This window comes from Juglans regia, chromosome 2, assembly GCF_001411555.2.
Source record: "Juglans regia cultivar Chandler chromosome 2, Walnut 2.0, whole genome shotgun sequence".
NCBI classification, from domain to species: domain Eukaryota; kingdom Viridiplantae; phylum Streptophyta; class Magnoliopsida; order Fagales; family Juglandaceae; genus Juglans; species Juglans regia.
In genome coordinates, this window is record NC_049902.1 from 27,915,754 (window position 1) to 27,987,842 (window position 72,089).

Sequence of the window (72,089 nt, forward strand, 5' to 3'; positions counted from 1 at the left end):
AATCAACTTCGATGATAGAAAGTCAACCGACCAAATCAGTTGATTGTTAAAAGCATCCTAGTATTTGGGAGGATGAATTAATTTGAAACTCAAAATCTGGGTCTTGATAGTCAGTTTTTATGTCACATGAAACTGTACTACAACTTTAGGTACCGCCACCGGCAGCACTAGGGGTGTAACCGGTCCGGTCCGGTCCGGTTTTAGATAAAATCTAGGACCAAACCGGTATGTACCGATTTTGTATTTTTCAAAACCGATTACGCACCGGTTACCCTCATAAACCGGTACTTCCGGTTTTACCGGTTTCCGGTCCGGTCCGACTTTTTAATTTTTTTAAAATGTAAGTTTCACAATTTGTCATTAAAAATTGTTTATAAATTTTTTTTTTTATTTAAAAAAAACTGTTTTATACTTTTATTAATATATTAGACTATATAATAGTATTAATATTAGACTATTGGTATAGTTATAAGTTATATATTAGTATTAGTTATAAACTTTTAGTGATTTAGTATTAACATTTTATGTAATAATTTATAAATTATAATAAGAAATTATTTCATATATGAATATATATATTATATATAAAATTTCACATAAAAATTTATAATAATACATTATATATAAAACTTATATATATTAATATTTGATATATAAAAAATATTTTGTATAAAACTTATATATAAAAATATTATTTTTTATTTTTTTTTAATCAACCGGTCCGGTCCGGTTCGATCCGGGCCAAAAAATTCTAGAACCGGAACCGGCCGGTTTTTACACTTTAGAAACCGGTAAAACCAGTTCAGTTCGGTCAGATCCGGACCGGTCTTCCAGTTTTTCGGTTTGAGTTTACATGCCTAGGCAGCACTATAGTTCTTGTCACGATTTTTTGGAATTGTGACGAGGGGAGGTTGAGATGCAGTTCAAAATGGCTCTTTCATCTCCAATCAATATTGATGGAGGCACGACTCTAACTCATGGAGCAGAGGAACTGGACATGATCATCTGTATCATTTCGCTGATATCCAAGCAGCCACGATATTATCCGGTACAAGAATGCCGAGCACTACATACAAACCTAGCAACAATGCAGATTAGTGTAAACAATGCAGAAAGGCAAACAAGGGAGGGCATCCAATACCATCGCCGGCAGTCACTTGTCCCTGCCGTTGACAGGCGCAATCACTCAGCCAAAACTACCCCAAAGTTATACCGACCAACTTCTGGCCTTGAAACTGTTAGGAACCAGAAACTGAAGAAGAAATAAATGAAATTGGCGGAAATCGACTTAACTTCATTGAAGAACAAACTTGGCTATTATGTAGCCTTACAAAGCAAACTGAAATTGAAACAAACAAAAACAACCCACGTATAACAACTCCTACAACGTGGTGAGAAGACTAAATCAACATATAACAAAATACCAAAAATAAAAGGAATTTACTGACGTAGTGGTAACTAACCACTTAACCAGTAAGCTAAAACAAACCTAAAATTTCCTCCCTTAAACTGAATACTTGTACCATTCAGTTATATCAGTCTCAAAACAAACTCCCAATCGTTCTCACAGCTTGACAAAAGTATTCAACTTGAGTCGTTTAGTCATTACATCAGCCAACTGCTCTTGTGTATCACAGTGTACTAACTCCACAATACCATCCTTTGTAAGGTCACGAAGAAAATGAAAACGCACATCTATGTGCTTACTCCGACCATGCATTACTGGATTCTTTGAAAGTTTGATTGCAAAGCTACTACCACAATGAATAACACATGACTTGCTTTGATTTTGATCCAGCTTTCCCAACACCCTTTTTAACCATACTGCCTGACATGCACATGAAGTTGCGGCAATAAACTCTGCCTCTATGGTAGATAGACTCACTACTGGTTGCTTTTTTGATGACCAAGATACTGCCCCTACACTTAATAGAAAAACATAACCTGAAGTGCTCTTTCGGTCTTCCAAATCTTCAGCATAATCACTTTCGGTGTAAGCAACAAGTTCATCATCTTCTCCCTTCCTATAGAAAATCCCAAAGTCAATTGTTCCCTGTAGATATCGCAACACCCTTTTTGCTACCTGTAAATGTAGCTCAGTAGAATTCTCCATATATCTATCTACTAATAATACTCACTACAAACATCAAATCTGGTCGAATAGCTGTGAGGTACATGAGATTGCCAACAACCTATTTATAGTAAGTCTTATCCACCTTAACTCCCCCTTCATCCTCCACAAGCTTACAACCATGAACAATAGAATTACAAACAGAGTTACTTTTATACATTCCAAACCTGTGCAACACCTCCAAAGCATACTTCTTCTAACTAATAAAGATACCATCATATTTTTGTAAAACTTCAAGATCAAGGAAATACCTCATCTTACTAAGATCCGTCATATCAAACTCATGTTTCATGGAATGTTTAAACTCTGCAAACATTAATTCATCGTTTCCAGTAAAAATTAGATCATCAACATACACACTGAGGATCAATACTCTACCTTCCTTGTTAGTCTTGATGAACAAAGTATGTTCGTAGTCACACTTTTCAAAACCTTCCTCCATGAAATAGGCTTCTATACGACTATACCAAGCACGGGGTGCTTGGTTAAGTTCATAAAGTGCCTTCTTTAACTTATAGACCTTCTGCTCATTTCCCTTTTTCACATAACCACAAGGCTGCTCCATAAAAACCTCTTCATTCAACTCACAATGTAAGAATGTTGATTTCACATCTAACTGATAAATAGACCACCCTTTTTGAGCTGCAAGTGCAACTACAAACCGAATTGTCTCCATGTGTGCTACAGGTGCAAAAACTTCTGTATAGTCTAACCCATACTGTTGTGTGTAACCCTTCGCTACAAGCCGAGCTTTGTGTTTGTCTACTTCTCCATTTTCTTTAAACTTAGTCTTACAAACCCATTTCACTCCAATTTTCTTTCCTCCATTAGGTAATTCTGTCAATTCTCACGTGCCATTCTTTCTTATTGCTTCCATTTCCACATCCATGGTTGTCCTCCATTTCTCACTTTTCACAGCTTCTTAAAAAAAATAGGAGGAGTAGCTGCAAACATGGCAAGCTGGGCTTCATTTTCTTCCTCCGAAAGTCCTTCTCCTATTTCATAATTTCTCATATAAACAGGTGGTCTCCTATTTCTTGCTGCATTTGGATTAGGAAAGCTATCTTGAGTTGAAGAATCAGTTTCTATAGCTTTTGCAATAGTTTCGACTTCATTTTCTTCTGCTTCTTCTTCTATATCAACATCAAGATTAGATTCACTTCCTTCTTCACTCACAATTGATTCTTCCTCACAATCACCCCATTCCAAATCACACACAATGACTTCTTCATACTTCTTATCCCAATCCCAATTCTTGTCTTCTTCAAATACAACATTCCTACTTATTATGCTCCTTTGGGAAATTGGATCATAAAGTCTGTAAGCCTTAGACTCTTCACTAACTCCCAACAGAACACAACTTAAGCTCTTATCATCAAGCTTGGTTCTTTTAATGTCAAGCACATGAACATGAGAAATGCATCCAAAAACTCTAAAATATTCAACTGAAGGTTTGACTTTACCCCAAGTTTCTTCTAGAGTCTCATTTTGTACTGTCAATGTTGGACTTCGATTCAAAACATGCACCGTCCAGTTTACTGCTTCAGGCCAGAAAGTTTTGGGAATTTTCTTTGCTAAAAGCATACTACGAAATGATGGTTCTATTCTTGCGTTCCACAACTCTGTTCTGTTGTGGCGTATCTACAACTGTCAATTGTCATCGTATGCCATTTACATCACAAAAATTAGCAAATTCTTGTGATGTAAATTCTCCTCCTCAATCAATGCGTAAACCTCTAATAAATGAACTTGTTTCCTTCTCAACATGAATCTTAAAACTTTTGAAAACAGCAAATGCTTCTAATTTCTCTACCAAAAAATAAACTCATGTTTTTTTTCTAAAATCATCAGTGAAAGTAAGCAAATACTTTTCTTGCTGTTAGAGATGGGCTTAATTGGTCCACAAATGTCAGCATGCACTAATTGAAGAATTTTTTCAGCTCTCTGGGTGCTCTTCTTTGGATATGAGTCTCTTTGTTATTTTCCTACCAAACAATTCTTGCATAGCTTCGAGGGAGGCTTAAATTGTGGTAAGCCATTAACCATCCATCTTTGTTGAAGACTTTTTAAACCCTTAAAGCTCAAATGTCCATATCTACAATGCCAAAGCTACACAATACCTTCTGTAGTTGTGTTGAAACAAGTATATGCTATAGGCTAAGCTATAACATGTAGTACAAACATTCGATTTGAAAACATTTTTGTATCCATGATCAAACCTTTATGTGAATGAAATACCTTACACTTTCCATGTTGAAATAGAACAGTAAGCCCTTTTTCTTGCAATTGTACAATACTCAGCAAATTATTCCTCAGCTCAGGCACATAAAATACTCCTTTGATGATTTGTGCTATTCCATTCACTTGTAGCTTTACATTACCATTTCCTACTATGACCATCCTTGTGTTGTTGCCCTGCCTCAGAGAATCTCTAAAAATTCCATCAAAATCTAAGAAGTACTCCTTCTTTCCACACATGTGGTTGTTGCATCCCAAGTCAAGAAACCATGTATCTTTTCTACTGACCTTGTTCATATCCACATAAGTCATCAACAACATCTCTTCTTGATTCTCTGCATAGTTTGCCTCCGTCTCCTTGCTTGGACATTCCCATGCAAAATGTTCGAAGTTGTGAAAATTATAACACTCCACTGTAGCCTTACCGAAGGATTTCCTGCTGCGCCCTTCTTCCTCTTCCCCTATAGTTTCCACGGCCACTACTCCTTCCTCTAGAGTAGTCTCCATTGAGTAATCTTCAATGCCTGTTCTTCTTCAACATGTGAACCCATACGTTGTTCATGCACAAGCAGACTACTTTGCAGCTCATCAATGGTTAAAGTGTCTGTATCTTTAGACTCCTCAATGGAACACACAACATAATCAAACTTGGGAGTCATGGGTCTCAAAATCTTTTCAACAACAACAGTACTTCCCTTGTCTTCACCATTGGCTTTCATCTTGTTGGCTATGGTAAGAGTTCAAGCAAAAATTCATTCACAAATTCTCTTGTCTTCATGTGAAGAATTTCGAACTCCTTCCGAAAAGCTTGCAAGATTCCATGCTTCACTTGTGTTGTACCTTGATATTTCTGCTTCGTAGATATTTCTGTTTCGTAGAATCCCAAATATCCTTCACAATGTTCTTGTAGAGGTTTGTCTCCAAAATTGAACGATCTAATGCCTGAAATAGATAGTTATTTGCTTTCAAATCTTTCAATTGTTGATCTTCAATGTGCTTCCTTTGTGCATCTATGAGAAAAGCACCTACTACTACTGCAAGAACTCCATTCTCCACCAAGTCCCAATACTCCCTTGAACTCAAGAAGTTTTCCATGAGCATAGCCCAATGATCATAGTACCATCAAATTTTTGAACTACTAGCTGTACAAACAAACTCTCTGTCATCATAGTTCAAGTATAACACATGTAGAAGACTACTGCTTCTAATTAATCAGGCCCCTGTGATGGAGCTCTGATACTAGATGTTAGGAACCAGAAACTGAAGAAGAAATAAAGGAAATTGGAGGAAATCGACTTAACTTCATTGAATAACAAACTTGGCTATTATATAGCCTTACAGAGCAAGCTGAAATTGAAACAAATGAAAACAACCCATGTATAACAACTCCTACAACGTGGCGAGAAGACTAAATCAACATATAACAAAATACACAAAATACACAAAATAAAAGGAATTTACTGACGTAGTGGTAACGAACCACTTAACCAGTAAGCTAAAACAAACCTAACATAAACTGCCTCCGAGTCTGACCCGGAAAGTTTGTGCCTTTTTTCAATCGACACATGGGTATGTATCTTGGCGTAAGTTTGAGGCGATTTCAACTTTAATATAGAGATTTGGCTTGGCAAAAGGATATAAGAATTCTGTTACTCATCATCTCCATGCATCACATTTTTATTTATTTTTTTATTTTTCCTAAGTTAATTAAATTTTTCTACTTATCATCTATACACCACATATTTGATAACAGAAGAAAAAAATAAAAAATTGTGTATAATAAATAGTGTGAGAATAATGAATATAATTTCTTGACACAATAGGTGTGGAACGTAGGATGCGTAATTAATGGACCTCAGAGAAATTTCCAGATGCAGGTGGCTGGATGTACTATTTAAATTATTATTATTTTTCACAGTTCTCCATGCTCTTGTCCTTTCAGTTTCTAGAATCGATTGAACAAGAGTAGAGTGGATTTCATGATTTCAACTTTTTTTTTTCTTATTTAGGTAATGTTTGGATAATGAGATGAAATGAGATTAGTTGAGATGGTTTATAAATAATAGTGAGATTGTTGAGTTGAGATGAGATGAGATGTTTTTTTAAAACTTTGTGTTTGGATTTGGAAGTGAGATGATATGGTTTAACTTTTTGGAGATTTGATAGATGAGGATTCCACCAATAATTGCATAGTGTTTGTAATGATTATGTTTTATTTATAAATATATTTATAAATAAGTAATAGTAATTTATAAATTACCTACCCAAATTTTATTTTTTATAATATATTTCATAATAATATTATAAGATGACAATATTTTTATAGAATTAAATTATTTTACAAAATAAAAATCTTTTTTATTTACAAAATAATTAAATAATTGAAAAAAGTTGCTTTGTCGAATCCTTGTGAGGCATGGGGTGGATTTGGGCACGTGAGTCCATGATTTCGTAAAAGGTTGGATTGGGGCGAAAAGCAAAAGCAACAATCACGTTGCTTTATCGTTATTTAAAAACTTTCTAAAACACTCTTTATTTTAACTACAAGCTGTTTTATGGGTGGGCAACGAGGCCCCGCACCACGCAGGGCACCCCTGCATGTGGCCCCCTAGCAGGGGCGGGAGGCGGGGAGGGCCCAACCCCGCCCCACATTTCTCTCGCCCCGCACTTATATATTTTATTATATAAATATATATTTATACTATACATATTTATAAATATTTATTATTTATACTGTATATAAATATAGTAATATGTATTAAGTAGAACTTTTACTTAATATTTTGTGTAAGTTGTAGTGTAGTAAGGTAACCCTTTTATAGATTGTCAAGGCAATACAAAAGTCTCACATTGCTTAAGTGTGAGACTTGCATTATGAAGGCAATTTATAAAAGGGTCATCCTACTACACTACAACTTACACAAAATAAGCACTGACAAATTTAAAAATTATATAATTTTTAAATTATAGTCATATTATAATTTGAATCCAAAAATGTATTTTTGATCACTTTTAGACTCAGAAATAACTTTTGGGCTTAGTGGACTGTAGTCCATTATTGAAGGGGGCGGGGGGCAGGGCGGATTGGGAGTTCGTCCCGCCTCCCTGGATGCAGGGCAGGGGGCGTGGGGTGGGCTACCACACACTGTATGGTGCGGGTAGCACCCCTAGGTTGTTTAAATACATAACCAATTCTTCGTGCACACATTTTGTATCCAAACCCAGCCTTAACTTTTCATTCATGGTAAAAGTATCATGGTTCCTAATAGCTAATAAATTATATTATCGATTAAACAAGTCGCGTCTCTTAAATTGGATTGAAATTATTCCTGTAAATCGTATAGGTCTACAAGTACTTTATATTAATCTACAAAGCATGAGACAAGAAGTTTGAAACATGAGTGTTAATGTCTAAAAACGGCAAAATAGGTCGGAATGGGAGAAATATCCATTTTCAGCCTTGTTGAGGTTGTTCGGGTCTCGATCGGTGTGGTGTGAAGCTCCCGATGGTGGTCCGATGCGGTTGTACGGTATCCGTACATACATCCATGACAGTGAATGGTAAATAAATACGAAGAAAATAAAGAGAATGAGACACAGATTTAAGTGGTTCGGCACTGGGTCTACGTTTATGGGGTTTGGGAATGGGAGAATCCACTATAATAAGCTTGTTTTACAGTCTCTCAGAGTTTCTCATCCTCACAGTACAATAGATCTCGAAGGTCTGTATTTGCATGGAGATATCGTTGCTCGAACTCCTTTCGTGAGGTTGAAGAAGCCTTTTTGGAGAAGTCTGGCCAAAAGTCCCCCCAAGTCGTCTGGTTCTCTCCTCTTTTATCTTCTACCCTTACTTTACGTCTCGTCACCTCTTCTTTTTGTTGCTTCCCCTTTACTTTATGTCACTTTCCCCCTCTTCCTCCTGACACTCTGCACTCTCTCAGCCTTTTGTTCACTCCCCCTCTCTTCTCATTCTTCCCTCCTGATGAATCTCCCCATTGGATTGGGTTTAGAAAATACCATAGGCTTGCTATATTTTTTGCTTTACAATGAGAATAAAACTTTGAACTTTTTCTAGAGGGCTGCTAGAGATACAAAAAGGTCTCACTCACTAATATGACACACTAGCAGTGTGCCACATCTCCTTCTCTCTCTCTCTCTGTCTTTCTCTCTGTCTCTCTCTCTCTCTCTCTCTCTCTGTGTGTGTCTCTCTCTCCCCCCTCTCCCCGTGCCTCCCCTCCTCCCCATTTCCCTCATTGCTGGCATTGTCTGCCCTCCCAGGGTGGTTCTCAACCACCATAGATGGCTGAAGGACAAGTCATTAGCTCAAATCCCACCACCCCAGCCACCTAGTGGCACAAGGTCGACCACACACAAGGTGTGCGAAATGTGGTCCCCGGCCACCAACTTGCACAGCGAACTGTCGTGAGCTCCATGCCAATGGTGCCGCTTGGACCGTCGGTGTCTTCTACCCACCCGGAGGTGGTCCCTGACCACCATGGCCAGCACGGAGAGAGGGCACGGGGATCTGGGGTGGCGGCATGAGGGGAAGGGAGAAAAAAAACATGTGGAGACGTGGCACACTTCACATCAGTGTGTGGGATCTCTTTGTGGGATTCCTTTATGTCTAGTATTTTCCCTTTTTTTGTATTGTACATTTTGCAGATGCGTTTATTTTTATTTCTATTTTTTAGAGGTTTTCGTGAGATTTGATAACAGTTCCTCTTCAGAATAGCCTATCTGTTATGAGTAGACTAACAGCCCTCCAATGATAATTAGACACGTAGGAATGTGGTAAAAATACACACAACAGAAGCACACACTAGATCAAAATCCAATTTGAGCTTCCTGCGAATGCACCCCTCCCCCTCTAAAACCCTTTCCCCAGGTCACAGCTCCATGAACAACGACAACCGTGAGAAACCGGGATAATAATGATAGAAGCTTTCAACCTCAGATTCATGATATTTGCTAGCCATTACAGCACATGCCTTTATTTTTTGTATGAAGATGTTCAACATTATTTTTCTAACATTAAAGAACTGATTCAACAACCTTTTCATTTGATTCTTTACCATCCAGAAGTAATTATTAAAAAAATTTATCGAAAATATTTCTTTGAAATTCACGTAGAAACTCTTTCATAGATCAAAACCCAAATGAGAGTTTGACGTATCTGGGTGGAGTGGACGTGAACCAGTTGCCATCCATGGCAGACTGTGAGGATGAAAATGGGGTTTCTTCACCGAACGGCACGATATCGAGTATCAGTGGAAAGAGGAACTAGAGATTAGAGCCAAACGGGGAAGAAAACGAGGCTGAGAGTACTTCGTGCTCTCGCGAGAGCGATGAAGAAGATGGAGGTAGCGGCTACCCATCAAGAAAGAAACTTAGGCTGTCAAAGGAGCAGTCTTTGGTGTTGGAGGAGACCTTCAAAGAGCACAATACTCTAAATCCGGTGAATAGCCAATACGCTTTGAGTGGTGCCACCAAAAATTCTACAACTTTTTTTTTACGGATAGTGTAGACTTTTTTTTTTCAAATATTTTTCTATAGGGTCGAGCTCCGTCCTACATCTGGCTTGGGGGGCTGAGTTTCCGTCGAGGATGAGAATGGGATCGAGATCTCAGTTTGGGTTGGGATGGAGTGGAGGACGAAGTCTATGATGGAGGGCACAAGAGGACTCTGATGAGTTGTTGATCAGGTGTAGGTAAATGCACAATAGTATTGCTACAGAGCAGCCACTGTAGTTGTGCACACATTGCACACACTATGTGGCTGCTTCTGGTCCTTTTTTTTTTTGGTGCAAAACGCACCAGACGGCTTCTACCCCTTTCACATCCTCTCTCTCTCATCAGCTCTCTCTCTCGCCAGCTCTCTCTCATCCCTCATTGACTCTCTCTCTCATATCGGTCTCTCTCTCTCATCATCTCTCTCGCCTGCTCTCTCTCTCATCGTCTCTCTCTCTCATCTCCGCTCTTTCTCTCATCGTCTCTCTCTCTCATCTCCGCTCTCTCTCTCATCGTCTCTTTCTCATCTCGGTCTCTCTCTCCCATCGTCTCTCTCTCTCTCTCATCAGTTCTTTCTCAGTCCAGTAATAATTTCAAATTTGGGAGATGTGTGGTTTGGATGATACCACGTAGGGTGTGCAAAAGTGGCTGCTCTCAATATTTTTCCAATGCACAATATGTAAAATAAAAGACTTACATGAAGGGCTGTTAATTGACTAAGAACAACCAGACCGGCTTGAAGGTTTTCTCATTTTATAATTGACCGGGGTTACAAGTATGACCAATCTCTTCGGTTGAAACACTCTAATAATGATGAGAAAGTTCTAATATTAATGGTTTTTCTTTTTTGAAAATTGTATACATCCTTGGGATTTGCATTTTTCATAAAAGTTTCAATTGTTACCCTAGACTATTAATAGGTTTTACTTTGATTCATTGAAATCTAACCATGAGGATTGCGTAATGTGATCAATATTTGTTCATCTTAATGGCTAGGTCTTAAATGAGTAGGATTTGATGCATGCATAAATGTGTTGTAGCCCTGTTCTGTTCTTACTAGCATATAGTAAAACTTTAGCCACTCACTTATGCGGATGTAAGCACATTATCGAGCCACGTGAAATGCTTGGGTTTGAATATTCTCTCTCTATTATTCGTTCTCTCTGCATAATCGTTGTTGTTAACAGCACATAACACAACAGTAATGGATAATGTTGAACAATTATTCTTATCTACTGCTTGGGGGGATGTATATAAAATTGTCTATACACTCAATGCATACTTTATTATTATCATTATTATACATGAAGAAAATTTAATAATACAAAGCTGACTGTCTAATTCAGAATAAAAAACTATTCTTGCATTGACCTTAACATGGAATCAAGGATTCTGTTAAATCTGCAATTTTTTAGTAATCAGCAGCATTAGATTGTAAAACTTCAGTTCTCACGGACAAGGGACTCCTTACAGCATGTACTCCATTAATCCACGTCAGGCTCCCAAAATAGTATCCTGTGTTCACCTTGTGGGTTGTGGAGATTGTAACCCTGAAGGAGATCTTCTTAACAGTAGAGTTGAATTCCAAGACATCAGGTTTTACTGATATCATTATGCCAAATGGAGGTTCGATTACAGCTCTATAAATAGATGTTGAGGTTGCCACATTTGTAACAGTTCTGGTGATGGTGATAGAATTTCTTAGACTTGGTATGGTTATAGAAGGTAGATTTACATCCAAAATGGAGGGTTTTTTACTAGGGCACACCATGGATTGCCCCGTGAGCCGAGAGATAGCAGAGTTGTTGTAAGCCATGGCACAGAGATAATGTATGTAGTCGGTAGTGCCCATGTCATATACCAGTCCGGGGTCTGCTGCCTTGTTTGGATTTGCAATGCCACCTCCAAAGTCGAATGGATTAGCAAGCTTCTGAGGAGATCCTTCAGCAAAGATTGGCAAACCAGATGGACCAGTCTGCCATGCTGCATCAAGATTTGTGAAGATTGACGTGTGATTAGTCAGTTTTATATGCATGGTCTTTTGAATGGTAGTGAACTGATGACAATTTTCTTAATGAAAGGTATCAGAATAGAAGTACCAGTTGTGAAAAGGGCTGATTTTATGGCTGCTGGGGACCAGTTAGGGTGCAAGGCTTTGAGAAGTGCCACGATGCCTGAGATATGAGGGGTTGCCATTGAAGTTCCCGAGCGCATGGCATATCCACCATCCATCGATCGATCAAGGGCAGTAGTGGCGGCCAATATGTTGGCACCAGGTGCAGTTATATCTGGCTGTCCCACACATAAACAAGATAGAATCATAAGAATCAAAGAAGAAACCCTGCTTTTTATGATAGTGCTGCTCAGGCTAGGTTGGACTTGTGTTAGTTTCTTTGGATACCATGCAGAAATAGAGCCAAATAGTTGAACACATTCAAAGGTCGATATATAGAGGGAAAATGAGAGGAAAAAAAAAATAAAAGGTTACTTAAAACGGTTTCACATGCATTGAAGAAAGTAGCCTTGTTCCATTCTTCTTTCCCAAACAAGAAGCAGGCATAAATCCATTATTGAATCCAAAAGGGCTTGGTAAGAGAAATTCCAAAATTGTCTGATCTTTTGTTCAGGCTGGTACAGACCCAGTATATGTTAGTAAGGCACGTTCTGACTGAGCACTCTAGTCTCTAGTCCCCTGCCTAATGCCAGATTAATTAAGCAATGTGTATTAAAACGAACCTTTAGAATTGCTGGTGCAATAGAGCTAGGCCCCCTAGATGAGAAATACGCAAGCTTTGGTGATACCGGCATGCCCACAATTGTTTTCGTAGGGCTCAACTTCACTAGAGGATTCCTGCGTGCTCCATTCCAACAATCGATTAAAGGATTAGAAAAGAACCTGGATCATGAAATCAAGAATGGTCGTAAAGGTGTTTTACCCAGTGGACCTGATGTAAAACAGTATCTGGGTGCCGATTTCATAGTCAACTTCAATACATGGGAAGTCAGCATCACATGAAGTCAAGATATCACTGGGATGCTTGGCAGCAATCAGCCCAACACCTCCTGCTTCCTGCACTGCTGTTGCGGCATTCCTTAAAGAAATCTGCCGAGCCATATACATTGAAGTGAAGCAGAGAACCACATTCCCGGCTACCCTAGTTTCATCAAGTGAGAGGGCTTGACATCTGCTTCAAATTTAATTAAGAAAAAAGAATCATGCTTCAAGTTAACTTGCAAGTTATAAGAATGTTAATCCAAAGAAATAGATCAAGCTACCTTCCTGCGGTAGAATCAAGTCCTGTGGACTCCTGGTATACCAAGCCTGTAAAATCAATCTCCTTTCCTGTGAAAAGGGCTTGACCCTACAATAACCATCACACAAGACATTGTTTCATATTCGTTCTAAAAAGAAATGATGAAGACTATTGTCGACCGGATGGTTGATATTTTAAGCTGCTATCTGCCTAATCAAAAACACCATACCAGTAAAGTTTTATTGTTTCCTAGAGTAATAGGTGTAGGAAATGCTCGGTCAGTGGTGCTTGCTGCAACAGTTAAGATCCATGGTGCTGTGTTATGAACTGTGTATGCTGAAGGTCCGTCATTTGCGGCTCCACAAACTACAGTGATTCCCCTGGCCACAGCATGGAATGAACCAGTGGCAATGCCATCACGTTCATCAACCTCTGAGAACAGAGGAATGGAAGACCCAATTGACAAAGATAAAACATCAACCCCATCATGTATGGCATCGTCAAAAGCTTTCAGCATATCAGCTGCTGCACATTGGCCTCCAAGTATATTCCAGCAAACCTTGTATATGGCCAAGCGAGCACGGGGTGCACCACCTCTAACAGTTCCAGTAGCAAGGCCCCTGAAGCTAACATTGCCCACGAAGGAACCACCAGCGGTGCTGGCAGTGTGCGTGCCATGTCCATTTGCGTCTCTGGGAGATAAGTATTCTCGGTTTCCAGATGTGTTCAATGGCTGTCCGTACTCTGCAAGAAATCCATCGATGTACGAACGGGCTCCAATTATTTTCTTATTGCAGTTTGTTGTGGCATTGAATTTGTCCCCAGAGATGCAGACACCCTTCCATCGAGATGGAACTGGCCCGAGACCATCTTCCCCGAAAGATTTGGACTCTGGCCATATTCCTATTTCATTAGGCAACTTGTCAAGTGTCCATTATAGACGAGAGAGAGAGACAGAGAGACAGAGATATGATTGTAATGATGAAGATGCTGAACCTGTATCGAAGACACCTATGATAACTCCATCGCCCATTTTACTGTTGTGAAGAATATTGTTGGGAGACTGAGGAGACAGACCGAGAAAATCCCAGCTCCGAGTTGTCTGCAGCTTGTGAAGACTATTTGGTATGACGCGAACAACCCCAGGCAACTCTAAAATACCCGTCACACGATCAACAAAAAGAACAATGCTAAGACAACTATTATGATTGTAACTCTCATATCCGAAAACTAGAGTTCATTATTTTATATGTTGGTGATCGCATGCATGGTATTGTAGACTCTAGATATGATCATCTACTTTTTCATAGCTATTGATTGGGCTGGTACCAGCAAGTTGTTGGGCTTGAGACTCTGTAAGCTTAGCTGCAAATCCAGAGAACCCATGCTTGTAACTGTAGACCATCAAACCTGAGGCCATTTCCTTGCTTCAGAGAGAAAAAAGTACCAATAATCAGAAGAAAACAAACATTTTACTAAGATTTATTAGGGATCTCAGCCAATCCAGGTTGAAGTACATAAAATTTTGTTTATTTCGTCATATATTTAAGCCTTACCTCCCTACTACTGTGGCAAGCATATCATGATGTGAGTCTGTAATCAACTTGGGATCGTCTCGCGGCTTCTCTCCCAGATAAACTATGTGAACCTGTAGATTGTAAGAGGAATTTAAGCACACCCGACCGATTAAGGGCTTCTAAATATTAATTCAGCCACATCCAAATTGGGATGATGGAGTATTAAATATTACGTACGTTGCTTCTTGCCTTCACGATTGTTGTAATACTCTGGCCATTCAGAACCAAGATTAGATACACTAAAACAAACATTGAAGGACTCGTCTTGTTCCCCATATCATCCGACCGTTCCACGGAGAGAGAGAGATGGCCTCTTGAACACCTAAAAATGTGCAGAATTCATTTGGGCTCTGCAAATATGTTTTTTATTTATGTTTTATACCAGTAACAACGTAACCGCCAGTTACGGACTCACGGTGAGGTTGCTCCTTAAAGTTGTGGGAACTCGATGAATTGAAGTCAAAGACTTTATGCACACAAACCTGGATCATTTGAACGTCATTTCTTAATTAATAACGGACAGTGATGGCAGTTAATGTGGCTCAGAATCAGTCATCCAATGGGATAAGAAGAAGGATATGCTAGCCGGCCGTCTAGCTAGCTATAACATTTTTTTTAATATTTTTATTAATTAAAAAAATATACAATAATCACTTTTTAAATTATTAAATAATAAATAAATAAATAAAATTAAAATACATTAATAATAAAATTAAGCGATAAATATAAAAGATTCCACTAACATTTTCCGAAAAAAAAAAATCTTAATTCATGTAAACTACAGGGAAGTTGTATAGCCACGCACGTAATCTCACTTTCCGTACACGCCCAGGTCCAGGCCGTGAAAAGGTATCTTCAAGTCGATGGACTCCAAAACTTGGCGAGTGCACTCCACGGAGATTGAGTTTAGGAGCATCTCATTTCAGGTGAAATAGTAGAACATAGTAATTTCTTAAGAATTAAGTCATCTTGTGTCACCGAAAGAACTGTACGTACGTAAACCGGCATTTAAAAGTACACGCATAGAAGCCCAAAAGCAGAAGTCAACTGAAAAATGGGGGACAGACATTGTGTGGTATTGGACAATATCTATAGTAAGAAACTCGATTACCATTTGAAGCTAAACTACACCACTTTTCATGGCACATGTTTGATCTAAACGATAAGCAGTGAAAGTAACAGTATCATGTACGAAAGGTAGATCCCAAGCTGACTGACTGCATTGGGAGGAAGTTGATCTGAAAGGTTTGTTTGTATGGCTTGATTCTCGTTTTTTAACAAGTTAGGCTATACATATATATGTTGATGTCCGTTCACTTTGTAACGACACCCACCATAATTGTCTGTCTCAAGAACTTAATGTAATTTGGAGATAAATAAACGCATGTATGCTCTAAAATATTAAATGTTATTTATAAATAATAAATATTAAATATAATCATAAATTCTATAAATATTACTGCAGATATCACAAATATCATTTCTCTGACAGAAGATACAGAAAATGGGTCCATTTGTACAGGGATAAGGCCTCCATGTAATGCGCGTCCCAAAAGTCTACAAGCAAGAGGGAAATTCCGCATCGACATCATCGAGAAATGATCAAGGGTTCACCACCTTCTAGAGCCGTAGAATTTTCCACGCCAAATGAATGCTTTCTTTCCTGTCCACGAAAAGAGCTTTTAAACCACAGTTTTTCCAAGCAATCTGAAAGGTACATGTCTAGAGACTTGGACTTTATACCACTTCCATTTAGTTTTAAAAGGGTCGCCTGTATCTGAATGGAAACATTCGTTTGTTACAGAAGCTTTCAAAATGTTGCTGCTACATTAACTATATGCATTAATGCAAGGCGTCAGGATATGTAATGCTCTAAGACTAATCAAATTGCTGGAAAGAAAACCTTCTCTCTCCTTCTCCCTAAAAAGCTCAAATCATTCCGTATGTCTCTGTCAGAAAAGAAGGTGAGAATTGTGAATATGTTTTCTACCTTCTCTCCATCTCTATTTCCTTTCCACTATCAGTGTGTAAATATATTTTTATGATAGTATTTTTTTTCTCTCATCCCCTTCACCGGTTCAATTTTCGTCAAATTTACTACACTCTGGCCACCATCAGTCGATACGCGCCCCACCACCCAACCCTACTGCCGTCAATCTACTCGGACGATGTGGAACCGAGCCAGAAATCTCAATGTGTGACGCTCACGCGCGGCTTGCTTTCGCACATGGTCTCCACGTGCGGCCACACCTCGATGACTCCGCCAGCTACACGTGCCTCGATGACTCTGCCAACTACACGTACCTCGATGACTATGCCAGCTACACGTGCCTCGATGACTCCATTAGCTACACGCATTGTACCAGCAGATTCTCCACCTCACGATCTTTTAGATCTGTCCCACCTCACCTCCCAACTATCGATGCGTGGTCTCCATGCACCACCACAAAAGCGCGGGAAGACAGATGATCCGCCACAGATCAGTTTATCCGATGTCAATATTTCTAATATGTTATCATTTTTCCTAACCGATGATCTTGAAAAAAGGATTACGAATCTCCAAAAAATATCTCAAGACAATACACTACATTGCACCCACAGCTTACATCGCCTCTAATGGTGGTCTACTTAAAAATCATATTTAAGATGGTGCCCTCTTTGTAGGGCATGGGTGGGGACCAAGAAATTGGTTTCAAAACCTATTTTATTTTTCTTTTTTTCATCCCTTTTGCATTGTAGTTATTGTATTGGAGCGTTTGTTAGGGAACTCCAGTCTCTCTCATGTATCATCTTTTCTTTTTCTAATGAAATTTGCTTGCTTAGAAAAAAATCAAATTGTTGAGAAAAGTCATCATTCATCCATTTACCTGTTCATTTCCTAAGGATTGGATAATTTCATTATTGAAGCTGAAATTATTTTTTATTATTTTTATAATTTTCACTAAGATAATGAAATTATTTTTTATTGTTTGGAAGTTTGAGAAAATTGTAATACTTAGATGAAAAAGTTAAAAATTTGAAAATGAAAAGTGTTTGTATTTGAGTGGTGTTTGGATATTGAAATAAAATGAAATGAGTGGGTTGAGACCATCTCAACATCCAAATACTGCGTAAGTGAGTTATATTTTTTGTGATTTGTATGATTTTTATTTTTGTGTATTTTTGTATCATGTTAGGTGTTTGATTGTTTGTAGAATCCATAGATAGTGCTCAAGTTTGAATACTAGCACTAGTACTAGCTCCCCTCCACCTACCCTTACTCCTACAACCAGGGGTCCACCAAACTCGCTTGCATTGTGTGGGAACATTTTACCAAGTTAGAGAGTGGTGATCCTAATGACCTACAGGTAAAGTGTAATCATTGTGGTGTCGTTTATAGTATAAACGACATGATATGTTTCAATTGAAAAATCATTTAGAAGAATAGTGCAAGAAGAGTCCGATGAGATGTTCTTTATTTGAAAAGAACCAATCTAGATTGGAGATTGGACTTAAGAAAGTGGTGGATGAGAGTAGTGGAGGCAGTACGTTGGAGGGGTTTGTGAAGTGTGACACGGAGGGGTGTAGGACTCATTTAGTTCGTATGATCATAATAGACAAGCTACACTTTTGGTTTGTGAAGAGTGAAGGGTTCCAAGTCTTTGTTAAGCAATTGGAACCTAAATTTAACATTCTTTCTCGCCACACGGTGGTGAATGATATTCTTAAATTATCTGGCCTAGAGAAAGATTTGTTAAGAGATTTATTGAAGGGTCAAAGAGTTTGTCCCATCACTGATATATGAACATCTCTCTAAAACTGGAATTGTATATGTTTGACTGCTCATTTTGTAGATAGTGATTGAAAATTATACAAAAAAATTCTCAAATTTTGTTTAACACCAATCACAAAAGTGATACCATTGGGAAGACGGTGGAGTCCGCAATAAAGGAGTAAGGTTTGGAACTTTGGAGCCAATGGTGACAATAACTGTTGGCAATACCTTGTTTAACGATATTGCACTTGAGTATTTGAAGAATAAAATTAGAGAGAAAAATATATCAATATTGGGTGGTGGATTTTTGCATGTTTGATGTTGTGCACATATCCTCAATTTTATTGTGACTGATGGTTTGAAAGATGTTCGAGTCAGTTGCAAGAGTAAGAAATGCGGTGAAGTTTGTGAGATCTTCACCGACTAGGTTTGAGAGGTTCAAAATCTTTATTCGTGCTACGGGCATTAAATGCAAGAAAATGTTATGTCTTAATGTTCCTACAAAATGGAACTCAATTTTCTTGACATTGGAAATAGTTGAGCAATATAGAAAAGCCTTTGATGCCATAGGTGAGGAGGATATGCAATACGTCATCCACTTTAAGGAGGACAAAGGGAGATCGGAACAGTCCAACGATTATGATTGGGAAAGTATCCGGGAATAGAAGGGCGTATCAACTTGTGCTAAGGATTAAGATACCATCAATAGGTTGTATGATGAGTTCACCGCATTCATGATTCATGGGTGTTAATATAGATGTTCCACCATCCACCGCATCGCTTCCTCTTGAAGTCAATAGGCCAAAAAAGTATAAGTGGAATATGAGTTTTGGCGATACCCACGAGTTTTGGAAGAATTTAGACGAATCAAACTTAGAAAGATACTTGTCGGCGGATCTACAACCATATGCGAAACAGTTTGATATCTTAACTTAGTGGAAAGTAAATGCCGTCAGGCGTCAAGTATTTCATCCTTGGAGAGATAACCCATAGAATTTTGGATGTCCCTATTTCTACTGAAGCCTCAGAGTATGCATTTAGTATCAGGGGACGCATACTAGATCCATATTGAAGTTCATTGCCTCCTAGCATTGTAGATGTTTTGATTTGCACTCATAATTAGACAAAAGGGAAGCCAATTCAAGTTCTGGAGGTGGTAGATTTTGCGGAGAGCAACAAGGAGAATGATGTTGATCAGCCTAGAAGTAATAATCACTTTTAATTCATTATTTTACTTTTACTTATAATAGATTGTGTTATATTTATTTGAAAAACTTATTTTCAATTCAATTGTTGTTGTAGGGATAACTTTGGAAATAATACTTCATCACAATCTACATTGGCCTCAATTTGACTTTGATACACCATCATTGATTTGTTAACTTTGTTAGTTAATTATTTGCAGTCTATACATATGTTAACAATGTTATTATTTTTTTCAAATTGACATTCTTTTATTTTTTTAGACATCATATTATTCATATTCTCATTTTTTTTTCAGGTTATATGTTGTTGCTTAAAAACCCCAAATGCTTGCTATGTTACCTTTATTTCCTTGTTCTTGAATGTATTTCTATTTTAATGGTTGTAACATTCCTTATTCATTCAAGCTATTTGACAATTTATAATATTTTTAGATTAATTTTTAATAATTTTAGATTAATATTAATAGTTTATACTTAGAAGTATTAGTTAGCAAGTTTCTCAGGTTTCTTTATATTTAGAGAACGTTTAATTTTATTTTTATACATTTAATTTCTATTGAAGTGAAAAGGTCAAAACAGGTTTTTGGGTCAAAATGGAAGTAAAAACAAGTTTTGGGCAAAAATTGACACAAAAATAGGATTTTTGACCTAAAATGGGCCAAGAAACGAGTTATGGGCGATGTGCCCATTGAGACCCATGAAGGGCGCTCAGCCTATTGGGCCAATCTACCTCCTGAAATTCGAACAGGGGCACCCATCCACGGAGGGCAAGGTTAGGGTCTGGAGGCCCAACATGTCCCCTACTCATGCGGGGGCAGGGGCGGGGGGGAGGTGTAGGTAGCACCCCTAGTTTTTACTTCGACCCAAACATCATTTTAAGTTTAAATATGACTATAAATGAATTAGTTTGTTCGATAGCCTGCTCAATACTCACTCACATCAAACTCGACTCAAGAAAAAAAAAAACTTCCCTTGACAGCAAATACCCGCTCAATTAGTAAATTATACATATCGAACTAAACTCGATTCGACTCGACTAAGATTTGTTTATGCTCGGGTCGATTAGTTAGCTTAGCTAAATTAAAACTCATTTATATATTGATAAATGTATATGCATACATATATACATATATATATATATTGGTTAATAATATAAGCATAACTCTTTTTGTAATTAAATTTATAGTATGTAACCTAATTACTTATGCCTATATATTGAATGTACTTCATAACTATTTTATAATTTGTACAATAATTAATTGATAAGATTTAATAATTTTATATACTATTACGTAAGAACCATATATGAAATGTTGATATATACTATCATATTATCTATATGTATTGGTAATTTATGTCGACATATTATATAGGGTTATTATGGATAAATTTAGATTAGTTACATATTAATTATTTATGATTATTTATAGTTTTTTAACTCAATAGAGAGTGTACTTGTTATTTGTAAAAAATTCATTAAATTTAGATCTTTTATTTTTGATTTATCTAATTTCTTAATTATTAAATTTTGTTCAAAAACTAAAAAATAAATAATTTCGGCTTGGCTCAAGCTTGGTTTTGAATCGAGCTCGAGCTCGAGTTGAAAACTTAACTTATCGAGTCAAGCTTGAACAAAGATTGGAGAAAAATTTTGAACTCGAGTTTTTTTAGTCAAGCCGAGCTCGGTAATTCAAAGATCAGTTTGACTTAAATTGATTACAGTCCTAAGTATAAATAATGAGTACTGCTATTGGACCATCTGAACCTCATCACTCAAATGGTCTCTTTTATGTAACATCATCTTGTAACGCCACGTGTTTTATTAAAATAAATAAATATATATATATATATTAAAAGGGCGTCTGAAAATTTAAAACTATGGATTCCTTTTATTCATTTTCTGATTGTTGTTTTTAATTTTTTTAATAAATTACACAGCATCAAAAGGGCTATAAGTTTAAGCCAAATAGCATTATTCATAAATAATTCCTATTCCAAAAAAATCATCTAATAATGGGCAGACGTGCATCTTGTACCTATAAGCTCTTTAACACCCTGGCACCGTATGACTGTACTACCCTTGCCTTTAATCCACGATTTTACGATTAGGTCCCTACCCCACTACCCGCTTTTCATTTTTGAATCTTGTACTATAAGCTCTTTAAATTTACTTGGACCAAACTGCCCCTATTATTTTTTCTTCTTGATATGCCAAAATAGATCGAGGTTACATTATTGGAGGTCTCGAACCTTTTCGGTTGCCTAAGAAAAATCCTATGATGCCAAAGTGGCCGTACACATGTTCTTGCACTTAGGACAACCGCAACATTACAATTTTCAACAGTCAACAATACTATTTTTTATGGTCCAAAAAAACAGCCAACACTTTTTTTTTTATGTATTTATTTTTCCGCTAAAAAACTATATAAAAAAAAAACAGATAAAAAGCCAAGTAAAAGACGTGACAGATATTTTTATAGATATTGTATTAAATTTAAGGAAAGATAATTAATATTATAATATTTATTGTTATTCGTATAACTAATTAACCAAGCTATGGACATTTTTTTTAAGAAAATTTCTATTTACAGTTTTCAAATGAAGACGGTATATACAAACCATTCATTAAATGAAAAAAATATATCATTTGAGAAGAATATTATTGTAATTTTAAAAAATTTTAATGAAAAAATTGATTAGACTTGCATATACAGGATGTATAAAATGTTATGTAACTATAAGTTAAGATAACAATCAAAATAAAATAAAAATACATCAATAAAGTAATAAATATTGATTTGATTTATTTTTTTATTTTTATTTTGATTGGTGGCGGATTATTGAAGTCTACGTGGTGTAATAATCCTTGTACTCGACGCAATACTAAAATATGAATCAAAAGAGCTAAGAAAATGAATGCAAGCCATTGTATTATTATATTGTATAATATTGCGTGTCAAAATGAAACATGGAGCACCCAAGTTTTAATATATTAATTATTAATTAGATAACCATATCAACTACTCAATTTACATGATCGGATCAATGGGGGTTGAATCTGATGATTGATTATATTTACTGAATCGGTTTTCTTTCTCCCACTCTGGGTAGAGAAGTTATCCAAATAAGAAAAATATACCAATTATTAAAATTATGTAGCTCTTGATCCAACAACAGCAGAAGGCCAGTGAGAATCTGCTAGAAATTGATGTATCCCAAGTTATTTTGTTCAGATCCGACAGTTGTTGAGGACAAAGTTGTTCTTCAAGCTTCCATTTTTGTGTCGTGATTTAGGAACAGATATAAGACCTGTTTAGATACAGAGATGAATCTCATCTCATTTTATTTTAACTAATAATCTTACTATTATTCATAAATTATCTCAATTCATTTTATTTTATGTTCTTATTAAAGATGCATGAATCATGTTGAACGAGAGGCAGATAGGACTCTGCATATAATCTTACTGAAAGTGAAAACATGATTTTCAAAACCAAAAAAAGAAAAATAAAATGCAAAAATAAAAGAATATAAGGTCTTGATCTATAGGAGTGAAAACATCACTGTACAAAAAAGTTTGAGGGTTGCTTTCAAGTTTCAACATACAATCAAAATGTCAAAATTATGGTATATTCCATAAAGTGGCCAATCTATAGCAAAATGTCATATTGTGGGATTAGTTGCATCTTATAATCATTATAAGAAATAACTCAATATTTCGGACTTGTTGGATCAAATATTAATATTGTTGGTACTCAATAATAATGTTTTTCTTATATTTTTGGTGTGGTTAACTGGTTAAGGATAAATTTCCGGGAAAATACACAAAAACGCTTGAGATTTACGCTTTCCAGAAAGGAAAAACAAAAGAAATAAAAAAGAAAATATATAAAGAAAACAAAAGTTTTACAATAATGTCCAAAGAACACAGAAAAAAGCTGTCAGCTCCGAACAGAAAGAGAAGAAAAGGAACAGTGCACAGAACTGCGCACAGGTGTAGATGTGAGAGCCCGCCCCAGCTTTGGTTGGGAATAAAAGGGCATTATTGGTACCTGAGGTTGTCCCGACTTTTGTTAAATTTCGTGTTTTTTAACGTTGTCCCGTGACAAAACAATGAAACCGAACGTTATTTGCTAGTGATGATGTCCATTCTCCGAGTGATTTTTTAACATCGTCGCCTTTTCTACTTGTTCTCTCCATAGTCCGTGTAGGTGCTTCTTATTCTCTAATGGGATCTCCCCTGCTTTCTCTGATTCGTAACACAGACGCTTCCTTATAAAGCTGAAGCTTTTTTGGAGATTGAAAAATGGGTCTGAGCAGACCTCACAAGGCTGGCAATGGCGTCTCCACCAGATGGGTTCTTGGCCTCTGTATCGCCAGCTTCATCTTGGGTGTTCTTGTTGTCAACAGGTACTCTCTCTCTCTCTCTCTCTCTCGTGCACGACTAAGATCTCGTGTTGAAGTGTCAACTTTTCGATTTGCCGCTGTTTCTAATAGGGTTGAAGCTTTCATTGTAATGATCTTTGAGCTAATGGGTTGCGTCTTTGGCTACTTTTTTTTTTTTTAGGTTTTGAGGTTCTGATGCAGGAAAAAAATGAAATTATATCTTTATGAATAGATTCGATCCTTAAGTTTATAGACTTTTGGGTACCTGTGCTGGGATTCCAGGTTCAAGATTAAGACTTCTACTGTCATTTGTGTAATTAGTTGTTGTATAAGACCTCCAGTACTGCTGACTTATGTGTTGTAGGATCTCTCTTGGCACTTCGGTAAAGCAAGGCGTAAACTTGATGATGCTTAGTTCTGGACAATGGTGAACTTAGTTTAATTGGCCTTATCTTTCCCTAATGCGGGGAACTTGTTGCTGCAGTAGCTTAGAAGTCTGTTTTTAAAGTTGAGTTTGATTACGGGAGATTGCTGGTTGTCCCCAAGTCTTAGAGCGGCAGTTAGTGGGATTACTGATATTGATATTGAGTTGCACATTGCATGTCTGTCGCACAAAAAATGTTTGCTTTGGATTATATGGCTATGATCATTACATGCATTTGGAACTTCACCAGGGGTAATACTTCCAATATATACCAGTGATTGGTCCATGTATTTTAGGTATCGGCTTTTGAACTAATTCTCAAATGCCTAATTAGGTATTTCTTCTCTCTTGTAAACTACCTGTGTACTTGGGCTTTGCCTAATTATGAAGATCAATAAATTTTCTTATAACAAAAAAAAAAAAAAAAAACTAATTCTCAAATGCATTGGAAAGAACACTGCTGTTTTTTCATCCCATCCATTGTAGACAATTTTCTGCCCATTAAAGATTGATGCCTTATTGTGCAGTCACAGTTTGCTAACGGTAATTTATCAACACCCACAACTTGTATGTGGGAACTGTATCATTTAACCCCACGTATGTAGCTGGCAGCAAGACACAAAAATGTGATATGTGGTATCTTATGGTTTAAATCTTGCATCATCTGGCTTCTTTATTGTCTTACAGATTTTTCAACATTTTTAGTGTTTCACAGTCCCATAAGTGTGTATGCCAGTTTAATTCATTGTTTCATATGGATGTCACAAGGGTCCTAGGAGTTTGCTGAGTAAACTTCTGGGGACAGGCAAAAGTAGGGGCTTGCCACCTTGCAACAAACTCCTAGACAGGTTCAATATCCCTTTGCTTGGTCTTGAGTTGTTCAGGCACCCCAACCCTAGTTTGTATGTTGCTGAACTGCTTCCTGAACTTCAAGATGCTTGCGTCCTGGATTGGAATTGTTTGGCAGTCCTACTGTATCACATTTTAAATTAATTGTCAGATAGAGATCATGAGGATCCCTTATCCGACTAGACAAGTTATTAGGATTTCTGCATTTCACTTTATGTGCCGGTCAACACAATCAAACTTGATAGATTTTAGAGTCATAGATTGAATCATTTCTGAATTTCTGTTATCCTTTTACATATTTGTCACTGAGTTGATTATTATCTATTTCATAGGTTCTGGGCTATTCCTGATCCAGTTACAATGGACAGAGAGGCTTCATCAGTTGAGAAACATGAATCAAGACCTCTCCATCCCATAGACAACTGTGAGAAGAAGGCAAGTCTCAAGAATATTGTCATCATAAGCTCCACATCTTTTATTACCACATCCTCATCTTTTATTACCACATCCTTATAGCCTTCTTCATGTTATTACAGGATGCTTCTTTTCAGACAGGGGACATCCTATCTCAAGTTTCACAGACACACGATGTAATAATGTAACTTTCTATAGCCTCTTGAGTAATGTTTTAAAGATATCTGGCTACATCTTACATATTGTAATCATCTTACTTTCCATCATGTAATTCATATATATGACACATCAATGTCCAATATTTTCAGGACATTAGATAAAACAATCTCCTCATTAGAGATGCAGCTAGCTGCATCTAGAGCTTCCAAAGTTAACAATGAGGAAGGATCTCCAATAGTTACAAAATCAGGAAGTGAGCAATTTAAGGAGCGTCAGAAGGTTTTCTTTGTTATGGGAATCATTACTGCATTCAGCAGCAGAAAGCGACGAGAATCAATTAGAGAGACATGGATGCCCCGAGGTTCAGTCCAAAACTTAATGACCATCCTCTCAGATATTAAGTACATGTTGAAGTGAACTGACTGCTAAACACACTTTGGCTATTTTTCAAATTAGGGGAAGGGTTAAGGAAGTTGGAAACAGATAAGGGAATTATAATTCGATTTGTCATTGGACACAGGTGATTTTTCTTGAACCTGAGAGAAATTTGCATACTACATTTGCTTGGTTCATTTTTTTTTTACTAAGCAATCATAAATTTATTAATAGAACAGTAGGCATAGCCCTAGTACACAGCATTTGCTTGGTTCATATTAATAATCTTGACAAAATATACTGGTTTAAATTTGGTGGACATTAGTGCAACTCCAGGTGGTGTACTGGATCGTGCTATTGATGCAGAAAATGAGCAAAACAAGGATTTCTTACGTCTGGTATGGTAAACTGCTTGGCACCGAGTTGATCTGTTATCTCTGGTCATCAATTATTCTTTTTCTGATCGGTAGTTATCTCTAAGTGTAATATTATTAAACCAGGAGCATAGAAGGATCTGGTTTAGGTCACTGGCTCACTGGTTCAACTAGTGGATCAAGTGGTTTGATTAAAATCATAAAATAATTGCAACATTGAAAATTATGTTGAAAGTCGAAAACTCATATTACAAGATATAATAAGTTGTAAATCACCCATTGTTTCAAAAGTTTAAGCTGAGGGGAAAAGGTAAATTTAATCATTTAATTTATATTCTAACACTCTTCCTCACATGTAGGCTTGTTCTCCTTAATAAGTGGGTCTAATACTGTAATACATGGAATACTTAATTAATTGTGGGGTGAAATGTAAAGTCAGGGTTTGGAATCTATTTTGATATCATATTAAGTCACCAATTATCCTAAAAACTTAAGCTGGTGGAAATTTAATTGATATTTTAATAGCAGAAAAATTACAACATATGTGCACAATAAAATACACAAAACAAAATGTGGATAAAAAGTCAATACTTATTTAAGTACAATAGCGATATTGAGAGGCTATTACCAAATTTTTTTTTTTGATAAGTAATAAGGTATTTTATTTATCAAAGAGTAGGCATATCCCCGGTACACTGGAGGTATACATGTGAATACACCTAATTAGGAACTAAAACAGTTACAAGAAAATCATGGAAGTTGAGACCATGCAAGTCTAAAGCAATGGCCCACATAAAAAGAGTCTTCCACAAAAAAATCCTAAATTCTTCTGAGGAACGTTCATGATCCTCAAAAAGTCTATCATTTCTTTCACACCAAATGCACCAAAGAATACATAAAGGAGCCATCTTCCACATTGCTGCTATCTGTGGTGTCCCAGTAATCCCTTTCCAACTTGCTAGTAGTTCCACCACTCTTCCCGGCATTACCCATGCAATACCCATTCTACAAAAGAAATAATTCCAAACTTCTCTTGCAAACTCACAATGTAAGAGTAGATGGTCCACTGATTCACCACTATTTCAATCTTCAAATTATGACTTGGAAAACTGTTTAATGACATTGAAATTCAATATTAGTTAGATGTACATCTCACAATTAGATAAACCAAACATATCTATGCTGCATGGTATTTACAATGTTGTTACTCTTTTGGTCAAATCACCAATTATAAAAATTTAGAATGCATTAGCATAAAAGAAGAAAATGTTGCTGGTAGATCAGGACCTAAGGAACTAAACTTTCCAAAATACCCGGTCAGCTTTTCATGGTGGTTAGAATTTGCATGTTATCGTTTGATTAAAATTTCTTCTCTGAGCTTATGCAGAGTTACTTCTTTACTTTGCAGAATCATATTGAAGGATATCATGAATTGTCCTCAAAAACTCAAATATACTTTTCAACAGCTGCCGCTAAGTGGGATGCTGACTTCTATATCAAAGTTGATGATGACGTGCACATAAATCTTGGTTGGTGTATCTCCATTATTAACTGTCTCTATCTTCAAAGAAAGGTGCAATATTAGGGGCATTTAATTCATTCTTTTAATATTTCACAGGTATGGTTGGTTCGACCTTGGCCCGGCATAGATCAAAGCCACGCGTTTATATTGGTTGCATGAAGTCTGGACCTGTCCTGTCACAGAAGTGAGCTGTCATTTTTTTCCCTGTGGTTTGTTTAGTTGTTAGAACATTTATGGATGTCATTCATCAGATGTACCTTTGGCTACCAAATGCAGAGGAATAAAATACCATGAACCAGAATACTGGAAATTTGGTGAGGATGGAAATAAGTACTTTAGGCATGCGACAGGGCAAATATATGTGCTCTCCAAGGATTTGGCTACATATATTTCAGTTAATCGGTAATTTCTTCAATGAAATCATTCTATACTTATTATTCCACTTAAAACTGTCAATTATTTATGTTTTCCCTCTGTAGGCACATACTTCATAAATATGCAAATGAAGATGTCTCTTTGGGTTCTTGGTTTATTGGCCTTGATGTTGAGCACATTGACGACCGGAGCCTCTGTTGTGCGACACCGCCTGGTAAGATGCTTGCGGACATGCACCTGAGTTTGTAAACAATGAAGCTCCTTTCTTGGTTTCCTCCCTTGTTAGTTCCTTTTTTAAGGTTTCCCATCTTGATAGTTACGACTTGCATATTACTGGATATGACAATGTGCTGCATTAGAGAGATGCATAGTTCTGAAAGTTTAATTTCTTCTGACAGATTGCGAGTGGAAGGCTCAAGCAGGAAATCCTTGTGCTGCATCCTTTGACTGGAGCTGCAGTGGCATTTGCAAATCAGTGGAAAGAATGGAGGAGGTGCACCAACGCTGTGGGGAGGGCGATGAGGCTATCTGGCACACCAGTTTCTGAGACAAGTCTCTGTTCATTTTAACATATGTGAGATCAAATTGTGGTTTATTTAGACAACTCAATCTGCCCGATTTTTGTTTATTGAGGCCTCGGGACAGTCGGTATATGATTGATTGAATTACTCACTGCACATAGAGATTTTCATACTCAGGAAATATGATCCAAGTTTTTTTTGTTCCAAGTTTAACTTCCCGACTGCTACTCACAAAATTAAACAAGGTAGCAATCGTTTAAATGCATGAAAATGAACTCAAAGCATATCAAACCAGATGTACAGTTTTAGGTCATATTTGCAGCGTGAATCCATTATAGAAGACCATCAGTTGCTTTACGTACAAGAAATGCAAGGGACTCGACCAACATTTCCATTTCTTCGTAAACTTTTTGGTGTTTAGGGACTATTTGCTTTGTGTTTTGGGAGGATTTGTTTTTTCTTTAATTGTAAGAATGACGTGAGCTTTGGAGGTATTTGAATTACTTAAAAGTTTCTATCCATATCCTACTATTTACAAGAGCAATAATAAATATTATGGGCAATGATTGGGAGTGATAATATGTGAGATGATCTGTAAATTTAATATGAACACAACACGAAATTAATGAGTTTGAGTTTAATGTTAATAGGTTTGGGTCAAAACGGGTTTACCTATTAAGATTCGATTGATAAACGAGTTAACCCGCTTAATCCGAAATCAATCCATCTTGATTTTATTTCAAAATCACAATTTTATTAATATTGAGTTGTAATATGTCTATTTCTCATTATGTTTATGTTTTATTATCGAGATTGTACTTATGAAGTTATGCTCATATTGATTATTGTAGGATTTGTAATATTGATTTTATTACGTGTTAAAATTTGAAAAATATTGATATTTGTTTTAGTAAATAGTCTTATTTTTTTTAAAAGATATCGTGGTTACTAATAAATAGATGTTTTAAACTTTTATATGAAATTATGTTAATCAAGGTAAATGAATTATGCATGTTAGTTGAACCAATTTATATAAAACCAGTTTAAATTAGTCGTGTTGTGTTTCTCTATTTCTAATTAATTATTAAATGTGTCAAAACGGATGACATGACACGACCCATTATCTAAATTAGTCGGGTTAGGATTTGAAAATTTGACACGTTTAGCTTAATGAGTTGGGTTTGGGTTATCCTATATAATCTAATGTTCATGATTTGGCACAGCACAGACACGATCCAAAAACACGGATTGCCACCCCTAGCAGTGATGGAAGTTGGAACTATATATTTTTCAAAATTGTAAGTGTTTTACTATGACACCCACTAGAAAAGTTATTGAGTTAATCATGAATATCTTTTTTATTGAGCATGTAATCTCAATAATAAACATGTACAAAAATAAGATATTTCTCCCAAATAGGCAATATGATCCAAGAATTATGATCGGTGTCACATTGATGGGATAAAAGTAGGAAGAACGTATTATATCCTTAGGAAAATCTTCAATTTCAATTTGCTATAATGTAGCATTTTTTTCATGGGCTGCTATAACGTAGCAATATTGATACCTTAGGTTGGTAATATTAGCCTTTAAATTAGTCAATTAAACCAAAGGCTCTCATGAATTTTACAAAATCATGATAATTGTGTTGAGTATTTTAGGACAAAGATCATTGACCCGCACAAAATTAGCCTAAACTGTTTAGTTATTGAACTACTAATTAGATATGAGATTAGAGAACTTTTCAAAATTAATTGGGGACTGGTCAAACTAATTAAAATCAACACTAACTTGATCAATTAACAGAAATGATAACTCTATACATTAATAATTTTTAATAGAAATGGATAGAGAAGAGATTGGAATGGATAATCTAATTACTTACTTCTAATTGGTTAAAACTCTTAAAATAGTCGTGGGTATGCAAGGTATTATGTCCGAAAGGAATGCTTCTCTTAATGACTTGTTTGGTTATACAAACGAGATGAAATAAAAGTTAAAAGTTGAATAAAATATTATTATAATATTATTTTTATTTTATGATTTGAAAAAGTTGAATTATTTATTGTATTTTATTTTAAAATTTGTAAAAATTATAATAATTAGATGAAATGAGATGATCTTAATTCTACATTTTTTTCCTTCAATGACACGTGTTGATGTGATGCATTTCAAATGACTGTTTCTATCAATCTTAAATAACAATCACTTGAAATATACATAATACGTATGACTAAGAATGAAAAAAAATCTAAAATAAAGAAGAATATTACTTTATTTCTAAAGTTTAAAGTGACATATTTTATAGTCGGAACAAAGAAATTGAGGAAAATTGTAGAAATGCTCAATATAATTTGACTATGCTTTGACAAAAAAAACTATAAAAGATTAGAACTACATATTGGATGGCAATTGACACACTTCTTTGTAACATGTTTCACATGCTGCTGCATATGTGGTCGGTGTGATTATCGTTGGTTCGATGATAAAGATGTTTGTTTAAGCTTTAAATTATCCGAGAAATACATTTTTTTAATTAATAAATAAATCTAATAATATAAGGCCAAGTGGCTGAAGAACTATTTGTATTTTGTTTCAAAAATTAAGAAGAGAGAATTTCTATTTTTTTTTATATCTTAGAAGGTCCTTTTCTTTGTTAATAATTAATTGTTTAAAAAAAAAAGAAAATGCATATTATCTCTGATATATATATATATATATATATATTTTGAAAGTCAATGTAATAGTACTCAATCTTATTGAACTGAAATATATTAATACATACTACAAATTAAAATTCTATATTCGATATTAATTGTTGATTTTTCATCCGATATTTATTTTGTAATTTATAAGAGCTGTGAATGTGAAAGCCGAAATTCTGATGGGGAGAGAATGATCTGTAGCAATCGAAGAGGTCCGTAGTATATTTTGTGAAACAAAATATTTTTTATCAGTTATTATTTATTATTTCACGTCTATTTTATGAAAAACATCATCATCCTCTATAAAAAGAGAAATTCTATACATTAATTACTATTTACTTTCACACCTCACCTCTATAGTTTTTTTTTTCAAAAAATCTACACAACCTCCTACTATTCACACAACCTCCACACACTACACTTTTTTTTAATTTTTATTATTTTTTTCTTTTATCAAATATTTAATATATAAATAATAAATAAAAAAATTGAATTAGTTTAAAAAGAATAAATTCAAAAAAAAAATTTTAAAAAAATATTAAAAAATATTAAAATTTTAAAAAAATATGGTATGTAGAGGATAAGAGGTTGTGTAGCATTCTTCTTTTCTATAAGAAAACCCCTTCACAATCTATGATAAATATTGGATGCGAGAGTAAATAGTGATCAATATATAGTAAATATTTTACAAAAATGAGGTAGAACAGTGCAACTGACCTTACTGACTACAGCAGGACGACAATAGGATCGATGTAACTAACTAGGCTACCTGCTTTCTTTATAGAAATAATATTTATAGTTACAAAGTGCGTATAAGTTACATATTTATTTTTAAAAACTTAAGTAAATCTAATATTCATATAAAAAAATATTTATTTTTTAATGAAAAATCTTACTATTTTTTTAAAAAAGTGCTCGTTGCTTACATAATTTATGATTATATCTAAGATTACTTACTGTTATATCAAAATTGTCAATGGACCATACTCACCGTACGTCAAGTATTAGGCAAGCCTGTCGTCTTCTTCTTCTTCTTCTTCGTTAGACATCCATGTCGCCCAAACTTCAAACTGAATATCTTCAAAAAATGAGAGGGCGCTGTTGAATGTGGAGGCTTTTTTAATGACAAATAAGAATTGTCAATGGTATCGGCTCATGCTGAGTTACTTCAAATCTTCAAGATTTCAATCCGCGAGGGCGGCACGTACGATTGTTAAAGCTGTTTATATACTTTGGTCAACACATTAACCTAACACATTCATTTGACACAAAAAATAAGAACGAAAACAAAAATGTTCGCAAACAATACTTGATCCTTCTTATGATTTGATCAAAAGCTAAGGCTATACAAGAAAATTTTATGGAAAGATTTAACATAAGTGCCATATTCTTCAAGTCAAAACTTAATTCTAGCAAAAAATATCATTTGGCAGCTTTCTTTATTTTTTACTCATTGTATTTTGCTAGTTGGATTACTCAAGTTCTTAAAAAAAAAGTCCACAAATTGATATAATATAACTCCGATTGTTTAATCAATTCAGGTCAACTTGAATTTACATGAACTTGATTATAGCCTAATATTCTAATCAGTAATCTTAGGCTTCGTTTGGATGTTGAATTGAGTTGAATTGAGTTGAGATGATAAAATATTATTAGAATATTATTGTTTATTATTATTATTATTATTATTTTGAGATTTGAAAAAATTGAATTGTTTATTATATTTTGTATTAAAATTTAAAAAAGTTGTAATGATGAGTTAAAGTTACAAACGAAACCTAATACCAGTTGAATTCACGTCGAGTTTGCAAATCGAGTAAAAAATTGTCGGCCCTACCCACCTCTCTCTCTCTCTCTCTCTCTCTATTTTATATATAAGCATATATATATATATATATATATAAATATAAACGTTGGAAGTGAGGCAAACAGATTACTTGGTTATACTAAAGTTTTTTGAATTAGTGATCTATTTTAACTGATATACATCTTCGAAGTTTATATTTTGCTCTATGAAATATGCAACAAAACTTTGAACACGACACACGTGTTTTGCACATAGAAGATGCATGTTGTGGATCAACATAGGGAAATTAATGGCTCTAGCAGCTCCCATATTCGGATTGGTTTACATACACAATATTCAGGCACTGAAATGACCACTACCAACGCACTGATTTCTTCATATTTTTGTCATTCTTGCTTGTGGTTAGGCGCCTTTGTGTTGTTTATGAATAAGATGGATGATCAGGTACTGAACCGACCACTACCAAACCATTACTGATCCTATATGTACATATCTCTACATGTTTTCTTCATGTTTGTTTCTTTCTGTTTTTTTTGACCATTTCGTGCGTCTGATCTGCATGATTAGCTACGCGATTTTGAGTATCGATTGAGATCCAAATCAAAAGCTATCCTTTTCAGGCTTTACCGGCGGCGAGCTTCATTTGCTACTAATAGAATGGGAGGGAGTACTAATTGGGACCCATTAGAAATTGGTCGGAGCCTGAAAAAATAAAAAAAAGCTTCAATTATAATTATTTCTGGCTAGTTTGTGATATTGCCTGAAAATTATGGGAATATTTCTATATACTATATTTCTATATTGTTGTCTTATAGATCGCGTGATATTACATTTTCGTAACAAAAGAATTGTTAGATTTATCAAGATATCTTTCAAAAATGAAATTTATAAATTGATATGGTTTGTTGTAGTCTAATATCATATTATAAATATATATTTTTTTAAATAAAATAAATTTTAAATTTCACGCCTAACCATATAATTTATCAAATTAACTAGATTTATCTCAATAAAAATAAAATAAAGCCCAACATAAAAACGTTACGAAAAGAAAAAAGTCAAAAGAACGTGAAAAACGAGAGAGAACGCGGTGACACCAGAGAGCCATGTGCGCAGCAGAGTCGTACATTAGAGATCCGATGATAGGCAGTGGACGGCCAATGAGCAAAGGCAGTAAAAGGAAGAGCCCACAATTAAATAGACCGCACATTTTCAATGAGCATTGTTTTTTCTAAATAATGAAATCTTTTTGCGAAGATTGATCATTTGCTTCGCGCACCCGTCGCCTTCTCTGCTTTCTTTATATAAAATCTATCGTTCATGCTACCTTCCTACTTCATTCATTTCCTCGAACATTTGTTGTGCATGCATTGCTAACTTCTCTCCCCAATCCCTAAACATAGTTAAGAGTGCATAAAAGAGAGAAAATAAAATAAAAAATCTCAACGGCCTGAACGTACAAAAAAATCCGGACCTACGGTAATCCGTAATCCTAACACCACATCTATCTACCGCTTATCTCGTAATCCTTATCCACAACACCTTCTGAGAATACTTGTCTTCTTCTTCTAAGCCTCCTGTCTCTGCTGCAAAAACTCACATCTAAATCTCATCATTTATTCGCATCAATCTTCTCTCTCTATCTATCTATTTTTTCCGTTAAATTTATTGAGGCTGGTTTTTGGGGTTTATCCTCTATCTTATTCCCTACCTCTCTTGAAACCCTCGAATCATCGATGTGCTTTGACGCCCACCAATCCCATTGAATCGAGGGTTCTGCTTTCAAATTTTGTTTCTTTCGTTATTTGATTTCTGGGTCGTCCTTGAGCATTCCATTTCGGAGTCGCTTCGTTTCATTGTGGTCCTTGTAATGGCTTTGCTTTCGGCTTTATTGGAGATTTTGCGGAGACCCACAATGTTGGATGTCCTCAGCGAGCTCATGCTCTTCATAGCGCCTCTTTGGCTGGCGATTATTGTTGGGCTTTTGGTTGGATGGGCATGGAAGCCCAAATGGGCTAAGAATTTGACCAATTGTTCTATGTCCAAGGACGCTTCGGCGGCGTCACCGACGGCTTTGTTATCCGCGTGTTTCGCTTCGTTTCCGAGCTTGAACGCCCTGAAGTTTCAGCTGCCCAACTGCGTTTCTTGTATTGGAGATGATAAGGAGAGTCCCTCTGTGCCACCTACTGCCACCGAATCCGATTCCAGGTTTGTTGGGTTTTGTTATGTTATTTAAGGGATTAGACGTATTGGTTTTTGAAAACCGTTCATTTCTTAATGCTTTGGGTAAGGAGGTGGAAATGAGTTCAATCGTTGAATTGAGATTTGGGTCATGTCTGGGAGATGGGTTTTTTACTTTGGTTGGTTTTCAACGTTTTATTTTTTTAATCTTACGTGAATTTCAAATTTTCAATCATACGGTTTGAATTAGAGCATGGAATGGAATTGACATCGAAATTGTGATCTTGGTCGGTTCTAACAGCTTTATTTTACTTGGGCAGCTCGTCACAGCTCGATGGTGAAAAACTGGAAAAAGTGACCGGAGAGGATTTAGAGCACTTATGCCGGCTAGTGGAGGAAAAAGATGGAGGTCCTGCTTGGATTCAGATGATGGATCGTTCTACCCCGACTATGAGCTATCAAGCTTGGCGTAGAGATCCTGAGGTATCTTTTCATTCATTTGTTGAAATGCTCGCCTATGGATATGTAGTTTGAGAACTACCTCATGTATTACTAGGAATTTTTCACATCATATTAGTTTGGAATATCATGCGTGTGCACTCTTGACTGATCGGATTACTTTTGGCGGCTATGCCAGACTGGCCCCCCACAATATCGTAGTAGGACCTTGTTTGAGGATGCCACTCCTGAGTTGGTGAGGGATTTTTTCTGGGATGATGAGTTTCGATTGAAGTGGGATGATATGCTTATACATTCTGCAACCTTGGAGGAGTGTCCCACCACAGGAACCATGATGGTGCAGTGGGTGCGCAAGGTATGGAGAGCACTTCCTTGTAATCTTTAGATGCATGGATTGCCTTTGGTGTTATTAGCTTATGTTGTACAATGTTTTTTTTTTTTTTTTTTTTGTGCAGTTCCCTTTCTTTTGTAGCGATCGGGAGTATATAATAGGTCGTCGAATCTGGGAATCTGGACGATCTTACTACTGTGTAACAAAGGTATGGGATTGCTTTTGGCTTATTTCTTAAACTTGAAAAGTTATAAATGCTTGTTCTCAACTTTGTTCTCTAGTTTTAGGCATTCTATGTGTCGCGGTTTCTTTTTATTTGCAGAGGGGAACACTTGGTTTCGAGATCTGTGGTACATATATGTTCATAAATTCTATCTACTTTTGTGGGTTCATATTATCTTCTTAGGCGTGAAGATTTGGCCAGTTAGATGAGTAGATGGGTTAGGTTTGAATAGTGAGTTGAGATGAGATGAGTTGAGATGAAAGTTGAATAAAATATTATTAGAATATTATTTTTTTATATTATTATTGTTTTGGGATTTGAAAAAGTTGAATTGGTTATTGTATTTTATGTGAAAATTTGTGAAAATTGGAATGATGAGATGAGATGGGTTGAAAGTGTTTCTCAATCCAAACTGAGCTGTAGTAGTCTTCAGAAACTTCTTGTGTTCTATCCACTGGAGCGAATGTGATACAATGCTATGGTTTGGAGATATGGTTGTGATGATTGTTACTTGATCGCATTTGAAGTCTGATGACTTATGTTACTTCATAATTACTGTGGTAGGTCATAATTACCGTAGCTTTTCACAAAAAAGAAAAAAAAACCAAAACAAAAGAGCAGGTTATTGCATAGCATTTGAAACCTAGGCAAATGGCCGTCACTCTAGGATCTGAAATTTTGGCAATGTGAGCAAATCACTAGTTATTTACCATGTGCTGTAGTTGCACTGCACAAGGCACTTGAATCATTCTCAATGGTATCCTTTCACTTCATATCATTAGTGAACTTAAGTCCTCTAGATTGCGGAGGCAATGAAATTTAGTTTTTCTCTATTTGAACTGATTATTTTGGTTGGGATGTATTTACAACTGTGTTTCATCATATTTTCCAGATTTGATTTCTTTTAGTTTCTGAATTAAGAATAATTTGTGTTTGCGTTTTGTCTCTTTTTAGGGAGTACCCTGCACATCAGTGCCAAGACACAACAAACCTAGACGAGTTGATTTGTACTATTCAAGTTGGTGCATTCGTGCAGGTAATGCCTGCCTATGTCTCTTTTTAAAATGAAAAGTTGCTGTATGTATTCCTATGAACTTCTGTTGTTGCCAGAGTTGAACACCTTCATTCTTAATTTTGAGTCTTGCTGCAACATAATCTGTATGTTCTTGGTTGCACACTGGTGAAACAGAATAAAAAAGAAAACCTGTGAATCTTCCTAAGAGAAGGATATCATTCTTGGGATATGATAGACAGCTGCTTAAATTTTCAGTATTGCTCTATGCTATCTATTGTGGTCTTGGATTCATTCAATGACTAAGGCGTGTCTCCATTCTATATGAACCAGTTGAATCGAAGAAGGATGGCCAGTTGACTGCATGTGAAGTGTTACTGTTTCATCATGAAGATATGGGTATACCAAGGGAGATTGCAAAGCTTGGGGTTCGGCAAGGCATGTGGGGCGCTGTGAAGAAGATTGACCCTGGTTTACGTGCATATCAAAGGCATAGAGCATCTGGAGCCCCACTCTCACAATGTGCTTTCATGGCCCAGATCAACACTAACGTCAGTGCAGACTACCTGAGATCTTTGGAAAACAACAACCGTGATTTGACTGAGGTTGAAAACAGAGATTCGCCTCGGAATCCAGAGGAGAGGAACATACCAAAACTTTTAGTTGTCGGTGGAGCTCTTCTCCTTGCCTGTAGCATTGACCGGGGGCTTGTAACTAAAGCAGTTATATTTGGAGTAGCCAGAAGGTTTGCAAGAATTGGAAGGAGGATGTGATTGAGAATGCTTTTTGCATCATTTGAGAAATTGCTCAATGGCGGATCTCCTACTTACCACCCTTTCAAAGAATAGAAAGTGTTACTCTTTTTCCTATTGTTTGAGCTGTAGAGCAGCTTTAGATTGGAGAAGAGAAGATATCACATGGTTTATTTATCATAGTTGGAAATTTCAGTGAAGGATCTCATATGATCCGGAAATAACGATAATATTCCAGTTATCTCATATGCAAGTTAAACCCCTATTCACTTATCCCATATGCTGATTTAATCCCTGTGCATTAAGAGACTTGGAATGACAATCAACAGAATATGGTACATATATACTTTTCCAGATCATGGTATATCTCCTTAATAAGTTGGTCATACATCAGTCTTATTTCTGATAATTACCATAAGAACTTCATACATCAGTCTCCATATGTGAAGAGGATGTTAGCACAGAAAATATGTAAAACTTGGTCATATTATTATGGTTTATGAAATACAAAAGGCTGGACTAGTTTGGATACTAAAAATCTCACTATTATTTATTATTTTATTATTACTTTTCACTTATTTATTATTATTATTTAATATTCTATTATGATTTTTTAACTACTAATCAGCAATACCATAGCAATACCATAGCTCCTAAGAATGCTCATGATGCTAGATTTTAAAACCTTTCAGCATGTCACTGAAATTCCACTCCTATGAATGCTCACAATTTTTTGTGCGATTCGAAGTCCCTCAAAATATGAAAGAAGAACGAGGAAAGATGGAATTGTCCCCCATCAAGCGACAAGCATCATGGCGACTATCTCTTGTCAAAAGTCGAGCTTTTTGTGCTCTCTTCGTTAAGAGCATTAGCATTGAATTATGTAAATGTAAATGTAAAATTTGCATAATATAACATGATTTTATATTTGGCTATTCTACTTAAAACTTATTCTCACATTAGATTATCTATATATTAGTCAAAATAATAATAAAATATTATAAATTTAATAATATTTTTTCATTTGTTTTTGTTCTATTATTTTTTAAAAAAAATTAAGAGCTATATGAAAAAAATTTATATTATACAATATGAGATTTGGATAAAAATGTGGATAAGTCTTGGAGTACAGTAAATACATTCTAAATATTTCATACAATATTATTGAGAAAAACACGTCTATTATATTTTTATCTAAAAAAAAAACTAGGATGAGCACAAGATAAAAAATTAAAAAATTAAAAAAAATCCTGTTCAATTGCAGCACAAGTTAGAACCGTAGATCTTTATTTCTATTTTTTGGATGGTTGGTAGTACTAGTACTTGCCAGCAAATGAATGGGACCAGAACGCACATGGGTGTTGACCATTTTCTCGACTAAAGTGCAATTCAGTAGTGGGAAGAGAGAGAACGATCAGACCGAAAAAATAATTGTTTAATAGATTTGGCTAAACTACAGTGAATGTCAAATATAACCATAAGAGATGATTTACTGTAGCTAAAAGTCATTTTAGTTTACATTTACATAATTCAATGCAGGCTATTTTTATCTTCTATTAACTAAATTATCCATTTTATTTACATTTGCATAATTCAATGCCAATGCTCTAACCCTTGAATCGTCTTTCCGTATTTCTTTTGTTGCACTTGGCTTCACAAATCTCCAAGTTTGCCACGATTCTCAAACAGGATTTAGACAGTGAGATGATTTTAGATAAAAATTAAAAATTAAATATTATTTTTTAATATTATTATTGTTTTATGATTTGAAAATTTTAAATTATTTATTATATTTTATGTGAGAATTTGAGAAAGTTATAATGATTAAATGAAATGAAACATTTTCATTATTCAAACAGGGTATTAAAAGAGTTATTATTAATACAGTCAGTTTTACATATTCATTGCACACTTCACTGATGTGCTTGGCTAAAATAATTATTTTATATTAACAATAGTGACGCAATCAATCACATTAGTGAAATACGTAAAAAAATATACAAAAGTGACTATACATAGAGTTTTTATTCTTTAAAATTTGTTGTCCAGGCATGAGATGAGATGGAAATTCTTCTATTTTGAGAACAAATTTTGTGAATCATAATGAAATGATTTATGATATTTTATTAAGTTTTGAAAAATAAAAGAGAAAATGTTAAATAAAAATATTATTAAATTAAGATTTATTTAAATATTATTTTTATTTTAAAATTTGAAAAAGTTACGTTATTTTTTCTGTTTTGTTTGTAAAAAATTGTAATGATTAGATGCGAAAGTTTAAATTTGAAATTAAAAAGTATTTTGTGTTTGAGTGATATTTAGAAAGAAAATTAAAAAAAAAGTCTTAGGCCTAGTTTGTTTTTGTAGATTGAGATAAAAATTAAAAGTTTAATAAAATATTGTTAGAAAATATTATTTTAATATTATTTTTATTTTGAGATTAAAAAAAGTTGAATTATTTATTTTATTTTGTATGTAAATTTAAAAAAATTATAATAATTAAATAAGATGAGTTGTGAAAACAAAAAGGCTATCATCGCGTCGTGAAAATATGAATTCAGGCACAGGATTTGAGATGCACGTTACAAGAGTGTATTCCTTCTTGTTCTTCTTCTTCACAAACAATATACTGGCGTACTCAAAAATAGCATTTGGAAAGGAGTTGGATTCGACAAGATTGTAAGTTACTTGATCTATTCGCTGTGATGGGAGAAAAAAATCACCGATCACCACCGTCAACGATGAAACTGAGTCCAATCGATACGCAAATTTCTTTTAAAAAAAGAACAAAACAGCTCGAATCTAAGATTTATCATTACGGGCGTGCAGGGCAAGCTTTTGGCACGGCCCCCTCCCCTTCTTTGGTGTGTTGAGTATGTTGCTTCAAGCTTCAACGTTGATCTATGAACTACATAATATTATCTTCTGTCTATATAAAGACCCCCAGACGTCCCTCTACAATGCCAGTTCCTTGTAAGGAATTTCATAGCTAAGAATATGAATCAAGAAAACAAGAAACAGAGAGAAATTCATAGCTCAGAATAGAAATCAAGAAAACAAGAAACAGAGAGAAAACAAGTCATGAACGAGAACAGGATTCAAAGATTAATTAGAACCAGTGGTTTTTACGTAGCCGTAAGAATCAACATCAATCATCACAGAATGTACAGTACTCGTTGTGATTGCATATATGTTCCCCATCTCTATCGGCTATACAACACATTTATATGGCGCAACATCGATCAAACGAACGTAGCATAAGCTAATAAGGGACGAGAGTCTCGAAGCAGTTCAGCCCATCCAACTCCGGTGCGAACCGCAGTGACCTCCGCTGCTGCGGCCACTTCTCCTTCTTAACATACGTCGCCGGTAGTGACTGTGACTGTGAGTCTACCTGTTGCTTCTTGTTCACGGCGATGCTGGCGGCGGCGGTATCGCTGCGGCCCTGGGCGATGGAAGGGAAGGAAGCCCTCACCTTTTGGCCCAACAACTCCGCACATAAGGCGTCGAAGGAAGTGAAGATCATGGAATTCATGATTGACCTTTGTCTGATCTCTTTACTCCACGAACAAGAACCCAGAAAACCAAAAGAGATTTCTTGTTTACAGAAAGCAATTGATTGTGAGGGACTTGTGGGCGAAGGAAAGTACTTTATAGCAGTAAGAAGTCTAGTTTTCCATATAGGAATTTAAAGGGCAAAGGAAGCTTCTGTATGGCACTAGAACTTGCTTGCCTTCCCTAGTTGGATTGGGAATTGTTGGATGCGTGAGAACCGAAGAAGCGTGGAAGTAATAGAGTTTGATGCCACCTTCAAACTTCGAAGAAATTGTAAAGCACATAACCAATGCCAGTTGCGTAGAATTCAATATGAGAAATGCTTTGGACCCGAATTTGGGTCCCGAATTTATGTGCCGAATGTTTTTTTTTTTTTTTTACTTAATGATTAAGAAAATATTTTTTAATAATGTTGTGAATTTTTTATTTTTTTAAAAAATATTTATTATGATTAAAAAAATACATAAAATAAAAGAAATAAAAAATAAAAAAATAAAAAAATACCTTTTACCTTTTCGGTGAATTTTTGGACTACATCTCTCGGAAGGTGTAACGCTACTCATTCAATATATATAAATCGGTAATAGACGTGCAGTCTCGTATTTTGTTTTAAAAAAATGGGAATTATGATTGAAAAATAATTTTTTTTTATGTGAGTTTTATATTTTTTTAAAGAGAGAATGCGGGAACTCTACATTTTAAAATTATAAATATCATTTTTTTATTGAGTAGTACTATTTGAAAGTTTTTACACCACATTTAATTTACATGAAATAATTTAATTTATAAAATTTAAATTTTAAAATTTATCTTTTAAATTAAATTATACTATTTAAAAGAGTGTGAGGTGTAAAAGCCACCTAAGCTTGGATGAACAGTAAAGTGGAAGATGGAATTAAAAGATGAAGGTTTAATAATAACATTCGATAATGAATGATAAAAAAAAAGAAAAAGGATTGAGCCTAATAACATTGGCTATAGATACCTAATAATAGCCCAGTGATCCAATCTAAACTCAGCCCAATAAAACGAATCTAATAAGTCATTCCAAGACCCACAAAAAAGCCCACAATATTGAAAGCATTTGCGTGTTTCCATAATATTGATTATTCTATGTTTCTTAGAATAACAATCTATGACCCAATTGACTAATCTCATTCGACACAATAAAGTTAGGGAGAGTTTGTTTGAGTCCAACCAAAATTATCTGAACAATAAAAGTAATGTTATATATAATTATAAAGTGCGCAAGTATCATATAATGGTTTTGAAAAGAGTGGAGTTTATTATTAAAAAATTAATTTTTTTTCATGTAAGTTCTGTATATATTCACTTTTTTCAAAGTGATTGTACAATACTTACACACTCACAACTGCAACTATCATTTCTCAAACAATAATCAGATTACGTTTTGGTCCCCAAATTAGCTAGAGTGATGCAATTATTTGTTGGGGCTGTGTAGTGAATGGGTTAATTAGTCAAGCTATGTTGTGTCTAATCAAATGGATCCTATCTAGGGTGAAAAAAAAAAAAGGGTAAACCAGCGAACCAAACCAGGCCAAATGAGTTTGGTCCGGTTCTAAATTGGTTTGGCCTGTTATCGGTTCCCATTTTTTTTTTCTAACATTGGACCTGACCAGTTTATATAAATATATATTTTAATTTTTTATATTCTATATAATTTTTATATTTAATATATATAATTATATATAAGATAATATTGTATTATATGCTAAATTACTAATTAAAATAACATTAAATTTTAAAATCCTATATAAATAACTATATATTATCACTATAGTCTATAGTATTAGTAGTTATACTAATACAATATCACTATATATTATAATATACTATAATATAGCACTATATTATTTATTATAATATATCACTATATTATTATATACTATAATATATATAACATATTATAGATACTATATATATAATATACTGGAAAAATCAGACCGAACTGGACTAAAAGTACCTGTTTAGGGGTATAACTAGTGCAATATCGGTTCTTCAAATCTCAAAACTAGTATATATCGATTTGATTATAAAATATGTCCAAAATCAGAATGAACCGGACCGGATACACCTCTAATCCTCTATCCAATCAATCTTAGGGCTGAAAACCGAAGATATCGGTGCGGTTTTGGTCCAAAACCAAAACCGCACCGATCCCTTAAAATGAAGAAAATCTCGACTGAAACCGGCTGGTGAAGGGGGACAAAACCGTCGATATCGCTCTCGGCATAACTACGGTCGGTTCGTCGACGTCTTCGATTGCGATGGAGGTGACCCTGCCACTACGTGTGAACTGCGAAGCCTCGGTGTGTGTGTGTGTGTGAGAGAGAGAGAGAGAGCGCGATGACGCCACAGTGCGCCGTGAGAGAGAGGAGGGGGCGGTATGAGAAATGAAGAAGGAGAAACGAGGAAGAAGAAAAAAAGGTTGTGGGATTTAAAACCCTAGAGGGAAATGGCGTTGTTTTACTTTATAGCCAAACGGCAACGTTTGCTTCATATTTTTTTTAAAATACTGAGTCCTAAAATGATGCCATTTCACTTACTTAAGTGAAACGACGTCGTTTTATATATGTATAGTTAAAAAAAATATTTTATCAGTTCGGTCAGTTCAGTAGTCTGGCCCAAGATCAAACCGGGGCCAAACCGCTGGACATCGGTTTTTGGCAAATCCAACCGCTCGCCGACCGGTTCTACGCCGATTTCGGCCGGTTCCGAGTTCTAGCGGCTAGTCTAGGTCGGTTCGGTCGGTTTCCGATTTCTTGTACATCCCTAATCAATCTGCATAAAAGCGATATAATTTAGGGTCTGGATACTTAAAATATTTCAATATATTTGTGAATAATAGTGATATAGTTTAAGTTAAATATATTTTATTGGATTTTAGGTAAAGAGAGAAGAAAAAAGTTGAATAAAAAAATTATAAAATTAAAAATTTATTTGAATACTATTTTTTAATTTTTCTTTTAAATTTGAAAAAGTATTATTATTTTTTATGTTTTGTTTGAGAGTTTTGGAAAAGTAATGATTAGATAAAAAAGTTGAAAACTTAAAATTAAAAAATATTTTGTATTTAAGTGATATTTGGAAAGGAAATATCTTAGAATATCTAAAAATACTTGAAAGCAATTGTGCTACTAAACAAACTCTTAGTAAGTAGTTTGTCAAACAAGTGAACACGATTTGTCAAACAAGTTGTTTGCATCATATGATGTCAACTCAACCTACTGATCAAAATTATTAAATAGGTCAAAAGAAATGATATTTGCAATCATAAAGTACGCAAACATTACGCCCTCCCTTTGAAAAAAAAAAAGTGAAAATGACATCACATGAAAAATATAGTTTTTTAATGATAAATTTTATAATTTTTTAAAAGAAGTACGTGGCATTTGCACAACTTATGATTACATCCAATATTAATCATAGGTCAATAGATACAAAACACCCATGCTTTAGCATCGGGTGCAAAAACAAGCACCCGTTTGACTTAGGGGGTGCTGATTTAGTAGCAATGATAAGAAAGTTGTTGTTTTACCTATTCAATAAGAAATTGTGTATTTTTTAGTTGAACATTTACAAAACCCGTGTAAAAAACAATTTTTTTCAAGTTACGTGTAGGATCCATTTAATTTTGAGAAATTCTACATAGAAGTCTTATATCACCACCTCTACCAAATCAATATATAATTTATCATTTTTGTCTTTCTATTTTAATGTTTAAATATATATATGTGTAACGCCCCGGTCTCGGATGGGTCGCAAAGTTGCTTCTTAAATATCGTATCTCACAGTACAGATATAAACTTCAACTTCTTAATTATACATAAATCTCATTATTTTAAACCAACTACTCACAAAATAATTAACTAAGAACACTACTAAGTCTCAAAATAAATATTAACCTTTCAAAATATCAAGTCAACAAAACAAAACAAACTTACTGCATAAAATTCTCCAATAACCAAAATACTCTCTTTGTACTTAATCCATTATACTCACATAGCCTTACCCATGCTCCCCATTCTTGAACTTCAGCTGAAACATTCAAAACATCTGAAAATATTATGGCAATAAGGGGTGAGTTATTAACAACTCAGTAATCAGAGAACATATACTAATATACAAACATGAGCATTTTCATAGAGTTCAGAATGCAAAACAAAACATTTTATTTTCAAGATGCAAAACCAAAACATGTTCTCAAAATATCAAAGCGACAATTCAAATATTCATATTCAAAAGTCATTTAGCATAACATAACTGAGCATCATCATCATATCATCTCTTGCATATCGTATTAGAGCATCATATCAGAACATAACACATGTTTAACCCCCGTGATAGAGTTGTGCTATTCCTGGTTGCCAAATAGGGCAGAGACAAAAGTAAATCTTCCCGTTATCATTCTCGGAGTCCCGAGTGTGCACACAGGAAATACCACACAGAAAACTACTTTGTTTCCAAAGTATGTGCACTCAGAGACAGAGTAGTTGGTACCAATCCAAACAGTGCCCATAGTTTTACACCCATGCTAAGGTCAGAGCAAAGCAGAGCAAAAATAGAGCTAGATACAGAATTAAAATGTTATGCCAAAGGTTTTCAGATGTCACATCATATCAAACAGAGTACTGAATAGAGTCATATCATTTTCACATAATCAAAACAGATTCAGAGCATCTTCACATAATCATAAAAGATTCAGAGCATGTTTTTGTAATCATGCCAAAACTATTTAGATCTCATATTTGCTCCTTTTGCAGAGTTTAGAAATATAATGTCAAAATTTTACTCATATCTATACCAGTCACAACAAAAATATCTTTATCTTTTCTTATTCAGATACAATGAGTGATGGAGAACAATGTTTTCCAATTTTATTTTCATAACAAAATATGCATATTTTTCATAAAGTTAACTTCAATCCTAGGGGCGAAACTACTAAGGCGCTTGGGGGGACCCCCCTCCAATTTTTTTTTTTTAAATTTAATGAAAATTAAATTTTGAAAGGTGTTTTATAAAGTAAATTATTTGAAAATTAGTATTCCCCCCCCCCCTCCCCAAAACCAGATTTTCTGGTTCTACCCCTGCTCAGTCCATTTTTTTTTTTATGCAAAGTCTAGCAAAGAAATCCTGCTTACCTAACTTTTCAATTTTTCTGAAAATCTTCACAACATTGTCAAGCAAAATTAATCGCACCTAAACATAATTAATACAAACTATTAATACAAATAAACTTACACATCTAAAATAAACGAAACAATTAAACGTCTCTACGAAACCAAGTTCCATAGTTCCAATTCTTCGAACCCAATTCCTACTAAACCACAAAATGACTTTGCAAACATCGCCTATTTAAGGCATTCACACTAAAATTATCTTTTGAGTCTAGCCTACTACAAAATCTTATAGTGGTGTTTTGCCATAATTAAAATTAATTCAACTTAAAAATCTAACCCATCACAAAATCGGCCCACTTAATATATATATATATATATATATATATAAAATATAATATAAAACAAAGCCCAACTTAAAATATATGCCCCAACTTAATAATCTCTTGCCATAAACCCCAACTTAAGCTTAAAACCAAAAGCCCATGTGAACAACCCAGTAAAAGAAATTGGCTAACAAACTAAGGTCAGCAAGATAATTAAAACTTCAAAACTTATCTTTTGTAAAAATAAGTTTTATAAGTCCCTTTTTATTTGAGAGCAACATTTTTATTTGAGAGCAACATAGGTGAGAGAGAAACAAAATAGTGTTGGTAGCAGAGGTTACCGAGAGAGGAACGACGCCGTGTGTGAGGGCAGTGGCTTGAGCCAAAAATTACTATAGTGCACTCCGCTTCCCGTGTGCGTGGTGGAGAAACTCTAGAGAGAGAGAGAGAGAGAGAGAGAGTTGTTTGTTGCTGTTACCCTAGAGAGGGAGATGGTGGAACCTAGAGGGTGAGTCTCGAAAAGTGGTGGAGCTCCCGTCGTTGGCAGCTAGGGTACAATGGCTGGCTTTAGGTCGATAGAGGAGGAGCATCACTCATTAAAAGGTGGGGAGGGGTGCATTGGAGGTGCTAGGGCAGCATCTAGGTGTTGCAAGGTAGTAGCTTGAGGATGGAGATGGAAGCAGGACGTTGTTTGCCATGTATGTAGTGGCCACTGATGCTGCATGGGTGGCGGACGTTGCTGGGTATAGTGGTTAGGCTTCATGGTGGCTTGAGGGGTTTCTCTCCTAGAGAGAGAATAAGAGAACAGGGAAGATAATTGGTCTGCTAAGAGAAGAAAATAAAACTTAAGAGGGGAGGAAACGTACTGAAGATGCGTGGGAAAGGGAAAATCTAAGAAAGGTGCTGTTAAAAAAAATGAGAGAGAGAGAGAGAGAGAGAGAGAGAGAATATGTGGGTGCGAAGTGGGGGAAATGGAATGTACATAATGGATAAGAAATTTAAATTGATGGGGAAAGAGAGAAAATGGGGTGAACGGAGAAGAGAGAAAACTGAAGGGAACAAGATAAAGGGAAAAACCGTCGAGGAGAGGGAAAGGAAAAGAATCAATAACCCCAACGATACGACGTGGTTTTCCTTTAGAGTCCTGCTACGGGTCCCGAATTCGGAACCCAAAAATTGTCCCGAAAAGAGTAAATTTTTTTGTTCTTTTTTTGTCATGTATTTTTTTAATCATTATAAACATTTTAAAAAAAATTCACAACATTATTAAAAAATATTTTTTTAATTATTCGGTAAATAAAAAAAAAAATCTCATTCGGGACCCAAAACATTTCTCTTTCCTTTAGGTGGGATTTTATTTATTTATTATTATTTTTAGCCTGGGACAGAGCCTTAGTCTTACATGTATGTTTAAATAAAATGACAATAAAAAATCACATATTGGTTAGATAGATATATATAGTGTAATGTTTTTTTTTTTTTGTAGCATTTCTCTTTAAGTATTGATGACAAATACTAGTTAATTTATAAAAAATTCTACTCATCATCGTTATCCTATACACCACACATAATTGTTTAATTTTTTTTTTATTTTTTTCTTTTACTAAATGTGTGATGTATGAATGATGAATAGAAAAACTTAACTAATTTATGAAAAATAAAAGAAATAAAAATAAAAATAAAAATAAACGTGGTTTGTGAGAATGATCCAAATCCAATTCTATAACATAGTTGTCAATCCAATTAAGGAAATTAATTTTGTAGTTAAAAAGAGCACAAAATCATATATCCTCTCTCTCTCTCTCTCTCTCTCTCTCTCTCTCTCTCTCTCTCTCTCTCTCTCTCTCTCTCTCTCTCATATAGTTGTCAATCCAATGCTTTGGCGACTGTATTTGTTCGCAATCTTGATGATTAGGGGGAGGTTACTTGGCCATTCTTAAAACAACATATTCCTTCATATCATATTTCCTAAAGTTGATCATATATTGAATCTCGTCTATATTATTTGTTCTATGAGCACCTCTATATTACTCTTTAAAAAATAAAAAAATTAAGATTCACACAAAAAAAATGTGATACTTGCCAACTTTACTGTCTGTTTTGATAGATTGTGTCAAGACATAAATATAATTTATAAAATTTACATATTTTCATCGACTTAAATTTTTTAAACAAATGACAATTTTATATAATATTAAAATAGAAACAGTTCTGCCATATATAGACACAAGTGTGGAGGCATTGTGCATGCCAATATTTCGCCATGTCAAAACTTATATTATTATTTAAAAAAAAAAGAGGAAAAAGAAAGAAAAATGTTATGCCCATTTCCATCCATACGCAGACTACTCAGAAAACGAAAACCATTTCTCATTCCTTAAAAGTTCGCTACTCAAATTTCTCTTACACTTCAAATCACTTGAAAAATGAATCTTGCTTTGCACCGTTAATGCATCTCTCGAACTTTCGGCAGGTTAAATCTTGGTGGAAAGTCATTAGGATTACTTTCTATAGAAACCTCTTTTAAAAACCTTAGTTTGACTCCAATATGTGTGCCTCTCTTCAATGCCTTCATTTCACTTCTTTTCTTTAGTTGGTTTGTTTTTTCCACAGGCATCAGTAGAGGGTGTTATATTGGCTAAATTATGAGTGATTCTTTATGCAATTCAACAGTGTTGGATGTATTTGTAGAATGTTTTAGATGCCGATTGTGTACTGTGAGAATCTTTCTGATCTAATCGCATGTCACGTGAAGCATTTAGACTTAGAGTTGGGCTACTCTGCCACCTAGAGTAGCCCGCTCCACTTTACTGCTTGTTGCTTTTTAAATTTTATTTTTTTATTTTTTTATTTACATTTTTTTAATTGATTTAAATATATTTAAAAAAATAAAAAAATATACTAATATATTTAAAATCATTTTCTTAATTATTAAATAAAAAAAATAAAAACAAAAATTTCACCAAGCAGTACATTTGAGCGGTATGTTAGAGGTGGCAAAATAGCCTTTTTCTTAGACTTATAGCCAGGAATTTCTGTCCGTGAGGCCGTTTCATTAAACGCAGCGTATCATTAATCTACTATGGCTGGCGTGCACAAAGCCTTTATGCATGTGCTTAGAGTTTGTTTGAAAATTTGAATTCGAATAGACTTTATGCCTTTATGCTGGCGTGCACGGAGCCTTTATTCCGTTTTGATAATGAAAATTTTGTTATTATTATAATTTTTTTAAATTTTTATATAAAATATAATAAATAATTTAATTTTTAAAATAATAATAATATTAAAAAAATATTTTAATATTACTTTATTTAATTTTTATTTCAATTCATTTTATCTTAATTTACTATTCAAATAATAACTTAAACTTAATTCGATTAATTAAATATTTACAAGTGTTAAAAAGATCGTAAATATAAATAATATATTTTTTTTCATAGTCAAATGATGACTCCGCGCGCCCAGATGAGCCAAAAACAGACATCGTTGCAGACTTGCGGCAAGGATGGCCGGAACGGTAGTAATTACGGAAAAGAAAAATCAAGGTTTATTTGGGACATAAGGGCAATAGAATCAAGAATCAAGATGGATTATCATATAATCGAGGAAGAAATTTATTACAAAACTGTAAAAAGAACCATAAACGAGAACAGCGGTCCATCAATCAGAGATTCAGAACCGTATCAATCGTTAAAGAATATATGAAAATCTTAACTTTCTGCTAATATCTATGTTCTGTGATTTGTATATTCACATCTCTATCAGCCATACAGCATATTGATCATATGGCGCAACATCAAGCGTGGCAAATTAAAGCTAATAGGAAACGAGGGTCTCGAAGCAGTTCAGCCCATCCAACTCAGGTGCGAATCGCTGTGCCCTCTGCTGCGGTCTGATCTCTTTCTTAGCACACGCCGGTGGTGGCTGTGCATCTCCTTGTTGCTTCTTGCTCGCATCGATGCTAGCGGCGGCGGCGGTGTTACTATTGCCCTTGGCGATAGAAGAGAAGGAGGCCCTCACCGTTTGGCCCAACAACTCGGCACACATGGCGTCGAAGGAACTAAACATGGAATTCATGACTTCTGTCTTTAAGATCGAACAAGAAACAAATAACCAAAAGATGGAGTTTTCTTTGTTGAGAGAAAGCTGTAGATGTTGGTTGCGTATATTGTGAAGGGCTTGGGAGCGGAGGAAAGTTCTGTATGGCAGTTTAGAATTCTAGATTTGCTTGTTGGGTTGGGATTTTGAACGGAATTTATAGGAGTCGTAGGAGTCGTCGAGTAGAACTACATTTCCTTGTTGGGTTGGGAATTATAAGACGCGTGAGCGCCGAAAAAGCGTGGAAGTCTCCGATGCATGCCCCTTCAAAGGTCAAACTTCAAAAGGCATGCAAAGCTAAAGACCAGCACACCCTGGACTTGTCTAGAGACTGGACCCATCCAAGGGTACAGTCAGCGTTAAAGAAGGTGCGAGACCCTGTCCATATTTGACTAAAAAATTGGCAACAAATTATATATTTATATTAGTTGCCGCTATTGAAAATAAAAAAAAAATATATAAAAAATCTTTACGAAATATCTTAATGTGTACGTGGGCCCTGTTTTTAAATTGATCATTGATCGTTGATTAAGTGAAAAGGGTAGGTTTTGGGTGGATACAGCTGGATCCGGTCGTTCATTAATGGAAAGATTAAAAAATTGGATTCTAAAAAGTTGGCGGCATCATGTTCATGAACACACAAGATCGATCTAATTGATGGCTTTACGCCTCTTCATTCATTCCCCTTTACTAATTATTCGAAGGGACTTAAAATATCCCATAATCCTTATCCAGCATGGTTGGAGGATTCCTTTTCACGCACATTTTTGCGTCCAATTTAAAGAATTCTATTCTATATATAACCAAGAAGCCAAGTTGGGTCCAATTATTGCAAGGGGTAAGGTGGAGAATATACATCTCTATCAGTCTTTTCCTTTTTGGGTAAAATGTAGATCCTTTCTTCTTGGTGAGGTGGTGGAGTAGGGTTTCATTAAATCCACAGTAGAATTTGATTGTTTGTAAACAAATAGCGATGATAGATGAACTAACAAAGTTATGAAAAGGTTTTAATCTCACAGATAGTGAGAAATAAGAGGTGAGATTCATAGTTGAAGAGACTAAACGTGCAGATGCAAGAGCTCAAAGGTGCCTTATTCTGCTAATTTTGATGGACAAGAGTCTTAACAAAGAAGCTTTTAAAGCAACTCTGACAAAGGTTTGGAAAACTGAGGGTTCTACCAATTTCAATGAGGTGGGGCATCATAAGTTCTTGGTTAAATTTCAAAGAGATGTGGATATTGAGCATGTAATAAATGGCAAACCTTGGACCTTTGATAAACATTTAATCTGTATTCAAACAATTGATAGAAGTACACCCCCTAATGAGGTGGTTTTCAACCAAGAACCCTTCTAGATCCAACTACATGGTTTGCCTTTAGCAGTCACAACCTATGAAGGAGGGGAAATAATTGGATCATCTCTAGGGGAAGTTTTAACTGTAGATGTGGATGAAGATGGAATTGGATGGGGAAAATACCTCAGAATTAGGGTCAACATGGACATCACTAAACCTATTCCTCGTGGGAAGTTGGTTAGAGTAAAAGGCAAACTAAGTTGAATTGAATTTAAGTATGAAAGACTGCCTTTATTCTATTTTCATTGTAGGGTTATTCAACATGTTGGCCGAGCGTGTGTAATGGGGAAAACAAGATTCAGTAATTTAGGAACTGATCAATCTCAATATGGTCAATGGTTAAGGGCCACAACTTTCAATTTACTAGGTAATGGAGATAAAAGATTAGTGGGTAGGGGAAACAAAATTCAGAATTCTACCCAAGGACAAGAGAAAGGTCCAAGTAGTAGGGTTCTAATCACTATCCATGGTAATCAAGTAACCCAGGAAGAGGTTCCTCTTAAAGCTGCTCAGGGTCAACAACATGATAACTATCATTCATCTGAAGCAACTAATGACAAAGGAAAACAAAAAGTTGAATTGAAGTATCAGAGGAAGGATGGTCATGTTGAAGAACAGATGGATAGCTTATTAGATGAGGGGCACAAGGATATTGAATCTCAAGGAGGGAAGCAAAACACAATCAACAACCCCAACTTAAGTCTCCAAGCAAGTCATAATGTTATTAACACAATTCCTGTGCAGAATGTGGAAGTGGTACCTGATACAATTCCTGTGCAGATTGGGAATGTGGTACCTAAGCCATTGGGTTGGAAAAGAAGGGCACGAGTTATTAATTTACCAATTCCAGAAGAGATGGATAGTGACATCACTAATAGAGTTGTAACAAGAGGAAGGAAAAGAGACAGAGATATGATAGATGGTGGAAACCAGAAAGTAGTTGCCAAAAAACAGAAAGAACGGCTCACTCCTGAAATGAGCAAAACTCAGGAATCTATGATGGAGGCTGCCCCACCAGCAACAATGAGATGCATAATATGGAACTGTCGAGGGCTTGAGAACTCTCGAACAATTCTAGAGCTTCATTTTTTAGTGAAGCAAAAGTGCCCAGAAATACTTTTTCTTATAGAAACTAAGAGCTCAAGGGAGAGAATAGAAAGAATCATAAATACCATAGGATATGATAGAAGCTTCACTGTCAATGCAAAAGGAAGGAGTGGAGGGTTGGCAATTATGTGGAAACCAACTTATGACATAGAAGTGGAAACTTATACCAATTACCACATTTCTATCAGAGTTAATGATTCAAAACTTGAGAAGACATGGACTCTAACAGGGTTCTATGGCAACCCAATAACTGCAAAAAGAGAAGGCAGCTAGCAATTACTAAGAATTTTACAACCTTCAAACCATAGACCATGGTTGTGTATGGGAGACTTCAACACAATACTTCATCAACATGAAAAATGGGGAGGACCACAAAGAACCTGTGCCCAAATGGAAGGTTTCAGACTAGCTTTGCAGGATACTGACTTGAGTGACATGGGGTATAGTGGCCTCAAACATACCTGATCTAACAATAGAGAAGGTTCAGAGTTTACCAAGGAGAGATTAGACAGAGTCTGTGCTAATATTGCATGCATGAGGTTGTTTCAAGAGATTTATGTCACCACATTAGCAACATGTTCTTCAGATCACAATCCTATTTTAACAACAATGAGTACTCAGTTACAGCCATCATGAAGGAGAGCAACAATGTTTAGATATGAATATGCTGAGGGTCTCAATAATTATTGTAAAGATCTGATTTCAACAGCTTGGAATGGTCAATACATAAATGAAATCTCAGTGGCAACCTTTTCAAACAAGCTGAATAGTTGCAAAGTTCAATTACTCAAATGGAACAAGAACCAAAGAGGAGGAAACATCAGAAGCTATTGAAAGCAAGTTAGAAAAAGTAATACAACTGCAATAAAGGAATCAAGGATCATATTAGCAAGAAATAAAACAGCTTCAAAAGAAGGTTAATTTGAGAATGGAACGAGCGGAATTGAAGTGGAAACAAAGATAAAAACAAAGATGGCTTCAAGAGAGAGACAGGAATACTAGTTACTTTCACAAATGTGCTTCTCAAAGGCACAAGACCAATACAGTTAACATAATTTGTGATGGAGAAGGGCATCTATATACTTCCTCACAAGAGATAAATCAGACTTTTCATAAGTTTTTTACATATCTGTATACTACTTCAAATCCAGTGGGTCAAACACAGTGTGTAGAGTCTATGCCAATTCTGGTCACATAGGAGATGAACAATAACCTGTTGAGAGATTTTGACTTTTATGAAATTCAAGAAGCTGATCTTAATATGAACCCTATGGGTTCTCCAAGACCAGATGGTTTTTCAGCTAGTTTTTTTCAACAACATTGGGAGAGACTATAGGCAATGATCTGTATGAGACAGTTACAAAAGCACTCAATACCAACAGTTGGGATAGTTCTATCAATGAGACTCTCATAGTCTTAATTCCAAAAGGTAAAGAATCCCACCAATGTAATTGAATTCATACCAATAAGCTTGTGTAATGTGGTGTATAAAGTAATGGCCAAGGTACTAGCTAACAGATTGAAGAAAATTTTGCCAAGCATCATTTCACCAACTCAGAGTTCATTTGTCTTAGGGAGACTAGTAGTAGATAATGTTATAGTTGCTTTTGAAGCATTGCATTCAATGCAGTGTAAAATGAAAGGGCCTAAAGGATATATGACTCTAAAGATGGATATGAGTAAATCATATGACAGATTGAAGTGGTCTTTTATTGAAATTATAATAGAGAAGATGGGGTTCAACAGAAGATGGATTGATCTAATCATCAAATGTGTATCTACAGTTTCTTATTCACTGTTAATCAATGGAATCCCACAACCAGCTTTCATGCCATCTCGAGGAATTAGACAGGGTGATCCTCTATCACCATATCTATTTATCATATGTTCAGAGGCACTTACTCAAATGCTTAACAAAGCTGAGAATGCAAAGATGATAAATGGCCTTCCTATAGCTAGAGGGAAAATTCATATAAGTCATTTGTTGTTTACAGATGACTGCTTGATATTCTGTCAAGCTACAGCTTTGGAATGGAGGAGAATGATGCAGGTTTTAAGTCAATATTAGGAAGCAACAGGTCAGAGATTGAACAAAGACAAGTCTTCTCTATTTTTCAACAAAAATACCAAGTCTTGACCAAGGGACAACATCACTAGCATAACAGGAGTTAGAATTACTACTTCATATGAGAAATATCTTGGGCTTCCAGCATTGATAGGCATATCAAGAAATCATGCTGAAATCATGCTGGAGAGAAATTATGCTGAAATCTGTCATTCAAGCCATTCCAACTTATTCTGTGGGAGTTTTTAAACTTCCTAAAGTATTGTTGAAGCAACTGAATAAGAAGATGATGAGAGGCTACTAGTAGGGACAAGCAAACCAAGAAAAGAAATTGATTTGGTTAAATTGGTCTGAAATGGGGAAGTCAAAGGACATAGGAGGGCTTAATTTTAGAGAGTTTGGAAATTTTAACCTTGCTACAAAGCAAGGATGGAGGATCCTCACATATCCCAAATCCCTAGCATCAAGAGTTTTATAGTTCAAATATTTTCCCAAGTTTGATTTCCTTTGTGCTAAGATGGAAATCAATCATTCATTCATATGGAGAAGTATATGATCTGCTAGAGAACTGCTTCAAGAAGGGCTTTGTTGGAGAATTTGTAATGGGAAGTCAGTTAGAATCTGCTATGATCCACGGCTGCATCAACCTACATCTTACAAACCCCAATTATGTGAATTTAATCAATTATGTGAATTTTTTTAACTTTTATCTTTTTTTTTTTTCATTTACCAATTATGTGATGTAAGGATGATGATGAGTAGAAAAATTCAATTAGTTTAGTAGATATAAAAAAAAAATTAAAATATGTAAGATGTGGGGTGTAAGCAGTTTGATAGTAAGGGTAAAAATAAACACAATCTCCAAGCAAGAACAACAAATGCCTTTAAAAATTCATTATTCACCAAACAACTGGCTACTGAACCAGGACATGATGTGCATTGGCGCCGGCAAATAGCCTTGGAGGGATCTGGTTGTTTTGAAATGTTGATTGTTTTGCCTGAGCCTAACTCGCTCGGCTTCTTTTTGGCTTTATAGTTTATACTGCTAGAGATAGACACGTGCAATTCGCAGCGTCCACCCTTTGAGTTTCTCTCTCTTCCAGCCCCGATACCCCTCGGTCTCTCCCTCATCTCTCTGTTTCTCTCATCTCAGTAAGTTATGGCCACAAGAGTTATGAAAATATTGTACTATATTTACGTTGATTTTTGTTTATTTTGTAGCTTCTGATCATCTCTAGCTTTTGATCATGGGTCGAAATATGCATTTTCGTTTCAGAGTCAGTAGTAGTACTATCAGATCAATTGGTTCTATTTGTTAATCGACACATGCATGATGCATTTTCGTTTTAGGTTTTTTTTCTTCTTCTTCTCTACATTTCCGCTTTCCTCACTAACCAAGCAAAGAAGAAGAAGAAGAACGAAGCAGAAGAAGAAAGGGTGTCTTATTTTTTAATTTTAGGCTTCTGGGTTGTAGTAATAATGGCTAAAGACGGACCCAACTGGGAGGGATTACTCAAATGGAGCCTCACTCACGCAGATGGTACTCAGACCCTTCATAATTTGAGGTATCCCTCGTGGTCCCTTTGATCAATTCAAGTAAACTAGTGGTAAATTCTGTGATAAATATATTTGAATATCTTAACCCCTTTTTTTTGCAAAATAGGTATGCCTGGTATGACTGCTTATGCTGGTTTCTATGAAGTTTGTACTCCTAAGTCTTGAGAATATGTCTTCATTTCAGTAGCATCTGGCGCAGTTGGTCAGCTTGTTGTGCAATTTGCAAAATTCCTGGGCTGTTATGTTGTTGGAAGTGCTCGAAGTAAAGAAAATGTACCTTACTATTTTTACGAGTAATTGTCTGTTCTCTAGCCCTTTATTTGGTGGCTTCCCTCTAGATTTATTCCAAATCGTTCATGTAGATCTGTGACAATGGTATTACTTAGGCAGGATGATAATTTCATTAAAATTGCTTCCTTTTATGGCAAAGTTATAATGAAGGATTGTGAAGTATCTTGAACAAGTACAAGGAAACTCATATGTTCGCTTATGGATAGATTTTTAATGGTGAAAGTGCTCTTGATTTTACCTTCTTTAACTACCTGAACTATCATAAGAAATTTTTTCTGTAGTATCATTTGCCTCTGTTTTTTAGAATTTTAAAATATTTGCCAAGTAAATTCTTATCAAACATGGATTTCATGGAACTTTAGCATTCTCTAGTTTTCGTAGTTGTTGCCTGCTGCATGGCTTTGCTTGTGTGGACAGAAGATTGCTACCACGTGTCCCTCAATTCTCTTTGTAAAAGCAGGAAGATGAAACATAAGGGCATGTCAGCAGATATTTATCTTTATTCCCATATACCGGTCTACATAACATTGATACTGCTTCTGATCTTTCCTTCCCCAACAATATGAAAATATCTCTTTTTTCTTTTACTTTTCAAGTTGTTCATGAATAAAAATCAGTTAGTGAAGAAAATGATGCATTCAATTATAAGGAAGAGAATGACTTGGATGCAGCTTTGAAAAGGTTAGTATGGCATTTACATAACTGGAACTTAAAATTTTTCTCTAAAGTTTTAAGTATTTCCTAGTTTGTTGTTAGATTTAGTTGTTTGGTTTGAGTTGTATAATTTTTTAACAAACTGGATGGGGTCATTACTTGACACCGCACTTATTATAATAAATGGCATTTGCTTGAAGAAAATCAGTACCGTTAAGGTTGGGTTTATTACAGGGTTATGTACTAAGGCTCAGGTATAGAAAAATTAATAAGTGGAAACAAAAAAGATGATAGAGTTTCAAGTTCTTCATTTGATCAGTTCCTTCAATTGATTTGATTATATTAGTTGCAGTAGTCGGTCCTTAATCTTTAATAGCCCTATTCATGATGATGGAATAAAAAATTTTCAATTTGTTGCCATATAAATGACTTATTTCTGGACATGAGTAATTCAGAAAACTTTGCTCATTTCACATGGATCTCATTTTTGTTGCGTGTAAATTTGTATTCAGTATGTGGATATGACATATTGTAACGAACATTTAGACAATTGTTTAACAAAAGAGGACAGAACCAATGATCTCTAGATTAGATGATGACTACTCCCCCTTTAAATTATGGGTGGAGTGTGAGGTCAGAGATTTAATTTTATATGACTGCAATGAGTTGTTTTACTTTCATGTTTCAAATAATAAGAAATTTTACTATTCTGAATTAGTGCCCCATCCACCAGAGCCTGTAGAATTTATAATCTTATTTGTACGAGACACGAGTATTTTGATCCACAAAACACATATTAATGGGTACTGTTCATCATCAGATATTTCCCAGAAGAAATTCCTCTAGTTGGGGGTACTCCCATTCTATTTACTTGATACTCTGTTGAGTTGATTGTCAGACTTCTATTGTCCTTAGTTGTAATCACATGTGCAGGTTTTATTTCCTTTTTCTATTTCAAATTTTGCCTTTTCTTTGGTAATAGGAATTGGAATCTTATTTAAGTTTCTCTAGTTTGCCTAGTTTTTTTATTTTTTATTTTATAAGTAAAAGAATGGAGGACTAGTTTTCCTAAATGTTTGGAAGTCCTAGTCTCAACCATCAAGATTTCAGTGCCATAGACAATTCTGTGGCACTATTTTGAGTTGTGTTTTTTAAGTACTGCCAATTTTTTTTTTCCTTCTTGAAAGAGTATTTCTGGCGACAACAAGTAACCAGAAATAGTGATTTTTGGCGATAATAAAATCGCCAGTAATGGAAAATTGCGGTGATTAAATATGATCGATGCAAAAGGTTCGGATAATTTGCAACAAATTTCTTACCATTTGTGACGAAAATTATATGCTGGAATTAAGTTTTTCCAACGATAATTTGAGGAATCTGGGATGTCCATTTACGGCGTAATTTTTGGTTATTGCGAGGAAAAAAAATCCCTAGAAACAATCATTTTTTGAAACGATTTTCGAGTTTCATTGCTTTTGCACAAAAGTGAACATATACTGCCAACCAACCAGTGTTGTTAATACCATACCGTACCGTACCGTATCGACCTGTACGACTAGTATTTGTTGTACCGGCCATTGGGCCGATACAAGTACTATATGTATTTCGTATTGGTCGAAATACTAGCCGTATTGGCATGTATTTCGGCCTGTACCGGCCTTTATTTCGACCTTTATTTATTTTATTTTATTTTTTCATTTTTTCAAATTACAAGTTCATTTTTTGACTCCCAATTCAAATTAAGTTATTTATAATTTATATATATGTATTTATATATAATTTATTCATACATAGACTATTATTTTGGAATATAATTTTTATATATAATTTATTCATATATCGACTATCCCAAAACGGTAAACGAAACGGTACCGGTACCGAAATATTTCATTATAGTGCCTTGACTGGTACGACATCCAGTACGGTATTCAAAACATTGCAACTAACATGCAACGAATTAAAAATTGATGAAAATTCTCAAATGCGGTGATTTCAGGAACTTTTTGCTGCGAAACTGAGCACTGAAAAATGCCCTTTTCTTGTACTGCCATATGCAAAGATAAAGAAATAGGGAAGCTCAGTTAAGGGTGTACCCGCCTCGCGCCCCCCATGGGCGGGGTTGACACCTTCCCGCATGCACCCCTGCAATCCGCCCCCACATCTTGGGGCGGGCCCCCTGTTCGTGTCCACGGCTATCCCAGCAGAAAAAAAAAAAATTCAAACACACGATAGAAACCATCTCAAATCCACAACAACACATATTGAAAACCAAAACATGATACATTTGCAAGAAATTTGAGGATCTTAGGAAAGAAAAAAACATAAACATCTTTGGATTCTTACCACGTTACAGGAGAGGAAAGAGAGGGGGAAGAGAGAAGATGCAGACACTGGTTGCACCGTTGTGGCGACTGCGAGAGGGAGAGAGTACAGCGACAGAAAGAAGCAGAGAGAGAGAGAGAGAGAACTGATTATTGGGGATCCTAAACTTAAATCCCCCAAAGCAACGTTCTTTTGGCATCCATTTTCTTTTTTTAAAAAAAAAATTTGTTACCAAAAATACATCATTTTGGTAACAAAATTTCTTTAAATATATGTGTATTTATATACATATATATATATATATATATATATATATACACACATTTTGGGTGGAGTGGGGTTGCCTAGGTCACCTAGGTGGGATCAGGGCAATGGATGGTAGGGTGGTGGGGCCAGAGCCCTTCCGCCCAACACAACCCTAAGCTCGGTTAAGAGGATTTCAAGTCCCTTTCTGTTTGGACACAAATAGAAAGAGATCAATAGAAAAAAGACTGAATGGACCCCAAAAGTTGTCATGGAACTTGAGATCATTGCACAAAACTATGCTTAGAAATCACACATTAGACATTCCATTCTCAATGGGGGTGGTCAGTCTGCCGAATACTTGCTATCAACACAACTAGACCCCTTTTGGTGCTAAAGTGACACAAATTCACGAGTATTATTCCATTTTGACCCCCTCCATTATCACTGAAAATGCTATAACCCGACCTTAATTTTCTTTTCTTATCAAACTGGAGATCGTGGCACCATGAAAATAAAGAAGATCTTTATCAACATAAAGACTTTATCATCTTGGTCATCTTTGGCGCGGCCCTAAATAGACTCCATTTGTGTAACGAGCTCATGGCACCTAAGGTTTGCATGAGATGTTAAAGTGAAGGGGAAGGAAGAATCAAGATGCTGAGGGACAGGAGTTCTACCGTGTACTTGGTGAAGAGTGAAGACTAGTCAAACTAAAGTGAGGATGATGCATGGGCCGGATCAAGCTACTGGGCTCAGGAGATTATTAAGACTTTGTTTGATTTATTATTTTCATATGTTTTGTGGGCCAGAAGTGTGTTTCCAAATGGGCCAGTTATGTTAAGTTTTGGTCTGAACTGGCTCTTGGTAGCCATTGCTTATTTTGCTTTATTTCCTTTAATTTCGTATTTTGGCCTTATTGGCTTTGTTGTTTTTTATCTTATTGTTTCCGTTGGAATCCTTACAACATATAGGTTGGTCAGTGTCCTTTGGTTGAGGTATTCTGAATGACAATTGCAAACCTGTCATTTTCCTAATTTCTCTCTATCTCTCATTTCACCTTTTCTAGAGGAGCTCTCCCTCGAAGAGAGCTAAAGAAACCCTAGCTAGCTAGGAAAATTATCTAGTGTGTTACAAAAGTGGTATCTAGAGACACGTCCTATGATAATTTTACAGACAATGGCATACGACACTAGATTCAAGGAATTACAAGAGGGGCTGAATGCCCTAAAAAAGAAAACTGATTCTCAAGACAAAACTTTAGAAACTGAAATGTTGGTGCTGAAAAGGCAAGTTGATAAACTAATACAGCAGTTGACACTGGTGATTGGCGAGTTGCAGAAAATGGGCCAAAATCAAAGTCGTGAAAGGTTGGTATATGGATTGCATACCAATGAAGATGAAGGGAACCCGAGGCCTTCTGGTGATGTGCAGACTAGGACTGTGAGCCTTGACTTTCCCTCCTTCCATGGAGAAGATCCCACGGGTTGGATCTACAAGGTACCATATTTCTTTACATTTCATAACACCCTGCCACAACACAAAGTGAGGTTACCCTCATTCCATATGGAGAGAAAAGCTTTAACATGGTTCCAAGGGTTAGAAGAATTAGGTCAAATAGGAGATTGAGATACTTTTACTTGGGATTTACTGGCCAAATTTGGCCCAAGTGGATATGATGACCCAATGGAGACCTTGTCTCGTTTAAGAAAATATGGGACAGTTGGAGAATACAAAGATTAGTTTGAATCCTTGTCAAAAAGAATGAAAGGCTTAATTGATCAATACAAACTAAGTTTTTTTCTTAGTGGCCTGAAAGATGAAGTAAAATTGAGTGTGAGAATGTTCAACCCACCAAACTTAGTTGTAGCTTACAGCTAAGCTAAAATACAAGAAGAAAAATTGACCTTATCCAAACAACGCAACAAATCTAGCCTTGTATACTCACTTGACCCAGGTATACTAAAAAAACCTAGCCTACCCATGAGTGAAACCTCCAAAACCTTTCCTAAACCAAACCCACAGATCCACAAAATAAACCAGACCCAAATGAAAGAAATGAGAGTAAAGGGGTTGTGTTATTACTGTGACTCGAAGTAGTCATTAGGGCATAAATGTCAAAATCCCAAGTTCTACTTGCTAGAAGAGATCTTGTTTGAACCAACAAATGAAGAAAATAAGGAGGAACCGAATGGGGAGAGTGATGAACCAGAAACTTCCAAAATTGAACTAGATCAACCCCATATCTTAGAAATAACCCTCCATGCCTTAATAGGATCCCAAAACTCAAAGACCATGCGTGTGATAGGGAAGATTGGACCTTAATGGGTAAGAATCCTTATTGACACTAGTTCTACTCATAACTTTTTTGACCCAGCAGTGCTAAATCAAGTTAAACTACCCATTAATTAAGAGGAAATAGTTAAGGTGAAGGTAGCCAATGGGGAAGTACTCCCAAATGAAGGAAGATGTAAGGGAGTTTGTGTTAAAATTCAAGGGACCATTTTTACAGTAGAAGTGCATGTGTTAGTGTTGGCAGGCTATGATATGGTGCTCAAAATTCATTGGTTGTAAGATTTGGGAACTGTTTTTATGGGATTTCCAAAAATTAACCATGCCTTTTTCTGTGAAGGGAAAAAATGTGCAGTTACAAGGGTTGGCGGCCACCAAATTGATAGAAGAAGGGTCTTTAAACAAGTTTAATAGGTTGTAAAAGAAGGGGATATGATTACATGTTATGAAGGGTGAAAAAATTCAGATTGGTGAACAAGAAGAACAAATTCTAGCATCCATTCAATATTTACTCAAACAGTACCCAAAAGTGTTTAGTGAACCTAAAGGCCTACTCCCCACCCGTACTCATAACCATTCCATCAACCTCATAAGGCCTAGCCAAAGTCCGTACTCCTCCCCCGTTCTGTTAGTGAGAAAGGCAGATGGGTCATGGAGGTTGTGTGTAGACTACCGAGGCCTTAATGCAGTCACCATTAAGGAAAAACTCCCCATTCCTGTTGTGGAAACGAGTTACATGGGTCTAAGGTTTTTTCTAAGTTGGATCTCTGATTCGGTTACCACCAAATTAGAGTAAACTCCTCAGACATACACAAAAAAACTTTTAGAACCCATAAGGGTTACTATGAATTTTTAGTTATGTCATTTGGGCTAACTAATGCCCTTTCCACCTTTCAAATCCTCATGAACGAAGTGTTCAAACCCTATTTGAGGAAGTTTGTAATGGTATTCTTTGATGATATACTGATTTACAGTAAATTTGAAACTGACCATTTGAGGCATGTGCAGGTGGCTCTTGAAACACTAAGAGAGCATAAGTTGTACGGTAAACTCTCTAAATGCAATTTTGGGTATAGGGAGATAGTGTATTTAGGGCACTTAATCTCTGATCAAGGAGTGCAGACAGATCTTGAAAAATTGCAGGCCATGAAAGACTGGCCCCTTTCCAGATATATTAAAGCCTTATGGGGATTTTTGGGGCTGATCGGGTATTATCAAAGGTTCATCAAGGGCTACAGGGGAATTGCAGGTCCGCTAACCAGAATGCTAAAGAAAGGCAGTTTCCAATGGAGTGAAGAAGCAAAAGTGGCTTTTCATAAGTTGAAGGAACCCATCGCTTGCGCCCTAATACTCGCACTGCCAAATTTTACAGCAACCTTTACCATAGAGTGTGATGCGTTGGCTACAACCATAGGGGTTGTTTTGATGCAACAAGGGAGACCTATAGCATATTTCATCCAAGCCCTCAAAGGAAGAACTCTAAATCTATCCACCTATGAGAAAGAATTCTTTGCATTGGCGTCGGTTGTAGTAAAATGTAGGCCTTATTTATTGGGTGAGACCTTTAAGGTTAAAATAGACCAGTAGAGCCTAAAACACCTTCTTGACCAACTAGTGGGAACCCCAATGCAACAGAAATGGGTTTCTAAACTGCTAGGCTACGATTTCGTGGTGGAATACAAGGGATAGAGAATCGAGCGGTTGACGTGTTATCTAAGAGGGACCAGGTAAGCAAGATACCTTGATGCTGATTTCATTTCCAACAGTAGATTGGCTAGAAGACCTCAAGGCTACCTACACTGCTGACCCTAAGGTACAAGCTCTAATCTCACTCTTCAAAGATAGTGGATTAGGGCCTGAATACACTATGAGGTCAAATTTGCTATTATACAAGCAAAGGTTATACATTCTTCAGAATGCTGAGTTCAAGGCTAGGCTACTTGAGCAGGACCATAGCAGCCTATTGGGAGGGCACTCGGGTTTTGACAAGACCATTCAAAGGGTGAGGAGAGATTTTTATTGGTCGGGCCTTAAGAGTCAAGTCAAGTAGTTTATAAGAGGGTGTGACCTTTGTCAAAGGGTTAAGTCCTCCAATACCCTCCTGAGTGGACTATTACAACCCCTTCCCATACCAACTCAGCCCTAGACCCACATCACCATGGACTTCATGGAAGGTCTCCCTAACTCAAAAGGATTTAACAACTTGTGGGTGGTCATTGACAGACTCACTAAGTACAGTCATATAACCCCCCTCAAGCACCCATACACAGCACAAGACATAGCCAACTTGTTCCTCAAGCACATATTTAAATTACATGGCCTCCCTCTGTCAATAGTCTCGGATAGAGACAAGACCTTCACTAGCAATTTTTTGCAAGAGTTATTTAATCTACAGGGGGTCCAAATGGCACTTAGTATAGCATACCATCCTCGAGCTTAAAATTCATATGGCATTTAACATAAAAGTTTTCATGCTAAGAGCTTAAAATTCATGATTGTTCATACTTATGGTTATGCTATGCATGAGTGATTTATCCTAATTAATTGACTAATATGACTTAACTGACTGGTCAACATGCTTAACCATGTGTGCTAGGTTGTGCATCGGCCTAACGTCCCACGGCCGCAAGGGGAGCCGTTGATAGTATTTTGGTATACTATGATGGACCACGCTTGAGTTTATGGCTTGCACATATACCCCGATCTGAACTACATTGGTACCATGCATCTAAATAATCATCTGATTAACTGATCTGATCTTATCTTGCATTTGAACTTAAGATAGCTGACATGTCTTATGCACATGAGATGCATGACATAATACATACATAATTATAATTTCTAAATCTGAACATGATGCGGAATGACATGATCATATGCTATGTTGGACATGAGTGGTACATAAAAGTGGTTGTCAAATAACTGTCGCTAATAATAATCTATATAAGCTAAACTATGATGATCTTAATTTGCGATCAAATTACTTACCTTTTAGCACTGCTTTCTGGATCTCACTTTGTAACTCGTCACCTATATAAAAGTATTATAAGTCACTAAATCTGTCTAGGAAACATGTCTTAATATTCCACTTGACTAAAATCATATCGTAGAACATAATCAAATAAATATTCTGTTCATAACGAGAATCAATGAATTCTGATATACTAATAACATATTATAATTTAGTAGAATACTTGTGATATATTCAGTTCTATAAAAGTAAGTCATGAAAACCTCAATTCTTAAAATAGGGTTTCTTTCTTATAATTAACACAATTATTCAATAAGAAATCTCATAAATATTAATATCATTTAAATATTCTTAACATATTTCTTTATTTTCAATCTACAACTTTAAGAGTATAATTATATCAAATCTATTGAAATAAAAAGTAGAAATTCTCTTCATACGATTGGCATAAAGATTAAACACTTTCTATTTACTAAACTTTAAATACTAATATGATATCTAATCTTTCAAATATCATTAGATATATATATATATATATATATATATATATTTGTATCCAAAATAATTGGCTGAAACGTTTGATTAATAAAAATAGACTTAATCATATTTAATTACACTTAGATTAATACATAATAATATTATTCAAAACTCATATCATATTCCTTAATTTTTCTATTTAAAGTATAACATAATAATTTTATTAAAATCCAACTAAATAGACAAAGGGGAATACTAACTAAAATAATAGGCTCAATAGTATACTTTAAAATACATTTCAAATAAAAATGAGCCTATGACTAATATATTTATTTAATAAAATTAAACTCATCTTAAAATATTAAGCCCAATAAAAAAGTCATCATGCCCATCATAAACACTAGTTTAAAGAAATAGCTCTTCTATACACAGTCGCCCTATGTAGGCGCCGTGCAGTCGGTCAGGCCACATCAAAAAAAAAAAAAAAACATTATTCAAGAGCAGTATTCTTCTCGGCCTCATTCAATACGAAAACGGAGAAGCCTTTCTTGGAAATCCATGAAACCCATTTCACTGCACGAACCAAAACGATATTATGTGCTTAGCAGGCGAAGGCGGCGGGAAATGCCTCCTCAAGAACTTCTTTGGAGTCGCCAACCCTCTCCCTGGAGACGGCGACATGTCGTTGGGTAGAGGACTCGTGGAAACGTCGTGAGGGTAAGGGCTCGGCTAGGGGCTCGGATTGGAGGACCGAGCTGACATGGTCTTTAACGCCTGCATGTTGATGGCACCATTATTTTCGTAGCAGCCACCTCTGCTCTTTGGCTTGTCTAGCCATTCAATTGGTTGAAGATGACATTTCTGGAGAAACCTAAGGCTGAAGGGCAATGATATTGAGGGAGGGTCTTCTCGGCACTGTGTGATCATTCTCCTGCTTCTGGGTTGGGCGAGAAAATGGAATGAATTTTGTATGAGTAATGTTTTGTTTCTATTACTTGTCTGTAACTCTCCCTAGATGGGATTGTAGTGACAATAACATATTTCATTGTTAACATTTCTTTCATATAATTTGAACTAGGCTTTTGTTGAATTGCCATGTTCTAGATGATTGTTCTTTCGAGCGTTAGGCGTAAAAAAAATAAAAAAATAAAAAATAAAGCAACACTGCATGGGTTCTGAATTGAAAAGCTGAATCGAGATTCGAAAACCAAAAATACAGAAAATAAGAAGAAAAAACAGAGGGAAGAAGAAAGAGAAGCGTACGAGAGGCCCTGGGTGAGTTCACGCTTGCAAACGAGCTGCTGTAAGCGGACACATCGAAAACAATAGAGTCAGTTTGGAAGAGGGTGATAGCAAGAGCCTCCGTCTTCACTAATTCTATTGCTACCTTCAATTTTCCAATGGAAAATGAAATGACAAAACGATGCGTTTCACATTTGTCCTCCATTCGTCTTTCCCAACGAAACTGAGTCACTTTTTCAGACCAATTCTACAGTCTCTCCAGTCTTCCTCCCTTCATCTTCCCCATGAAATGGACGACCTATACAGCTTTTCCTACCCCTCTTCTTCCCCACATGACTACCTGTATGTCTCACCTCTCTCACTCATTCAATATGGAAGTTGGAGGCCAACCTTTAATTTTCAACATTCACCATCAAAATCAATTTGTCGAAACCTCTCTCCCTAGGTCCCTACACTCCTTTTTACATCTTGCATTTCTTTTTCTTTTAAAGTATGAAGTTTGACTGCAATCCTCTGCAGCTTGGCGGCGAACTCATGATTCAAGTGAAGTGCGGCATGGTTTTGGTTTTTATACAAAACAGTGCGTTTTATTTTTTCCACGTAAGCAGCCATTTGCCCTATGCGACTGTATTCTGCATTTTACTTAAACGAAAAAGGCATTCTGCCATGCTTTCATACCAAGGGCAGAAATGTAAAATCATTTCAAAAAAAGTCTTCAATATACTTTATGTAAGGAGCTACATAGAAAGGGATTTAAAGGGCAATTTTGTAATAATGTTAACATATGTACATAGTAAACTAAAGACCTAAAAGTGACTTTAACTTATAAAGAAAGCAGAGGCCATCGGGAGAGTGGAAGAGAGGCGTGTGATAACTCACTAAGAGAGGGAGAAGTTCTACGATGGACTCACCGAGAGAGGAGGCTGATGTGCGGTGGCTCTGGGTAGCTGGGAAAGACTGGCGACGCGACTGGGTTATCTGGGCAGTGGTGGTGCGACGCCGAGAGAAGGAGAGAGGGAGTTCTGTTAAGCCAAAACAACAGTGTGTGTGTGTGAGAGAGAGAGAGAGAGAGAGAGAAGAGGGTGGCGACGACAGTGAGCTTATCGGAAAGGAGTGGGCTCAACAAGTTTGGGCTGGTCGGCGATCTCTGTGTTGTCCGAAAGGTGGTTAGAGGGGGGACTACGACGTGGTTGGCTTGGCTTCGGGGTGGCGAGGCTGTGGAACATGCCTGGTGGCTGTCAAAAGTGGTTTGTGAAACACCAAAAGCGAAGGTGGTTTACGGTGGAGGGAGTCTGTGTGCTCGTGGCAAAGGGGCTAAGTGTGGGCTGGGCAGCGGCTCGAAATGATTCTCAGTTTGTGGCTTGGAGTGGAACTACCTTAAGGTGGTGTGGTGTGAGGTTTCTTGATGCAGAAGATCTTACTGTATACACACACACACATGTATATAGGTGATAGAGAACGTCAAAAAAAAAAAATCCTAGGGAAAGAGACGTGTGTCGACTAAGAAAGCTAGACATGCATGCGGAGGAACAAATGTGCTTGCGGAGGAAGTGGACGCGATGAAGCCGTGCACGCAGTGAAAAACAACGGACGTGAATCGTGTAGAACATGGAGTTTCATACAAGATCTCACGGTTTGGCCTTTTTGGCCCATTATATATAATTTAGGCCCAATAAAAATTATCAATATTCTAACCTTAGAATTATTAGGCCGGGTCGTTACACTATGATTAGATGACTAGGACGATAGAGATTTGTTTAAGTTGGTATATTGTTGAGTTTGATGAATGTAAATATTTTATCTTTATCTAAGAACATTTAATTTGAATTAAGTTGTTATTAGATAATATTTTAGATAAGTCAAGAGTGTGTATCCGAAATTCGATGAGTCAAGAATTAATCAGTTGAGTGGAAACTATATCTGCTGAGAAGAGTTAGCACCAAGTTTCAACAGAAGCGTCAGCAGACTCATTCCTAGTAGAGTCCTCTGGGCTGCAAAATCCTACTATGCCTCAAACTTCTAACATACTCAATCCGTCAGTAGAATCCTACTACATATCAAATACTGAACAAATTATTTAAATAAGGATTTCGGCTGAGGGAAGTGATCTTTTGATCAATTATTTCTTAGAGCTTGGAGATTGGAGAGAGATCTAAGTGCTAGAGTGTGAGAGAATTCTTGTGAATGATTTTCTATTATTTTTTCCTATCTCTTTTTGAGTGTGTGCATACTCCGGGTCGGAGTTGAAGTGACTAAGTTTAGCTACTTGAGTTTCAGGAAAGAAGTCAATAAGTTGAAGATTGCCAGAAGTTCTAGCTGCTACTTGAAGATCGCAAGGTTGTTGTGTTAATGTATCGTACTTGTAAATAATATAACTTTATATTCAATTTTTTCTTTGTTTTAAAAAAAGTTATTTTGGAAGTAAAGAAATATATGTAATAGTGTATACATATTTCATATTTGGTGGTTTATTTCATGAATATACAATAAATTCGTAAAATACGAGAAAAATGTATATTCCTTTTTTCTTATTCTTATCATTCTTATTTACACCGATATGTATACTATTTGAAGTGTATTTTTTAATCTTAAATATTTATTTATAATCCTATTTAAAATATACCACTTCAATCAGTATGACTAAAGATGATCCAAATCAAATGTAAAGAGTAATGTTGCTCCAAATACAATATTAAAAAAAAAAATCAATATAATATATAGAAAACCATAAAGAGAGAACTTGTAATTTCAAATTACATTTGTTTACGTCAATTATAAAAAAATTAAATTTTTATGATGGATAATGCAAGGTTGGCATCTTTCTTAATGATTAAGCATGTTGAAAAAATACTTAAAACAAAATAATAAAAAAATAAAAATTTAAATATATTATAAAATAATAAAAAGATAGTAAGAAGAGTCTATTATTATCTATTAAATATTCACAAGTGTTAAAAAGATCGTAAATATAAATAATAATTTTTTTTTCCTAGTCAAATGATGACACCGCCCGGAGGAGCCAAAAACAGACATCGTTGCGGACTTGGGGCAACGATGGGCTTAACAGTAGTAATTACGGAAAAGAATAATCAAGGTTTATTTGGGACATAAGGGCAATAGAATCAAGAATCAAAATGGATTATCATATAATCGAGGAAGAAACTTATTACAAAACTGTAACGAGAACAGCGGTCCATCAATCAGAGATTCAGAACCGTATCAATCGTTAAAGAATATATGAAAATCTCAAGTTTCTGCTAATATCTATGTTCTGTGATTTGTATATTCACATCTCTATCAGCCATACTGCATATTGATCATATGGCGCAACATCAAGCGTGGCAAAAGCTAATAGGAAACGAGGGTCTCGAAGCAGTTCAGCCCATCCATCTCCGGTGCGAAACGCGGTGCCCTCTGCTGCGGTCTGATCTCTTTCTTAGCACACGCCGGTGGTGGCTGTGCATCTCCTTGTTGCTTCTTGCTCGCATCGATGCTAGCGGTGGCGGCGGTGTTAGTATTGCCCTTGGCGATAGAAGAGAAGGAGGCCCTCACCGTTTGGCCCAACAACTCGGCACACATGGCGTCGAAGGAACTAAACATGGAATTCATGACTTCTGTCTTTAAGATCGAACAAGAAACAAATAACCAAAAGATGGAGTTTTCTTTGTTGAGAGAAAGCTGTAGATGTTGGTTGCGTATATTGTGAAGGGCTTGGGAGCGAAGGAAAGTTCTGTATGGCAGTTTAGAATTCTAGATTTGCTTGTTGAGTTGGGATTTTGAACGGAATTTATAGGAGTCGTAGGAGAGTAGAACTAGATTTCCTTGTTGGGTTGGGAATTATAGGACACGTGAGCGCCGAAAA

The 72,089-nt window shown here is 35.7% G+C and overlaps 3 protein-coding genes across 5 annotated transcripts; 2 read left to right on the plus strand and 1 right to left on the minus strand.

Moving 5' to 3' along the window:
* Positions 1–11,135: 11,135 nt before the first annotated feature.
* Positions 11,136–15,153, minus strand: LOC108992428 (subtilisin-like protease SBT3.5). Its single transcript, XM_035687808.1, has 10 exons — positions 14,885–15,153; positions 14,687–14,778; positions 14,460–14,557; positions 14,127–14,282; positions 13,360–14,033; positions 13,153–13,238; positions 12,813–13,061; positions 12,613–12,727; positions 11,976–12,168; positions 11,136–11,859 (listed from the first exon to the last, which is right to left on the minus strand). The coding sequence occupies exons 1-10, from the start codon at positions 14,981–14,983 to the stop codon at positions 11,288–11,290; spliced, it is 2,334 nt and encodes a 777-aa protein (XP_035543701.1). The 5' UTR covers positions 14,984–15,153; the 3' UTR covers positions 11,136–11,287.
* Positions 15,154–23,602: 8,449 nt separating this feature from the next.
* Positions 23,603–29,270, plus strand: LOC108992498 (beta-1,6-galactosyltransferase GALT31A-like). Of its 3 annotated transcripts, none has more exons than XM_035687909.1 (12): positions 23,603–23,723; positions 23,869–24,076; positions 25,658–25,760; positions 25,862–25,923; positions 26,048–26,259; positions 26,355–26,418; positions 26,599–26,671; positions 28,056–28,176; positions 28,266–28,353; positions 28,446–28,571; positions 28,649–28,758; positions 28,943–29,270. In XM_035687909.1, exons 2-12 carry the CDS (start codon positions 23,973–23,975, stop codon positions 29,089–29,091), a joined length of 1,212 nt encoding a protein of 403 aa, XP_035543802.1. In that variant the 5' UTR covers positions 23,603–23,723; positions 23,869–23,972; the 3' UTR covers positions 29,092–29,270. The 3 variants fall into 3 exon arrangements, with proteins under 3 accessions (XP_035543802.1, XP_035543803.1, XP_035543801.1); XM_035687910.1 differs by having other exon boundaries at positions 23,932–24,076; XM_035687908.1 differs by lacking the exon at positions 23,603–23,723 and having other exon boundaries at positions 23,752–24,076.
* Positions 29,271–34,911: 5,641 nt separating this feature from the next.
* Positions 34,912–38,894, plus strand: LOC108992480. Its single transcript, XM_018967064.2, has 6 exons — positions 34,912–35,785; positions 36,079–36,241; positions 36,396–36,572; positions 36,673–36,756; positions 37,726–37,807; positions 38,117–38,894. Exons 1-6 carry the CDS (start codon positions 35,448–35,450, stop codon positions 38,554–38,556), a joined length of 1,284 nt encoding a protein of 427 aa, XP_018822609.2. The 5' UTR covers positions 34,912–35,447; the 3' UTR covers positions 38,557–38,894.
* The last annotated feature ends 33,195 nt before the right edge of the window (positions 38,895–72,089 follow it).

Coding starts and splice junctions, on each gene's coding strand:
- LOC108992428 (XM_035687808.1), bottom strand. CDS start 14,983: ATGGGGAACAAGACGAGTCCTTCAATGTTTGTTTTAGTGTATCTAATC. Junction 14,779..14,884: donor TCGTGAAGGCAAGAAGCAAC/GTACGTAATATT, acceptor TACAATCTACAG/GTTCACATAGTTTATCTGGG. Junction 12,169..12,612: donor TTGCACCAGCAATTCTAAAG/GTTCGTTTTAAT, acceptor TGTGTGGGACAG/CCAGATATAACTGCACCTGG.
- LOC108992498 (XM_035687909.1), top strand. CDS start 23,973: ATGGGTCTGAGCAGACCTCACAAGGCTGGCAATGGCGTCTCCACCAGA. Junction 28,177..28,265: donor TGACGTGCACATAAATCTTG/GTTGGTGTATCT, acceptor AATATTTCACAG/GTATGGTTGGTTCGACCTTG. Junction 28,354..28,445: donor GGACCTGTCCTGTCACAGAA/GTGAGCTGTCAT, acceptor TACCAAATGCAG/AGGAATAAAATACCATGAAC.
- LOC108992480 (XM_018967064.2), top strand. CDS start 35,448: ATGGCTTTGCTTTCGGCTTTATTGGAGATTTTGCGGAGACCCACAATG. Junction 36,242..36,395: donor CTTGGCGTAGAGATCCTGAG/GTATCTTTTCAT, acceptor CGGCTATGCCAG/ACTGGCCCCCCACAATATCG. Junction 36,573..36,672: donor TGGTGCAGTGGGTGCGCAAG/GTATGGAGAGCA, acceptor TTTTTTGTGCAG/TTCCCTTTCTTTTGTAGCGA.